Source organism: Tympanuchus pallidicinctus, unplaced genomic scaffold (genome assembly GCF_026119805.1).
Source record: "Tympanuchus pallidicinctus isolate F22 unplaced genomic scaffold, pur_lepc_1.0 scaffold8, whole genome shotgun sequence".
Lineage (NCBI taxonomy): Eukaryota > Metazoa > Chordata > Aves > Galliformes > Phasianidae > Tympanuchus > Tympanuchus pallidicinctus.
The window spans coordinates 39,307,721-39,367,644 of record NW_026294802.1 but is presented as its reverse complement, the minus strand read 5'-3'; the positions used below and the strand labels follow the sequence as shown (position 1 = coordinate 39,367,644).

The 59,924-nt window shown below is 42.3% G+C and overlaps 2 protein-coding genes across 4 annotated transcripts; both read left to right on the top strand.

Moving 5' to 3' along the window:
• Positions 1-364: 364 nt before the first annotated feature.
• Positions 365-37,141, top strand: ASZ1 (ankyrin repeat, SAM and basic leucine zipper domain containing 1). 3 transcript variants are annotated; one of them, XM_052668854.1, is made up of 13 exons: positions 365-637; positions 2,060-2,153; positions 6,084-6,206; positions 9,636-9,747; positions 17,392-17,503; positions 17,806-17,940; positions 20,397-20,509; positions 23,747-23,822; positions 24,157-24,213; positions 28,340-28,452; positions 33,568-33,673; positions 34,081-34,194; positions 36,579-37,141. In XM_052668854.1, exons 1-13 carry the CDS (start codon positions 530-532, stop codon positions 36,726-36,728), a joined length of 1,413 nt encoding a protein of 470 aa, XP_052524814.1. In that variant the 5' UTR covers positions 365-529; the 3' UTR covers positions 36,729-37,141. The 3 variants fall into 3 exon arrangements, with proteins under 3 accessions (XP_052524814.1, XP_052524813.1, XP_052524816.1); XM_052668853.1 differs by having other exon boundaries at positions 457-637; positions 2,057-2,153; XM_052668856.1 differs by lacking the exon at positions 365-637 and adding an exon at positions 1,469-1,487.
• A 5,758-nt stretch (positions 37,142-42,899) lies between these two features.
• WNT2 (Wnt family member 2) lies at positions 42,900-58,176 on the top strand. Its single transcript, XM_052669006.1, has 5 exons — positions 42,900-43,033; positions 43,775-43,998; positions 45,116-45,393; positions 48,302-48,566; positions 56,384-58,176. The coding sequence occupies exons 1-5, from the start codon at positions 42,900-42,902 to the stop codon at positions 56,611-56,613; spliced, it is 1,131 nt and encodes a 376-aa protein (XP_052524966.1). The 3' UTR covers positions 56,614-58,176.
• Positions 58,177-59,924: the final 1,748 nt, after the last annotated feature.

Below are 59,924 nucleotides of genomic sequence, written 5' to 3'. Positions count from 1 at the left end.
ATATGGCTCCTCGTCCGTTTTTGAAGCAGCTTCATGTTACAGCCTACAGGTTGTATCCCGTTCTGGAGATACTCAGAACCTGCCTTCCCGCACTCTACTGAAGGGGACCTGGTTTGGCGGGGAGTCGGACTCAATGATCCTCTCAATGAGGTCCCTCCCAACCCCTACGACTCTGCGATTCCCGTGAACCCTGTTACAGACAAGGTGTCATCATCACTCTAAAAAGCATAGCCACGCTTTCGAGACGAGCAGCACGCACTGAGGCGGAAGAACACAGTACCGGGCTCGGCTCGGCTGGGCTCGGCTGGGCTCGGCTGGGCTCGGCTGGGCTCGGCTCGGCTCGGCTCGGCTCGGCTCGGCTCGGCTCGGCTCGGCCCGCCCCCCGCTTCGCCCGCACGGCAGCGCACAGACGGCAACAGCCTTCGGCTCGCGTCGCGTGAAAAGGCGGCGCGGCCACGTGACCCTTCGGCGCCGCCGTGACGTCAGTGAAGCTCGTGCCGTGGGCGCGTGCTGGGTCGGCGGCTTCGCCATGTGCGCGGCGGTGTGGGGCTGCCGCGTCACGGCGGGGGGCGACGAGGACTACGACAGCGACGATGCGGACTGCTGGGATATCGGCGTGGCGTGCCGGGGGACGCAGGTCGGGCGGAGCGCCTCTGCCGGCTGCGGCTTGTGGGGAGGGAGGCAGCGAGCGCGGGCGGCCTCGGCGGGGGGCTTCGAACGGGGAGACATGCGTGGCTTTTTTTTTTTCCCCGCTGGAGCTGGCTGTGTGCTGGAAATGAGCCGTCGTTGCTGCAGGCTGTCCTCGGGTCTTTGGCCTTGGTCTTACAGCAACGTTCCCATCCGGCCGTATGCAGGAAGTGGAAGTTTGTTGATTAAGTGGATTGGAACTAGGTCTGAATTATGTTATTGCTTGGTTCTTGTCATCAGTTTGGTAGACGTTAATTACTTAATAATTATCGCTTTATAGAAGTTATGGGAGAGGTTATAACAGTATGTTGAGTAATTCTGACCTGTCATAACACACCTTCAGAATGATCTATGAAATTTGTCTCCTATTTGCAAAGAAACTACTGAGTTACCCTTAATTTATTGCTGTATTAATAGTGGGTAATTTGGGTGATGCTTGCAGCAATCTGCGTCTACAGCTTTAATCTAAAACAAACAGTGTGACATGCATGTGAAAGGGACATAAATCAGGCAACAGTCCGATTCATAAACTGGACCTTTGGTCAAATCCTTTTTTAGGTGAGTTATTTATGACGCAGCAACACAAATTCCTCAGCCCACACAGCAGTAAGAGCAGTGACTTTTCTAGCAGCGGATTCAGCTCTGGGTTAAGCCAATGCCTATCACCGGAACAGGCTGCCCAGGGAGGTGGTGGAGTCTCCTTCTCTGGAGATGTTCAAGACCTGCCTGGATGCCTACCTGTGCGACCTGCTATAGGGAACCTGCTTTGGCAGGGGGGTTGGACTCGATGATCTCTGGAGGTCCCTTCCAACCCCTACAGTTCTGTGATTCTGTGATAACCATTGTGCTACACTGCCTCAGATTGCCATGTCTATGTCTGCTTGTAGTGGATTTGGTTTTTGTACTCTTTGCAGTATGTGAGATGTGCAAAAAAAGTAAAGAAAGACTTTGCAGTGTTCTTCTGCAGACTTCCAAAGCGAGGCTGGATCAGGCCCTGGGCAACCTGATCTAGCTGTGGTGTCCCTGTTCATTGCAGGAGAGTTGGACTCTCTGGAAGATGGCTTTCAGAGGTCCCTTCCAGCTGTAAGGATCTATGATACTACAAAAGGAGTCCTAATTAAAATGAAACGCCTTTGAGAAAAACTTAGTATGCTGTAAGAGGATAGCTCATCCATTGAGAAGCAGTTTAGTTATATTTTCAGAGAATTGAGCCTTTCCGAGACTCTTACTATGTTTTTTTTCTCTACTGCTCAACCCCTGCTCCTGTGTGCTCACAGAGATCATCAATGTTTTTGCACTGAAATTAAGCTGTTAATTTTACCTTGAAACAGTTACCATATTTTGACTTAATTTTTCTTTTTCTGTCTAGCAGCTGGATCAGGTGCCGCCTGCAGACAAGAAAGATGCGTTTCAGAAAGCTCTGACAAGTGGTGATGTGTTGCTTATTGAAGAACTCTTAAACTCAGGTGATGAAAGTCAAATAGGAATCTGAATATATTTAATTGAACTTGGAAAGAATTCTAAAGCTTTGAAGTTCCTTGCTTCAAAGCAATGTCTGGGATTTATGTAGAAATATGTGAATGTTTCCAATATGGAATGTGGAATGAAATTACTTTTTTCAGTATATCAGCATGATATACTTCAGGAGGTTCCTTCTAATTTATATTTACTTGGTCAATCAGGAGTCCTGAAAACTGGGAAAGTTATTGTGCATACACAATGAAATACAATGTTTCTTTGTTTTCAAGCATATCTTTAGCTGAAAAATCCATTGCAAACACTGAAATTGAGGTATTCTAAATTGATGTTCAGAGTTCAGTGCGTGTTCTTTCTTACCTTGAGTGTTGTGAAGTGGGACATTAGAAGTTTTTTTTTTAAAAAAAAAACATATGCCTTCAGTTTGGGAATTCAATGTCTTTTTTACTCACAAAATTGTTACATTGCTTGTATGTGCCATGTGTAATGCTGCTGTCTTGGCAACATCAGCTGGACAAAGTTTTTGTGATTCCTGAGGGTCTAATAGCATTTGTGTGGCATTTGCCTGTGAAAGGTTGTTTGTTTTAACGCTAAAACCTTTTTTTCCCTTTTCTTTTACTCAGTATTTCTCTGTAGTGTTTCTGCTATTTAGTGTTAAGAGAGTTGGATCACTAGTTGAAGCATCCAGGGCAATCAGTAGCTGTGAAGCTGAGTTGACCTGCCTAGTGCTAATTATCAGGAAGTTCTGCTTCAGCAAGCAAGCAGAATATAGTAGCCTAGAGTTTGTTCTCTTAGAAAATGTCTTATGCTTGGGAGAAAGTAGGTTGTTAGTTAGCACTTTTTTTTTCCTGAGTTTTAAAGCAGTGATGTTACTTGCCTTTTGGAGTAATTTTTGTTTACATCAGTATTAAGTCAAAGCTAATAGTAGTGACTGAAATACATCTTCAGTCCTACACTGAAAAAAACCTGTTCTTATTTAGAATTTTTAGTGATATCTGTGCATTAGATTGAATAACTGTTTTGCTACATTTGGCCATTTTTAACTGCTCGTACATCAGAGAAATAATAATAGCTCAGATCAAACCTTTGCGTTGATGCCTGCCACATAATGAGCTGTCAGTTTGGAAGATGATTACAGGAACGTAAGGTCAAGACAGAGATCCCTGTAGTCTGGTGTCCTGTCCCCTAAAATACACAGTGGAGTGTTACAAGAGAATCTGTGCATTTTCTAAGATGATAATTAACAGTAATTTTGACGTGTGCAGTACAGGATCTTCTGAGCAGTACAACGTAATGCCTTTCTTAGAGGGAGGTGTTTCTGAAGGAAGGTAACATCGTCCTTTAGAGGTTCAGTCCTTAGATGAAATCTTTGCGTCTGAAGTTGGCTTTAGTTTATGTTCAGTAAAGTTGTAGGAGTCTTGCAAGGTGTGCTCTGACTCCAGGTTTGTGTTGAAGGGGATATCCTAGCAACAGTTATGGATGTTCTTTCAGGCAGAACAAGAACATGTTGTCTTTTGCCTTGCATAATGATAGCTCTAAGAATCAGTAGTGCTGAGGGAGTTTCATAGAGCTCCTCGAGGAGATGGACAAGTGCCATGTCTTCTCCTATCCCTCTTTTAAAATGGTCACCCTCTGGGAACAGTCTTCTGAAGTGTATGTTGTCAAAAATTAATGCAAAGAAGTAGAAGGTGCAAAGATGACTCTGGCATTTTAATCTGCTCTGGAAGTAAAATAGTACTGTGTAATCCGTAAGTTGTTTGTTTTTTTAAATGGAGCTGAAAATTAGAAGGACCTTTTGGCAGATCAGACTGATTGAAGACGGAACTACAGTCACTCCTGCTTTTTCAGTAGTCTCTTCCAGTCCTGTCTTTGCATTTGTCTTTGAGCTTATCTGTCTACATGGAAGGGTGTTCAGACAATAAACAATAGCAAACTGTGTAGGGGGAGAAAAAATGAACAGTTTTCCAGCCAGTCTGGGACTTGAATCCCAGGTCAGATGAGAACTATAGCTCCCCCAGCATGAGAGCCATCAGCAGCTTTGATTACTCACTCAGCTTTAAGGTATTGTGGAGCCACAGTGCTAAGTGTTGACGGACTTCAAAGAAATGAGTATTTCTAACAGAAGAGAAATTTTGCTGTACCATTTGTTTTCAAAGAATTGTGGAATGGTTTAGGTTCTTAAAGTTCAAAAGTTCAGAACCTCCTGCAGTGGTCAGGGTTGGGCAGGTTTTATAATTTGTCCCTCAAATAAACTGAATCTATGAGCTGGAGTGCCCATTTGTCAGTGGTGTCATCAACTGAAGATAGCATAGTTAGTGATGGCTTTGGTGTCCAATTGCAAGTGAGAGCATTCCTAGACTTGGGAATAGCACTGTGGCAAATACTGTCTGCTGTATACATAAATAAAGCAATGAGGAAAACACTATCACAGGTGTTCTAGCAAGTCTGTATATGGCTGCCAGGTAGATATTTTGTCACTATTATTTAAAAACACTTTAAAATAAAAAGCTCTAGATGGGAGCTGTGGTTGCTTGGACTGCTTTTCCTCAAAAGAGGGAAAGTGGCTTCTTTATGCTATGAGTGCCAGTTTTCCAGTTTCCTTTTCTACTCCTGATACTGTTGGATATCAAACTTCCTAACTTCGTAAGTGATTTGTCTAAAGGGAAGTTCAGGTGTGACTTACTGGCTCTCCCTGTAGAACTTGGATGTGGAGAACAATGAAATGTTTTGTGTACTGCACACAAACTGTAATACTATGGCAGTGAAGATTGTAGTTTGTATATGTATATGTATCTGGTCATAGGTTATCTGGCTAGCAGGAGTAAAAATGGTTCAATACCTAGCATTCATTGAATGTTTCCTCCTTATTGATTCCTTATACAACTCCTTATCTTGAACAGTTAAAGAATCAATCCTAGAGCAGTGACTTTTTACTCCCTCAGCTTTAATGACTTCATGATGCTTACACTGATTGCATCTTTGACAAGCCACCAAGGCAGGGAAAGTAAATACACATCCTGCATGGAGAAATATGCAGATAGCTCAACTACCGGGAGTTTTTTAGGATAGCATTTTTTTCCCCACAACTGTCTACTGTAAAAAAAAAAAAAAGTAGTTTTAATTGTTCATAATCAAATGTTTGACTAACATGGAATCAGCAGATGGAAACTAAGTGCTATAGAGGAAATAATATTTGAGGAATTATTGAAGGAGTGATTCATCTTACTATGAAAATCTACAGAGGTTTTTATTTGAAAGTTGTTAGGTAAGTTGCTGGGTCTGGCACTTAGTTTTTGGTGAATTTGGGAGGGTAGTCTGTCAAGGTTAGTTTTATCCCCAGGAGAAGCTGTGGCCTTGCCATTATACTGATTAACAGACAGAACTTGTGATTTTGACTGAATCTGGCATTATCCTCTGTTTCCTTCTGTTAAGCTCATATTTTGTTAGTATGGAATGCAAAAAACTGGTATTTGCTAAGCTACATTGGATAGCAGAGACTAAAAGGAGCTATGAAGTAGGAAAATCTTGGTGTGATACTAGTGGTATGACAAGCAAGTTGGTTCTACCACAGCTTGGTAAGAATGAAAATAATGGTGGGAAGAGGTTGATTGAGGTAAAGCTGTAGAATGTGTGTATTTTTGCAGCTAGATTTATCACATATGTGTTTGTTCAATGTAATTTTCCTATTTGTGCATTAACTGCATTGAGAGCTAGGCTTCTTTTGGGTCAGTTCTGAAAGTTGTTTTTTGATATTCCAGGCAAAGTTGTATATATAAAATGAAAACATAATGTGCAAGTCCTCTCACTAGGTCTGTGTGCAAAAGGAGTGTAACTTTGATAACAACACATTGGAATGAGGATTACAGAATGCATCTTTGTTTTGGTGTAGTTTTAAAATTTTAGCATTTTAATTTTGACAGGGATAAACATAGAAGCTAGCATTCAGTTTGGATGGACTCCCCTGATGCATGCTGCCAGTGTGGCTGATGATGCAGTAGTACGTCTTCTTCTGGACAGAGGTGCTAATGCGTGTTTTGAAATAGGTAAGATATAAATGAAACTTAGCATCCAGTACCTCTCAGTAACAGACACTGTCCTACCCTTGTTCTCTTTTTGTATATATGTAGGAAAAAAATCCAAATTCACACTCTAAATTTCCTAATTTTGAACTAAAAGTAGTAGGTTTAAATTAAAAAAAATGTGTTCTTGGGTCTCATCTGGGTTCAGTTAATAGAGTTTTTTTGTTCCCTCTTTCTCTTTTTTCTCTGTCTCCCTTCTATCTCTCAATCCCCAAGTGCTTCTTTAAAAATGGAGCTTGGAAATACTTGTTAAAAAATTCTCCCATGAAGTTTTAGAGTTAGAATGTCCTGTTATGTAGTATGTACTGCAGGAAACAGCTGGAATCCCAAATTGTAATTGGTGCCTACTGTTTTTAAATTTATCACGATTACATTATCTCATCCCTTCTAAATCTAACAAATTTTTTGTTTACTCAAAAATGTAATGATTCTTCTGTTCAGCTTTCCAACTGGATATGAGTTACGGATTCATCTTTAAGGCCACATGTGCTTTTATTCTCGGCTCAACTGTACCAGTTTATTGCTCTCCAGCCACTCAACATTGCCCTTTCAAACATGCCAGGTGACCTGTCCATATGATTGTGCTGTGTCTTCTTTCAGACTAAAGTAAAAATACGTAGTGGATTTTAGGTTAATAGTTAATAGGGATTATTTTTTTTAATTATTTTTTACTGACTGCACCCTAGCAGTCTCAGGAGCAGGTCAAATGTGAGTTTTGCAAGGTGATGATGAACAGTAATTCTCCTCCTCTGGGCAGTAATTGAAGAAATAAAGTGTCTACTGGAATAGCTGTCTAATTAATAAGGAACAAATGCGGACTTCTAAATCTAGAGGACAAGTTTTGTATTAAGTGAAAACTATTCTTCATTGTGTTTCTGGATCGGGTTTTTCTGCAAGAGTTCAGTGGAACTTCTAGGTAATACCATCTCCTCTGTCAGTTTTTACAGCTTATTAAGAAGGCTTTCCTACTTCAACTGCGGTATTTTCTTTCTGTTTCACTGTGTTGGAAGATCAAGAAAGGACATCACAATACAGATGATGCTGACAAAGGGCACAGCATTGTGAAGTACATAAAACAGTGACCTTACCTTCCAGTAGCTTGCCAGCATTTGTAATAGAAGTAGTAAACTGCAGTGCAGATGGTAGATACCTGGCTTTAAATTTTTCTTGAACTTCTTAGGAGCTGATCAGAGTATGAACTCTGATTGCTTGCACAAAAAGCAGTTGTGCTTCTAAGTGTCCTTGTAGTCAACAATAGAGGACTTCCGTGTGGCTGCCTGCAACTCATACCTGTTCAGTGTTTTTGGTTGTAGAAAGCTAAATGTTGGGCAGCAACTGCTATGGGCAGCAGTTTCAGCCAGCCAGTTAACCAACATATGAGGCATTTCTTCAGTGTGTGACCAGTTGGGATCAGGTTTCTTAGCTGGTTTCCCTGCTCGTCTGTGTGGGGAAACAGTAGCTAGGGCATGCACACAATGGAATACTGTCCAGCCGGGAGCAGTCTTGCCAGTCATTGTTACGTATAAATCCAAATGTGTTTGAGAAAGCTATGCCATCCTGATGTACGGAGTGTCGCCAGTCCTGGTTGTTCTGTATCAGCAGTGATTCTATACTAACAGTCCTATAACCTTATAATCTAATAGTAGCTATACTGTTAATTAACTCTCGCCACATTACGGTTATTCTTTGTAAGCTGGTTGCTTAACTTTACCCAAATAGTAAAATGAGTTGGTAGTCATGAAGAACAAGGAACTGGATGTAATACTCACATGCAATGAGATCAGAATGTAGTGTCTTTGAGGTGTAAATTCACCATGTCTTCAGGATTTTTCAGCTAATCATACAGACTGGTATTTTTGCAGTCTCTTACCAGTTTCTCTGCACAAAAGAGAAACCTGTGTGTTGCATGAGCTACATTTTAGCACACAGGAATCAACTTCCTCTCCTTTGTGCAAGGAGAGTAGTTCATCTTCTGAGCTACTGAGTATGAATACAACTACAGTTTCCTCTTAAATATAATTCCCAAATTAATAATGTTTGTTGCTGTCTTTTTTTTTAAAGTCCTGCCAGCCTTTCAGTTCATGTTATTGTTGATAATGGGTTAAACATTTGACTAAGAATCTGTCAGTGCATTATATAATTTCCTGAAATGTTAATTACTTATTCAGGACTTTAACTCCATGAAACATGATTTTTTTGTGTAACATGCTGAAGTTTTTGTTTATACGTGGTACAATTTCTATGTGACATAGTTGAAAGTTACAAGATGGTGTAGAAAAACCAAGGTGAATTTGAACACAAGGTCTTAGATTGGAGTAGTGGGGGACAAGAAATCGTGAGAAGTAGAGCAGATTGAGGTAAAGCACAGAAGAAACTTCTGAAATAAAATCTGATTTCATCTGACAGAGGTGTTAGTGCGTACACAATCTTCAGGTTTAACAGGGAAGAGAGAATACATTGGAACGCTTCGCAGTATGATCAGAAGTATGTGCAGTCAACATTACGCTGGTTCAATTGTGAAAGGCATGTTTGAACTTGTATGCGGGTTTATGCAATAAGTTGTTCAAACAGCGGTCTCCTAACTGATTGTAGAGCCAGAGAGCTCACTGAGGTCCTGGCTGAGGTTCATCTGCAGGAAGACTGTAGGAAAAATGATCTCTGTTCTCTGGACAAACGGCAGTGGTGTGCAGTTCTGCTTCATGAGCAGAGTGATCCTGTGGCGCCCTGTTGGCTTCAGAGCTGGATTAAATACACTGGTCCCTCCTGTTCAATCTCATGTATTATACAGATGTGAATTTAAAGAACATTTTAAAAAATGTTCTTTTTTTGCCGTCTTTCTCTTGTCACTGCTGCATAAAAGCCGTCTAAGTTCTTAAACTGATTTCCTTAAGCCATTTCATTAAGACCTTACTGTTTCAACTGCGTTCGATGGATCTCTATTCTGCCTAAAATTTACATTGCTATGGGTTTTGGTTTTTTTTAACTTCCTGTAAATTGTTTCTTCTTTGATTGTGTTTTGGGAAGAGGTGGGGAGGAACAGGGAATAATGAAGCTACTGGTGTAGACCAAGATGTGAGAAACAAGAACCTGAAGTTAAGCTTCAACAGGTTTTTTTGGGGGGTAGCTAAGCAGCATCCTCACCTTCAGTAGAGATGGAAGCTCTGCTACATTCATTGACTCTAGTCTTCTTCTCTTATTTGGTGCTTCCATCTAAAATGATAATTCTAGTGACATTTGCTGGAAGAAAAACAAGTTTACCTTTTTCTGAGTATCTTAGTTTATCAGAACCTGATTTAGAGCTCTAGCAAATGTTAAGGCTTTTAAAGAAACTTTTGGATTTGCATGGTATTTAAATTTATGTATGTAATTTTCTAACTGTGAGTTTCAAAACAGATAAGTACACGGTGCTGATGGCAGCCTGTGCTGCTGATGCTTCAGAGAAAAAGATCTTGAAGACCGTAGAACTACTTCTGTCAAGGAATGTTGACCCTAACCTTGCTTGCAGGTACAAAAATATGTAAACTTTAGTGTTATTGTAGAGAAATTTTTAGATGTGCTTGTTGCGAGTTAAGTCTACTTCATTAGCTTTGTATTATCTTCTACTGTATATATATATAGGAAGATAAATGTGCAGGTGTTTTTTCTCCTAATATAGTAGTTTATCTGAGTAAGTATGTGTATGAGCAATTTTATCAATCTTAATTTGTGCTTTTTTTTTTTTTTCTTAAGATAATAACTAACCTTAATCTTTTGTTTGACCACAATGTAATTACAGGAAATGTCCTCTGCCCTTCCCAGGTCATATTTCTTATCCTATATAAAGATATGTGATATATATGCCCTGATTTTGAGTTTTTTTGTGCATGTCTAGCTGTATTCCTTTCATGAACAAGATTTCTATGGTGAAAGTAAAAATCTTTGTAAATAGAATACATTTATTCCAGTACAAGCATGCGTTATTTTATTTGTTAAAATGACAGCTTATTTCTTGGATTACCATGTCATGTCTAAACAGTCTGAAGCAATGCACTGTAAGTTGTCTGTAGTTGCATAGTCTGATGCAACTTGTATTTTACGTCGTAAAGAAAGCTCGTGGTCTGACTGTGATAAACTCTCATCCCTGTGCTGGAAGGTTTCTGTTTGGGGTGCATTGTAATTGCTTGTTTTTCAGTTAACTGAAATTCACTTTTTACACCACAACTCTTTCACCTCTTTACCACAGTACTTAAGATATGTGGACTATGTAGCAATGCAGAAGCACTGGAAGTCTATTGGCTCTTATTTGTAGAACTCATACTGTGTTGGGCCCCAAACCTTACCGTAATCATAGTATTAATGCACAGAGAATAGAAACCTTTCTCTATTGATCTCTGAGTAGTGCTGGTATGGAAAGCCTTTTGGTTTCACATCATCTGAAGCTGATAAATGGAAACTTGCTAGGTTGTGTTGCTTTTGTTGTTGTTTTTTTTGTCTAATTCATGAAATGTGTAGGGGTAGGTGTGGTGGGTGGTGAAAAATAAACTCATTTGAAATGTCATCAAAGAATGAATATGGGTGTAGGAGTCTGTAGGTGAATGGTTTATTTGAAATAGAATAGTATTGAGGAGAATGTACTAAGAGTAATTTATATTTTTGCTGAATCAAAAATAGGAAACAAGAAAGGTTTGTAGAGAAGGTAGTGTAAGAAAGTGTAAGTGCAAACTGAGAAGTTTAGAAAGACAAGAAGCAAGGTAATGGGTAGGTGAGATGGGAAGATATTTTAAGACCTGCTCTATGTGGTGTTTGTGGAGTTACTGTGCTCAGTATTTCATTTAAATGAATGCTAGCTTGAAAAATATATGTTCTGCTTATCTTGTGAAATTTACCTCCCTCTTGCTTCAGCATATAAATTGTGTACTTCAGCTTTTTGTAAATCCTGGAAATATTTGAGCAGACTCTTTGTTATTTATTTGATTTTGTTTACTTGCTTTTTAAAGTTCTTTTAACCTGCACTGCTTTCTTAAAGGGACACTGATTTTATTAAAATTAACCTTTGACTATTTTAGACAGAAGGAAAATGTATGATGAACTGACAGCTAAGCTAACAGAACTGTCACTGAGGTTGTGTTTCGTAAACTTTGGATCTTAATGGTGGCATCTTACAAGTTCTTATTTAGGTAAAGTGCAGTAAAAAAAACCTAATGGCTTTACAAGAAGAACGCGGGATGGATGTGCCTGGTCAGTGACTAAGGCTGTCCTAGGTATTTTGGGGTGGCAGGGAGAAGTGGAAAAAAGTATGAGTATTCCAAAACTAAACTTCTCTTGTAGATTGAGACTGAAGCATACTGTTAGGTACAGGAGAGCGTACACATTAAAATATAATTGCTGTTGAAGTCTGTTGTTAAGTTGCCTACATACATTCAATTCTGCTTACACTGAGTAGTTTTGAAGGTTATAAAAAAGCACAACGGAAGTTTTACAATGGAAGCTTTTGCCTGCTTTGCTCTGTTGGCAAGACGGTAGTGAGTGTATCTAATTCTTGTCTCAGTACTGCTGAGTTCACAAGGTGGGTCTCCAGGTTGCACAGTCAGAATAAAGCAATTGTGTAATGCTTCAATTTTAGCAAGATATTTATTGCTATTTATAAGATAGTAAGTCTGTACTGCCACATAATAATTTCAAAGACCTTGACATTATCGTGGTGTGATAATTAACTACACCAAATGACTAATAATACATTTTAGTAAAGGAAAATAGCTTGGGAAAAATTAATGCATTAGGGTGTGTTTTATGGCCAGAGGCAAGAAAACTAGTGCATTTAATACCAATTGAGTAAATGTCTTTGACCTACGAAGAGAAAATTATCTCGTGATATTATACTTCATGATCTTTTATCTCATTATATTATACCTCATTAATTTGCAAGTCTTATTCTAACGTCATAAACTCGGAAAGACATTGTATGTTGGTCAAATGTCAGTACAGGGGAATAATAAAATAAAAATAAAAATAAAAAAAAAAATTAAAAACCAACAAAAAACCCCCATCAAATACTGAATTGAATTTAGCAGAGAACTTTGTTCATAAGGGCTATTTCCACTGTTGCAGCTAGTAAGAGAGCCTACCAGGGAGGTTTGCTATTAGACCTGCTGTTCACAGAGAAGGACTGATGGGAGGTGTGGAGGTTGGGAGCTTTGGGAGCTGTCCTGCGCAAAGCGACCACGGAATATTAAGAGTTCTCTATTCTTGGTGAAGTCAGGAGGGGGATCAGCAAAAATGCTAGTGGCCAGGCCACTGGTAAGGAGGGTCTATTGGAAGTCAGTCCTGAAGGATGAGAGAGTCTAGGAAGGCTCTTCAAGAAGGAAGTTTTAGGGGCACTGGAGCAGGCTGTGTCTGTGCTGTGAAATGAGCAGGTAAGGGAGAAGACCAGTGTGCATGAACAGGAAACTTTCTGTGAGGCTCCAGGAGAAAAGAAAGTACTTCCTGTGAAAGAAATGACAGACAACTTGGGGAGAATACAAAGAAGTTGTTAGGATGCACAGGGAGAAAATTAGAAAGGCTAAAGTCAAGCTTCAGTTCAGCCTGGTCACTGTAGTGAAAGAGAACAAAAAGCGTTTTTGCAAATATGTTAACTCTAAGAGGAGGGCTAAAGAGAATCTCCATCCTTTACTGGATGCAGTGGGGAACGTGACCACTGATGTTCCCAGTGCCTTCTTTGCATCTGTCTTTAAAAGTCAGACCAATTATCCTTGTGATTTTCTACCCCTGACCTGGAAGTCTTGAATGAGGAGCAGAATAAATCCCCCATGGTTCAGGTAGAAACGGAGACCTACCACTCCATCTCAACTGCCACGAGTCTGCGGGGCTGGATGGGATCCACCTGAAGGTGCTGAAGGAGCTGTCAGAAGTGATTCCCAAGCTCATTTCCATCATCTGTCAGTGTTTCTGGTCAACCAGAGTGGCCACAGAGGATTGGAAGCTTGTCAGCGTGACTCTCATCTACAACAAGAATCTTAAGGAGGATTCAGGGAACTACAGTCATGTCAGACAGACCTTGGTGCCAGGGAAGGTTATGGAGCAGATCATCTTAAGAGAGATCACATGGCATATATAGGGCGACCATGGGATCAGGCCCAGCCAGCATGGATTCATAAAAGACAGGTCCTGCTTGACCAACCTGACCTTCTTCTGTGGTTGAGTAATCCACGTGGTGGATGAGGGAAGGACTATTGATATAGTCTACCTAGACTTGAGCAAAGCCTTTGGCACAAGACACTGAGGCTGCAGTGTCTGCAGGGCTCCTCAAAATGAGGAAAGGATTCTTCAAATCTTTTACTGTGAGTAGTTATCACAAAACTTCCTGTGTACATTTTTTCCTGATTACAGTAAGGTGTATGAGTACAGTTAATTTTTCTTCAACATTAACAAATAATGGAGGATTTATTTTTTTATATCTATCTGTATATCGTAAATCTTGGTTTCTTTGATGGATTAGGTTTGTTTTTCTTACTACTCTAATCTCCCTCTTTCAGACGTGCATGTGGATATATCTTGCTTTCTGAAGCATTGGTTGTGGGACTAAGGCATGAAATGGTGCCCTCGCATAGGTAGAGTTGCATAAATACAATTGCATATTTATTCAGCACTGTAAATGTTTCTACCTTGAAAGAGACTCTATCCCTTTAAATTAAAACATATGTAAAATGGGATGCTTGAAGTCATAATGCCTATTAATGTCATCAGACCTTTTAAACATCACATTTATTTGATTTTACTTAGCAGTGGTGATGCTTTCTCATTGCTTGTTTGACTCAGTGCCTTGATTTCAGATGTCATCTTTGCAGTACTGTACAGTTGTAACCACTGCATGTTGTGCTCCAGAGAAAAGACTGTTCTGTAGCTTTTGGAGTTCTGCTTGGTAGTTTTTTTTTTTTTTTTTTAAAAGTAGAAGATAATTGTGAGGTGGTAGTAGTGGGCAAGTTTCATAAAAATAACACTGAAAGTAGAAAGAACCTCCAGATATATCTGTACTCCAACTATTTCCTTAAAAATGCATCAGCTTAAACATCACACTACCGTTTGGTCTCTGAGGCTGCCAAAGAAAGAGACTGTTTCACCTTCCTTTTATTCAATCAGAACAGGAGGGGGGAGGGGGGGGGGGGAGGGGGGCAGTCTGTTTCTAGCTTTCTTTTAGGCCCCATTTAGGTACTTGAAGGCCACTGTAATGTTTCCCTGAAGCCTCTTCTCCAGGCTAAATATCCCCATCTTTCTCAGCCTGTCTTTGTAGGAGAGATGTTCCAGCTCTGATCATCCTTTTAGCCCTTCTCTGGATTTGCTCCACTAGTTCCATGTTTGCCCTATGTTGGGGCTCTCAAGCCAAACACAGTACTGCACATGGGTTCTTAGGAGAGCAGGGGAGAAAAATCACCTCTCTTGACCTGATGTTTGTTTCTTTTGATGCAGCTCAGGATACAGTTGGATTTCTGGGCTGTAAGCATACATTGCTGGCTTGCATTGAGCTTTATCAAACAACACACCTAAGTCCTCTGCAGAGCAACTCTCAACTCGTTCATCACCAGGCTCTATTGATAGTTGGGATTACCCAAACCCATATGCAGGACTTTGCAGTTGGTCTTGCTGAACTTAATGAGGTTTGTACAGGCAAGCTTCTGAAGCTTCTCAGGGTTTCTCAGGATGGCATCTCTTCCTTTCAGCACCACCAACTGCACCACACAACTTGGTGTTGTCTATAAACTTGCTGAATGCACTCAATTCCATTGTCTGTGTCATTTACTAAGATGTTAAATTGTGCTGATCCCAATACTGGCCCCTGAGGAATGCCAGTCATCAATGTTCTCCACCTGGGCGTGGAGCCATTGATCACAATGAGTTCGACCATCCAGCTAATTTCTTGTCCACTGAGTCGTCCATCTGTTGAATCTGTGTCTCTAATTTAGACAACTTACAGTCTAGAGAACTTAAACAACTGGAACAGATTGCCCCATCCCTGGAGATATGCAGAAAAACTTGACATAGTGGATGAAGCCCTGCCCATGGCAGGGGGATTGGAAATGGATGATCTTTAAGGTCCTTTCCAATTCACTTAATTCTGTGATTCAGTTGTCGTGTGGGACATTGTCAAATTGTTTCCATTTTTGTGTATGTCTGAAATTTTTGCAGTGGACTTTTAACTACACTTGTATTGTACCACGTTATCCTGACAGGTAATAACAGATGTTGAGATTAAGAAATAATGAAGAAGAATGAGCAAAGCCGTAGCTGTAGCTATAGAAAGGCAGCGTTTGATGAAATCTACTAGGTATACATGTGTATTTTGGGGTCCCTCTAGTGGTCGGCATTGAAATTACTGGTAAGAAACCATTTCAGAAAACGTTTCTGGTCCCAAATTGCATTCATAGAATCATAGAATTGCTCTGGTTGGAAAAGACCTTAAAGATCATCAAGTCCAACTGCAACCTAACCATACTACCCTAACTCTAAGAACCTTCCTGTCACAGAGTTATCTCTAGATCTGCATTCATGGCAGGGTGTTGTTGTAAAATAAACTTTTACATCAGATTTTTTTTACAGAGCCATATGTTAGAAATACGCACTGCTTTTTTTAGGGAAAAAAACCCCACATTTTAAGATATGGCACATTTTTAATTGAACACCATTAGTAAAATATTTTGGCTTATAACTGTTTACTTCATAGAACCCAGAAACTCAACAGCTTTCTCCTGCAATACTACATGCTTGTCAGTCTTTAGTCTTATTACACCATAGAGAAACAATCAGGCTACTAAAAAGATATTTTCTGAACAGAATCTTTTGAGCAATATGTATATTTAGATAAATTTAGATATGTTTCTGAAAAACATCAGACCAGTTCACTATGGCTTCATCTTACAAGCATCTAAGAGGAAGCGTAATAGACTGTTGTCATCACATTTGGGGATATAAACAAAATAAATAGAATAATGGGAAAGGTGGTATCTGTAATTTCTACTTACACAGTTACAAGTAATAGTTTTGTACGTGTAAAAGAGCAAATGTTAACATACCTGCGGGAATGGAAAATTAGGAAAAGGCCAAGGACATAAGTATTTTGATGTACGTTTACTTTTAGTATTTATAAACATTTTTAGTATGGCATTTCTATGTAATTCCCTGATGACTTCTTTCAGGTATGCTCAGGAAGGCTCTGAATGTTGGTTGTTCTTGTGCATGCTGTGGTTTTGCACTGTACCTATTTTGCACATTATCCATAGTTGTGTGGCCAGTGATTTTTTTCCTGGTAATGTTTTTGTCAGAGTTTTGCAAGTATGTATATAGTTGTTAATCTTAATATGTATATAGTTGTTCATTCGTCTTTAACAAGAGAAATATTATGTTTTATAACTTGTCCTCCACAAAAATACTTTTTTTCTTTCCAGAACTTTCATTTAAACTGTGTGAAGAATTTATCACTTAAGCTGTGTTCTTTACATTTTTTTATGTGACAAGTAATGCTCTGCCACTTTTTTTTTTTTTTCTCTGAACTGAATTTTAAAATGGGTGATAAGCTGATATTCTCTGCTTTATTAACATAGAAACTGTGATCTCTGACTATGCTCATTCCTTTATGAAGCTGCTTCATGTGCTTTCATTGAGAGCCTGCCGTTGGGTCTGTGGTAGCAACAAGAGAGATGACCTTGAGAAACACATTTCTAAACCAGAAAGCTTTTCATAGCTGAGAAGTGTTAAGAATATTTGATGTAATGCAGTATTTGAATTTGAAAGTGGTAAAATAGTTTTTAACTTCTTCTCCTAGAAGTACAAACTATAAGTTTATATTCTAATCTCCAGGAGTGATTCCTCTAAGTTTCCTCTATCTTCTGGGAATGTCCTCTAAGTGCAGAGGGCAGTAACTAACTCTTGATTTCTTTTCAGTTAGAAAATAAATAGCAATTCCTAAAATGTATAAAAAATGCTAACTGATGTAAATCAGTTACTAAATCTTATGTTCTGATAAATTGAACCTTGTGGTAAAGCATAAACACTGTGCCATGGGCTTTCATTCTCGGCGAAAATGGCTCTACAGAAGAGAGTATTTGCAGAATTGAAGTACCCTATCTGATCATACAGCTGGATTTTAACAGCTTGATATGCTTGTCACTGTTCCTTCCAGGAAACAAATGACTCCACTGATGTATGCAGCTAGAAAAGGCTGTCCTCACGTTGTTAGTCTTCTTGTTGCTCATGGATCACACATAAATGCTCAAGATGAAAATGGATATTCAGTAAGTGGTTTACTTATGTATATATTTCAACTAATTATTTAAAAGTATTAAAAAAAAAAAAAAAAAGCAGGAGCCCATAGGCTTATTTTCTGAATATACTTTCTTTAAGCAAATACTCAAGCTTATTTATTGTGCATCTACCCATCTACCTTGAGATTGTTTTGCACTGCGTGTCTTTATCTTCAGATTCTGCCATGTAAGAAGTTATGAAGTTATAAATTTTGTGTTATTCATTGAACCTATTTTTTTTTTTTTTTTCCTCTGTATGCAAGCTTGATAAAACAAAGTTGCTTTTCATGTAGGCATTAATATGGGCAGCACACCATGGACATAAAAATGTAGTCTTTATGTTGCTTGAGCTTGGAGCTGACAAAAATCTACAGACAAAGGATAAGAAAACAGCAGCAGAGATAGCAAAAATCAATGAACATTCAGAGGTACTTAATTTCATTTCTCTTGAAATGTGAATTCTGTGGGTTTTTTGTATTTATTTTGGAGTGTTTGGTTTGTTTTTTGAGTTTGACATTAGAATCTCTGCTATTAATCCTATGGTTTTCTGCAGAATTTTTACTTTAGTAACTACAATACAGGAGCGAGTTGAACACCTGCCAACTTTCCACGGTTTTAAACGCTTTTAAATGTTGTGCATTTTTTTGTGTTTTGTTGTTGTCATTTCTTTGGCTTATTTCTTTTTAGAATCTTTGACTTCAGATTTGAAATGTAGAGCAAGGGATTAGTAATGTAAGTAACAGTGACGTGAGAAGTAGTAAAGTCATGTGTTCGTTTTTGTTTGTTTTCTTTTTTCCTGGCTGCCCAACTGTGTGAGAGAAGGCAGATATCAAACTAATTGGCAGTTTATAATTTCTGTTGGAAGCTGAAAGTGAAAAGGCCAAAGCTAAAGGGGCAGAGAGACTCAGTGGTATGTACTGGCCATTTTCCAAATCTATTCTCAGATTCTTTGGACAGAAGACAGTTTAAAACAATGTGAATTGATCATTGGATCACATCAGGTCATTGGAAAAGCGGTCACTAATTACCAGTTTGAAGAAAGCTGCTGAAGACATTGCATACATATACTCCTAAAATAATTCTTTTAATTGCCCATACTAAATGGTACATGGTGGATCAATCAAATCAGATTTGTGTGTTTTGCTTTGAGTTGCTCTTACCAATAACTTCTTAGTGTTTTTTCTAGTGTCCCTTTAAAAATATGTAATTCACTTTAGTGATTTTTCTACTGTCTTTCCTCTCCTGTTTTTCCTCCTGTCATATTACAAGGCTAGGCAGGAGCAAAAATGGTAACTATGCACAGAGCGTAGGCTAACAAGATCAGTGTCTGAGGCTCAGCAGTCTGTCAACTCAGCTTATTGGAAGGGGCTCCACATGCTTTCTATCTGTGATAAATGACTTGTTCAGCAGGCTGTGGCCACATAGTCTTACAACATGACTGTCTGACATAGAGGGAATACAGGCTCCTTGCACTTGAGAGGTGGGTCTTGCTCCTTGACCTGTGAAGTGTTAGCTTTCGCACAGTTACTGCAAACTCATGCAGATGTTACTGTGATATTTAATGGTTGTGAGCTTGTTCCAGCTTGGAAGTCTGCTTGTCTGCTCTTCAGCCCATTGACAGCCCCTCTGCGTTGTCAAAGGCTCTGGCAACAGAAACTATATGAGGGAACGTTTATTTCCTTGCATATTGTTCTGGGTTTGGCTGGGGTGGAAGTTTTCTTCCTAGCAGCTTATGTGGTGCTGGTTTGGATTTGTGACCAAACCAGTGTTGATAATGCACTAGTATTTTAACTGTTGCTGAGTGTTATGCAGCAACAAGGCCTTTGCTGTGTTAGTCAGGGAAGCCCTGCAAGCAAGCAGGCTAGCGTAGGTGAGGGTCTGAGAGGGGACGCAGCTGAGACAGCTGAAGTGACCAAAGGGTTATTCCATGTTGGTATATAACAGCCTTGCTCAGCAGTAAAAACATGGGAGGAGCAGAGGGATTTTTGTTAAGTAGCTGTTTCTTGGAGCCTGGCTGGGCATCAGTTTGCAACTGGGAGATGGTGTGTTTGCCTTTGCATCACTTTTTTGTTAGGAATTTGTGTGTGTGTGTGTACACATTTCTAATTAAAATACTGTTATCTTGACCAACTTTTTTTTTTTTTTTTTTTCTCACATTTATTCTTCCAGTTCAGCCCTATCCCATTTTAAGGAATGGGCAAGCAACTAAGTGGGGACTTATGTGCTATCCAGAGTCAATCCACACTGTGTGTGTATAGACAAAAAGCTGGCTAGTCACCTGAATTTCAGAAAAGTGATCTCACCAGTCCCTTACTTTTATACTTTTACTAGGATTCTACTTGCTTTGCTAGCTTTTCTAGTAACTAGCAAGGGCAGTGCAGTTTTTTGAATCCATCACTGATGTGTAGTGATACCTGGTAGAAGTCTTCCTTGTTTAATCAGTTGAAAGAATCCTTGTCTGCCAAATATAGTCAACATCTGACAATTGTCAGATGTAAACTGCTAAATGTTGGGTCCGTATACGCATTGGAAACTGAGGTGTTAAAATAGTTTTATACATTTAGCTTCTTAGGAAACTTAACTCCATTTGTGGTACTCTTGTCTACAAACAACAGGAAACAGTTGTTGGAGTATTGCTGCTTCTGAAATAATAGTTGCTAACTCCTTTATGACTGCGTTGCGTATAAACTTGCTTTGCATCCAGAAATGTTCCTGGTGATACACTCTTAGAGCTTAGTCTTAACTCCTTACTGTACTTGAATTAGAAAAGATGTGGCAGATGTTTCATGTTCCTCAAATGTAGTAATTCATAAAATAAGTCTTTGTAGTCTGAGTTCTGTGTATTTCTTTATGCATGCTAACTAACTCATTTTGGCTCTTTCAGATTTATAGTTTACTCTCTTTGACTGTAAATAACTTGCAAGGGAAATACTGTGGGACAGTGAAGCAAGAGACTATGTACAAATTTCTGACAGCTGCCTCTGACCACAGTGTTAGGTAAATAAATTCATGGTATAATTTTAATTTATAAACATTCATGAGAGATTGTATTTGTTCATAGTAAGTTTTACTAAAATGCACTGTGTATCATTTGAAGCACTACCAAGAGCCCACAGTAAGTATGTTAATATTCATTTTTCAGGACTGCATGGTTCCTTTGCATTGTAAACTATGAACATGCTCTAGGTCTTCCTTTCCTCTCGATTGGCATAAAGTATAGTAGAGGCAGGGTTCAGTGGCACTTTCAGTGCTGTTAAATTTTTATGCTCCTTTGTTGGATACTCCTTGTTGTGTGGTTATCTTCATTTGATACTCAATTTCAGATACTTTTACTGAATGCCTGTTCTCATATTCATGCCACCAAGAAGAGCTGTGCCCCATTTTTCCACGTGCTTTCAGATACTTGCATCGCCTTGAGGAGAGCCATACATCCAAGCAACCCCAAGTAAAGTATGAACAGCATTTAAGCTCCAGAATTTCTTTTATAAGCATGCTTCTAACTTGAAGCATGCAGATGTCCCATGGCTGACTTCAGTACCTGCTTTGAAGGTTTTTGGTACTGTTTTGTCATTGAACATACAGCTAAGAAGTCCTCAGCAAACCATCCATTTTCTTCCTTGAGCTGCATAGCCTTGAGAAAACAATCCTCAGTGCCCGTAGGCTCTGTGTGGTGTGTTCTGATTAGTCGGTTTAATATTGTGTCCCTGCTTAGCCAGGTCATGTGGAATTTGAAATACTAAATTACATATCATGAGGCTGATGGTAGTTCATTAATTAGCACTTCAGACTTCAGGTAGTCTCAGACAGAATCTAATCAGATTCTGTTGCTAGAATAACGTTTACATCAGATGTTTTTTTTTCCTCTGGGGCTTCAACCACAATCATCTTAGAGGCACTTTCTGAAGCTGAGGGTTGAAGACTTTGCATGGTAAAGTTAATTATCTGTGTTGTTCTCTGTTCTTGTGTATTACTAGTGATATAAGGAAGTAACCTTACGCAGCAGTTATTCAAATGAATTTTGTCCTGTTGAAGCCTGATGCTGGCTAGAGGGTGTTCTGTCAGGCTTAGTCATCTTGATAAGCTTTGAAAACGCACACATACATGTGTTTGTTCTTTTTGTGTAATGACAGTCAAGAGGTACAATATCCTCAAGTTGGAAAGGACCCACAAGGATCATTGAGTCCAACTCCAGGCTCCACACAAGACCAATCAGATCTCTGAGAGCATTGTGCAGATGCTTCTTAACTGTGGCAGCTCTGTGCCATAGCCACTTCCCTGGAGACTCTGTTCCAGTGCCCAACCACCTTCTTGGAGAAGACCCTTTTCCTGATATCCAGCCTGAACCTCTTCTGTCACAGTTTCATATAGTTTCCTCGGGCCCTGTTACCCTCACCAGAAAGAGATCAGCGCCTGCCCTTCCACTTCCCCTTGTGAGGGAGCTGTTGGCTGTGATGAGATCTTCCAGCAGCATAGCTCCTTGAGTTGGATACCTTCTTCCTACCATTGGCCCTTGTAGTTTTCATCGCAAGCATTGCCACTTGTCTTCTCAGTTTCCATTTCCTCTCTCATCTGCTCCTTCCTAATGCATCGTGTAGTACTGGGTGTCAGCATGTTGCCCCACTGTCACAGATGTTTGTGTCAGCCTTCTGTAGACATCAGATAGTGAGGGTGACTTCAGTCACTGACTTCTGCTATCTAGTGGAACAACAGTCCTGACTCCAGATGCCTGGATTCTAAAAGGAGGAAAACGTATCTGTAAGTAATTTGCTTTCTTCAACTCCTAGGCTAGTCCTCTTGTGCAGAGGCTTTCAAGTAAACATGTAGTTGCTGAATAGCTCTCTTCAATTCACGGAAAGAAAAATGTCCTTTCCTTGCACCAGAGATCTTGAGTTATCAAAAGACTCCCGAAGGCTTTGTAAAATACATGCTTTGAATGCTTAAATAAAAAGATCTGATCACTGTAGTTCTTCTATGTTCATACATACTGTTCCTCTCCCCAGTATGAGGGTGTCAGTTGTACATTGTGCGAATGTGTCTGTGAATTGCTTACCAGAGGCTGGCTGTTGATGTTTGTGTTGAGGGGAAGAGGATAACATGATTCTGCACAACTTCATGGAAGAGACAGTAGTTTTAAGCTCATATTTTTCTGCTGAAACATACCTTATGCTCAAAGATTTATTGACTTGCTATGAAGTGGAAGCTGCACTAACTCTTCCTTAGGCGATTTAGAATGCCCATACCTTGTGAAGGGTTAAATGTACCGAAATAGCAGAAATCCTTGGAATTTTCAAGATTCTCAGTGTGCAAACCTGAAATGTTTTCTTAGGCATTCTGAACTATTTTCAAAGAATTTTTTTAATATTAGTTGTTTTGTTTTCTGCCAATTTGAGAGTAGAAACTTAATTTAGTCTTCGATAGGATAAGAAGGCAAACCTTGATTTTTTTGGGGGGCCTACAGCAAGAGAGCAAACTATTTCTTAATTCGGTTTCGGCAAAGGTTTGTTATAGCAACTGCAGTAGTTTTTTTGCACTTTATGTGATCTACTTTTTTCTTCTGTTCATTACAATTGTTCATCTGATTGTTTGGACCTTTGTTCTCATCTTTTTATCTTTTAGTAGGTTGAAGAATAGACTGATGTTTTACCTGATGTTGAGCTCAGAACTTAAAATGAGTTTCACTGTTTCTTTTGTCTACCTTCTGAACAGTGGTCTTCTGACAGTGAATTTCTTATCAGACTTATCTCTGCTGTCTTCAAAATACGCATTCCTGGTTTTTTGGGGTTTTTTGATAACTTTTTTGATTTAAATGGAACTGATAGAGTAGCAACTTTGGGCTGAATCCAGTTTGTATGATGATCGGCTGATAAGAATGCACAGTTTTATCTTCCTTAACACCACTTCCAGGTTTTTCAGGCTTTTGTGAGCAACTTTGAGGTCCTCGTGTTGCTCAAACGTTGAAACGTTCTGCTACTTAATGGTTTTCATATATAATAGCAGTTGTGTTTATGGTCAATTCTACTCACTAGACCAAAAATGCAATTAAAAAAATTTTATAAGTTACACTTATGATGCTTACAAGAGACTATCAGTAAAAATGTAGAGGTTTAGATCTGTCAGTGTCAGTCTGGGATTTCTTCTGTAGCATTTTGTTTTGGGTGTATTTTTGCTTTGTTTTTAATTTCCTCTGTTTTAATTTTGAACTTTTATTGAATGTATTTACATTTACATTTACAGTTCGTGTTCAACTTTAGATGCCATGGAAGTGTTTTTACATGGTATTGGTCTAGAACACATAATAGGATTATTGAAGGTAAGATATAATGTGTCTGCTATCTATAATTTTGTGAAACATACCATAAATGTCAAAATAAATTCTACATTCATTTAAGTAAATGTATTAAGTGAAATTTCACCTTGGAAGTGTAAAGGTCCACTGCAGTGGACTGGATTGCTTAATTTTGATTTTGAGCATAAGTCACAATGTGATATTTCTGAACTGGAGGACACTTGTTTTTCTTAGATATATGGGGTCATTGTTTTTGTTTATGAAAACTGAAGTAAAGTGTACGTGAAAAAAAAAATATGAAAACACTGTTTTCTTTTGAAACTATTTTTGGTGACAGAAAATCCTTTGATTTATGTAGGACAGAGATGTATACTTATGGCAGCTTCTGACCATGCAAAAAGAAGAGATGATACAGGTTAGTTTAAAAAAATTCAAAAATTGTTTTCTTCTTTTTCAGAAATGGTTTCAGTATGTTACCTTTATTAATATCTAACCATTATAAAAAGTCATCTTTAAAGACCTGCTCTCAAAATCTTTGACAAATTCTTCAATTTCTGTGTAAATGTAGACGACTGTTTTGTGTAATCTGACAGACCTGCCTTCAATTCTGTGAGGTGAATTCTCAGGTCGTCTTTGCCTACATCTGACTGTGGAGGTTCCCTCTGTTTCTTTGCTGTAATGAAGTGGGAGTTGGGGTGAGCGGGAAATAGTTCAATTTTGAATTTTAGTTACTGCCACTGTTATGATGTGTGTTTTCCCTGAATGCAGATCAGTGCTAGGATAAGCAGCAAATAATCCTATGTATCCATTTTAAAGGTGTTGGGTTTTTTTCCTTTTTTTTCTTTCTTTTAAAGTTAAAAAAAAAAAAAAATCTTTCTTGCAGCCTACTGCATTTGGGAAGCTCAGTATTTCACCCTTGTCCAGGAGAAATTGATACTTTTTTAATAAAGTTTTACTTTGTAATAGAAATAGGGCAGTTGCTTTTTCCTTAAACTCCTCACTGAAATTACTGCTCTGGAAAATGAAAGGTTTTGTTCACTGGAAGGAAGAGGCCAAAATGAAATTGTGCTATAGAGTCTCCTTGGTGCAGCACAGGTACTTCAGGCTGCAGCATTTTTCTGAGCAGTCTGTACCCGGTCCGGGTTACCAGAGAGGCCTTGTTCACTTAGCTCCTTCAGACCTGCTACTCATGCCATCTGTGTACATCCTAAGTGTCAGCTTCTTTTCCCATCTATTCTGGTTTGGATAACCAGTTGTTTTACCCTGGAACAGTGCCAGAACATTTGTGGTACCAAGGAGGCACGTATTCCAGCAGCAGCGATCAAAACGTAACTGCAGATATTGGTGTTCCTTCAGAGCTGATGTCGCTAGGCTGTCCTGCATGGAGATTTGTCTTGTCACTGAGCTAGCATTTTCAGTGTTTTGACAGAGCTCAGAAATACCTGTATTCTCAGAGGGTTCATGTATAGGGAGTTTTATCAATCAAGATTTTTTTTTAAGAGTTGATTTAGACATTAATATTACAAGGCATATCAGCACGTGTGTGGATCGTAGCATCCCAGTGTGGGCTTTATTTGATTCCTTAAAGCCCCCCTTTACAGGGGTTTCACTCTTAAGAGATTTTTGTGGTTTTCTCCTCATGAGTGTGAACTGCTCGCTCTCATGTCTGCACTGAACTGCAAATCTGATGGAGTATGCATTAAAATTCACCACCTGTTTTGATGTAATCATTTTTATTTTGTTTCGTCCAGGGTGCGTTGGAGGAGGGGAGAGTATTATGGACTGAAATGAATAGCTGAGCCTTACTTAAAATACTTCAGCTTCACTGATGAGACAAAATACTTTTCGCGCAAACTGATAACTTCTCTTTCAGTGTTCAGATGTGTTTGGAATTCCTTAATACAAAGGACAGTCTGGAATGATGCTTGGACTGGCTGTTCTTGCTCAGGAAGACAACTTCTCTAGGAGCAGGATTCTTTTTTGCATCTTGTCTTGGCAACAGCAGAAAACAGTGCCTGGAAAATAAGTCATATTTTGTGCATGGACGTAAATTAATTAGTCTTCAAGTCGGAATTTAAAAAATAACATTGCACACCTGGCTTATTACCATTTCATAAGTTATCATCAATTCTTGATTATAGTTTTAGAACTCTGCTAACAGTTTCTCCCCTTACTGCTGGTAGAAAAAAATTTGATCTGTTTTCTCATAACAGAGTTGAAAGTTTTTGGTGTGATGGCAGATCTTCCACTAACAGCCAGCTCTTTTAAATAGCCTGGATCTTATTACTGCAGAGATTAATGATGACTTCTGATGGATGCCTCTGAACCATGCTGCTTTTTATCCAAGGAACTGGAGAAAAAATCCTGTCACTAACATGAGACACTTTCCTCCATCAAACTATATCGGGAAGATATTTTCTCTGTAAATATCTTTATCTGTATTCTACAACAGAGCCTAAACAATGGCTCTTTCAAGTTGAAATCCTTGCATTCCTTCAAGTTATAAACTGCTCCATACTGAGACATGTCTGCTCAGTATACTGGGACAAGTCTATACAACATTTGGAGGTTTTTGTCTGCTTGTTCTTCTTGTGACACTTACATTTATTTTTTTTTACTGGAGGAGAGGCATGTTTTTTTGAGTATTTGTCTCATAAGGCAGTGCCGTGAGTACTTGATGTGTTTTGAACTGGCAGAATTCCTGTCTCACTGTCTGTTAGCTTACTAGAAGAGAAATTGGCATCCTCTTCAGATTAGAGAATGTGTAGTAAAAATTTGACACATCAAAATATAAGCCAGGAGTTTAACTTCATCATTGGAAAGTTATCTAGTCTGCATACTTCTATATCACAGTGCCAAGACTCTCCTTCCTCTGACCACCTTCCCACACACAAAAAAAACATTTTATACTTGGCAGAAAATAAAGTGAATAAAAAATAGTGACCATTTGGGCAACATGACAAAGAAGTTCATATATAACCTCTCTGGTATGTTATCTGAGAAGCATGCCATCTTTCACTTGAGGCAATCTGTTACTCACCTTCTATTATTTCTGTCTGAAGGATGACAGAGAATGTTAATGCTGGTACGCAAGTTTTTAGCTATTTTTTTTTTCATTTTACTTTATTCTTAAGTAAAAACAAAGTAAGTCTACGTACCTGAAATAAAAATCTGGACTTTGTGTAGTCTGTTCTACAGATATAAGTAAATCCATATACCACACTTCTTTCTTAGACGTATGGCCACTTAAAAAATAGTAGCTGCACTGTGTAGACTGCAGAGTACAGCTGAACAATTACTAGCCTAGAAGTTTTCTCATCCATGAGGAAGAAGAAGGGCTTCACAGACTGTTCATGTTCCATTCATACACTCATCTTGTTCCATTTCATCATTGCATGAATGGTCAGATTGTGGCTAAATTTTCCTGTTCAGCCTAAGTGGTCTGGAAAAGAAAATTGTCTGCTTTGGAAAGAGGTTTGGACTGGTCCTTTTCTTCTCAAGTTCTGCACCTAGTACTTCTCAATTCAAAAAGTGCTGTGCTAATGGTAGACTTTTTGACAGTTTCTTTGACAGTTCTTTCTTCACAAGGCATATCTACAAGGTGTTGTGTGAGTGCTCAGTCAACTGATCTGTTCACAGAACGATGTAGTTATCTTTTATTTGTAGGAACCCAAATTAGAACGTGTGTCTGATGCACTGATGAGAAAGCTATATCCTTATTTGCTTGTTCAAGGAACGAGAAGATGAATCAAAATCAGTTCCAATTGTAATAGTTCTCGCTTTGGCCAGATTTAATATTCAGGAGTAACTCCTTCTCTGACCTTGGAAGAGTTCACTTGATTTTTCTAATTGTACTTAAATTTGCTGCTCATAGATCAGCTTACTACTGTGTCATGAGATGGCAGTTGTTAGATCTCACTTTGTTTTGTAAACAGTAGGAAAACATTAATTCATACTAGATAGTACCACAAAACTCTTGAAAAAATAAGGTTTTTGAAAGAGATATGATACTTTGCAAGACAGGTTTCCCTAAACAGAGGAGAAATAAAATACATGTCCAAAAGCACATAAAAGCCTTCTTGTAATTTGGACTCTTTCTTTCTAATTTACAATTTGATGCAGACTTAGCTCAGGAAAAAAATAATGCAAACTATTAACGCTGTATCACTGTTGTGATGATTAGCTGTTTCTTACTGTAAGATGGTTTATGTGATCCTGAATTAGTGAAGCGTAAGATCCTAGCATGGGGGTACTTATAAAAACTACTGCTAATGTTTTTTAATACCCAGATTTTTGAGTATCCTGTGCAAGATCAGTTTGGCTCCTACTTGGTTCTTGTCTTATTTTCTGTTATTATCATGGTGTTTTTTTTTTTTTTTAAATTCTAATTTCCTTTGGAAATAACATACATAGTTGATTACTTAAATGTAACTTCTTTTGACTACTAATTATAAATTCATAAAATGAGCAGTACTGAACTGTTTTATGTTTAATGCGTGTTAAAACTAAATCATATGTCTGAAATTACTTTTTGAATTTAGATAGGTATTACAAATCCTGTAGATCAACAGAAACTCCTAGATGCCATTAATGAGCTGCAAGTGGAAGAAACAAGATTTAGAGACCTTTCTGAATTAGCAAATCTGGAAGTCAGGTAATAACCACGTTTCTATGGAAAGTAAACTGGAATGCAAACTATTTAAGGTAACTGCAGTATTTTCTATAGCATGAAATTAAGATTCTCTGGCACCTCATCCTATGCATAAACATTCATGGGATGCCTGTTAGTGGATCGTGAGGAATGAAAGTAGGTGCATTTTATATAAAGAAAATTAAAAGCACAGCTTCCTGCTGTAGGAATCTTTTTATCAGTTATATTGCAATTCTTATGTCATTATTTTGGTCATCTTTGAGTGATGAATTCTTTATCTGTATCTCAGACCTGCACTGCTGTGCACGTTTCAATAGGTGTGTTTATATCAAGCGACTTCTCTGGCTCCAGTATTAACTTGTTCTTTAATTATTCTGATAAGCTTGCTCTGTTTGCTTACCCATGCTTCAAGAGCATCACTGACACTTTCAAACTCTAAACAATATGGCCTGTGTAATTCTCCATTGTGTCTGTAGACAAGACAGATTGTTAGTACTGCTATCAAATACGAGAGTAAAATGCAATTAAAAAGTAGGAGGCAGAGGTGTACATTATTTCTGCATATGGGTTTAATTTTCAACTGATTAACTAACTACCTGTCTGTGTCCATCTAATTCATGTAGATTTCTGGATTCCTTGTTTTTCTAGAAACAGTATTATTAAATTTTACCTGTCTCCTAGGTGCTCATAGAGCAGTTCCTGTGTCTGCCACAAAAAGAAGAATGTAGTAAGGGTAGAGGTGTCTTAAGATTTCTTAAACCTCTTATCCTTCTGTTTTGTTGTGTGAATGTTTTATCTAGAAGAGAGCTGTGGATTTGGATTTAGATTCTGTGTTCATATCTTCTTTCATGTTACTTTCCAGAGCCATAGAATTGTTTCTGAAGAGTGAGACCACTTGGATAGTTAGAAAACAGACCTCAGCACAGAACTGTGGTTTGCCTTTCAGAAGCCTTTGTTAGCTGTACTATCTTTGTTCAGCTTGGGTCAGACTGCTCTGTTTAGGAGATATTGCACCATCCCCATGCTGTAGCTGCCTCACGAGTTAGGCTCTGTGTGCTAGATTTCTCTCTTCCTACCCTCATCACCAGTTGTGTGGCATTATCTTCATTGCACAGGACTTGTGACAAACTCCTCCTCGTATCTGATCTGTTCATTACATAATTTTCTTCTATCTAGAAAAGTGAGTGTAGTTCCTCTTTAGAGTGTGTGTATAGGGAGGTGCTTGGAGCCCACATCTGTGGCTTGACAGTTTTCTTAGCCTATTTCTTCCTTCTCCAGAACTCTGGAGAGACCTGTCTGCCTTATGTGGAGGCTAAACTTGTAAGGCTAAACTTGACATTATATTGTAAGTTGGACTGAAGAATGTGCTAGGGTTCAAGTGCGTTCTGTATATGTCGCCATCCATCCTCTGGAGGCAGCTGAATCATGGTGACACTGTGCTTTAGCCCTCATGTTGTGGTTCTGTCTACTGCATTCTCCACTCCTGTTTAATCACTCTTAAATATTCTGATTGCTTCTGACGCTGGCACTCTGCCTGTTTCTGTAACCATTACTGTGTTCCTACAAAAAAGTTTTCGCAGGCTTTTTGAGTTAGATTTTTGTGCCGTGATACCAAGTTTGAACTGTGGGATGAGAGGACGCGTAAGGCTCTTGAAATGGGAAACACTTGAAAGATTAAGATTAAGGTGAAAGATTAAGAAAGATTAAGGTGAGCTGGGAAAGCCAGGTGTTCATGTTTTAGTGGAGGACTTTGGTACTGCCTACTTGTCTCTGAGATTTCTCTGTCAAAGCAAGCACTTACTTCCGAAAGAGAATTAAGGTGCAAACTAACAGGTGTGCTACAAGACCAGAGAGCTAAAGTTCTGGCATGCGAGAGGGTACAAAGCATCATAACATCCATATTTTCTGGCAACACCTGGGCTTTTCCTGTTAAAATGGAGGCTTTGCTGTTGAGCTGAAAAAGCAGACTGGTCATCTGGGTTCCTGTGTCCAAGTTAGGCACTTTTGGAAAATGATTTTGATTCTTCATCAAGGAATCATTCGTTTCAGTTTAAGATGACCAGTTCAAGCTTCACACATTGTTTTATGTTAGAAATGTATGCTTTTTTACATTGGCCAATAGCAAGTGGTATTTAGTTTACACGCTCAAGCAGGACAGCTAAAAAAGATTAAATGGGAAATAAGTGAAATAATAGAAAAAATTAGTTCAGGGTGTGTATGAGGAGCAGGGAGTGGAAGCACTCAGGTACGGTCTTACACACCAGTAACATGATCATCCTATAGAATTCTAAGTACCACACAAAATAGCACACACAAAAAATCTTGAAACCTATATAGATCACAAAAACAGAAAGTAATTGAAGACTTAAATACAAAAAATATGACAGCACTTCAGTTCAGGCGAGTACTGCATAGCTTTCTAAAAAATGGCTTGACATGCATTTCAGGAATCTGACCTTGAGACTAAAATCATACTCTGTTTACCTGCTCTTACATAAAGATTTTACTTGCCATTTGTTCAAAGTCATTCTGTGAGAAGGAAGATCAGTCATTAAGTCATAAAAAAACTAACATAGTAGAAAATGTTGAACTGATTGATTATAAACTCGCAGACTGTCCAGCAGCGTTTAGCCACTGATATTTTGACAGCCATTAATTCTTTTAAACAGTGATGAGTTTTTTGAAAATGTTATTTTTGTTTCCAAATATTTCCAAATGGAAATAACATCACTGCAGCAGATAGTTCTTAAATATATTTTCATGGAATTTCTATTTGTATAATAAAGAAGTATGAGGCGTAATGTTGCAAAAATATTTACAGTGCTTTACTGTAGGAGTTCTAGAACCATTCTCAACAAAAATAATTCCTTTTCTGACAAGACAGAAGGTGCCATAACTGATTCTAGCTTGCTAATAAGTTATCTTTCTAAGTAGAAGAAAGTTTTCATGAGCGACTCAGCTGAAGTAACACAGGAGAAACTTCTTGCCTCTAGACGTGATTAGTTTGCTTAGTGTTGGTTTTAAATATAATTGTTGTTAGATTGTTCTGAAATAAATAGTAATTTAATATATAAAAATAGTAGGCTTTCTCACTTCTAGTTCTTCATGTCAGACTCTGAACAATCTTGGTTTTCAGTCTTCAACACCCCGGTTGATGCTTCTTTTTGAACTGGTGAGGTCTTGGTTGTTGGGCACTGTTGCAGATCACAGACATTCTGAGCAGCAGTGGAGACTTTGCTCGCAATCGTCTTAGACTAGAATTGAATGATGCATTAAAAGCTCATTTTTGAAATCCCGACTGATTTATATGATGTAAGAAGAGATTTACATTTACAGGGTGTGTTTTCAAAATTATTGAATGCTTTATGTTATCTTAATTTTCTGTGTTTTTTTTTTTTTTAAACTGGATTACTGTGTTTGTGAAGCATAACATTTTCTCATTTTTCTCTGCCTGAACTTGCTGTACTGTCATTATGCAGATTGATTAGGTGGTGAATTCACAGGAGCTAGATTTGATGTTTGCATCTTCCACCAAGAAAAACTAGAAGATTGGAACTTGGTGCTGAGGTTTAGGTGCAGAGTAGACTGTTCACAGGGCTGGCAGAATGTTTGACTCTGCTTTGGAAGCTGAGATCTAGAGCAAAGGAACAGCTGCTTAAAGTGGAGATACTTTCAACGAATATAAAGTGAAAATTTTAGGAAATAAATTATTCTAAAGTTTTTAAAAAAAAAAGTGCAGTCCTAGCTGTGGATAATGCCCTGTGAGAACTTTGTTCTGGTTTTGTTGACACACTTCTCCTTTCCTGATGGGAGAGTCATTCCTTAAGAGTTGAGTCTCCAGTCTTGCTTGTTTCTGCTTATCTGGATACTACAGTATATCAGGCCCCAGGTTTTTAGCTGTTTTTAGGAAGTAGATGTTTTGCCAAGCAGATCAGTGTTGATTGGAGTATGCGTTGTCATGGGAAGAAGTTGAAAGCTGAATGAAAACACTCTGTGAGCCAAATCCAGCCTCTTTAGGCACCTGCACCACACAGGTTTGTGGATTAGTTTAGGTGCTTGGCACATTGGGTTTAGACCTTTTTGCCATTGGAGGAGGCATGCGGGTAAGAGGGTGTGAGTGTGTTGAATTTGGATTCAGTAGCAGATGGCAGTAGGGAGAAGAGGAGCGTCGCACTTTGAATCCGTTTGCACGGATTCTCCAGTAAATGTAATGAGGTTCTGAGACAGGACAATATCCACTTGAAATAGTCTTTTATATTGGCCCTGATTTTATTCACCTGGATGGCTTATAGCTTGCTCTAAAAACTTAGCATTGAAATTGTAAGTTAAGTTCCTGTATCCTTTCCTCCAATTTTTGGAGACTGATTTTCAGAGTTATCTTCCTGCTTATATTTGAGTATATTGAGTTTACATTTCCTTCAAAGTAGATAACATCAGATATTTTAGACTTGAAGGAAAGCATTTCCACATCTTAGGCCCAAGAGAGTATTATCAGATTCTTCACTGTTCAGCTGTGCTGGAGACAAAATGCCTGTAGGCTAGCCATTTCTTTTATTATTTTTTTTTCCCCACCTCAAAAGTATAAACTTCAGTCACAAGTTCTGCTACATCAGTATGAAGTTGACTCAGTTGCCTGTTCCTGGTATTGCAAGACTGTGATCTCTGTGCTCACATGCACAGGAATAATGGTTATTATGCATAATGTCGTACAAAACACCACTTGTAGCAGGTAATGAAATGTTTTCATTGATAAAAATAGGATTGAAAATGAGATGTAGAAGTGGAGGTTAACAGAATGTTTCCAAAATGCTTTAGGATGATGGTTTTTCAGCTCTATGTGTAGCTAAATATTCTGAGTAGCATAACAGTTTGTTGCCCTACCAGAATGGGAGGGAGGAGATGGGAAGGAGCATTGGTATGGACAATCAAAGTGTGCAGCTTGCTAAGATGTTACATGTTAGTGTTTAACTACCCTCTTAAACAGACTGGTTTTTTTACTGTAGTGAAATTGCATGTCTGATTCACTCACTAGCCACTGTTGAAAATGCATAGATGATACTTACCTTGCAGGAAGACGTAACGTTTTACAAATAATGGCGCATGGTTTTATTTTGGTAGTGGAGATGAATGCCTCAAGTTTCTTCAGAAGTTAAATAAAGAGTGTAGCAACCTGACTGTTCCTGTGCAGACCATAAACAAACACTTCCTCGAAAATTCTCACAAGGTATTCAACAAAAGGGGAAAAATGATTTAGTTTGGGGGAATAGCACTGTCCTACCTTTGTAAAATGACAAATGTGTATGCTAATCAACTGTCTTGATTACTTTTAGTTTTATAGAACTGTCCAATGTTCTATCTCTAATGTAAATTGAAAAATTTGTTTCAAAAAGTTAAATCTAAAGATAAATCTGCTTTTCAGTGTTTCTGCTGTTGATTCAAGTGATTAAAGTGACAAGTTTCCAGAAAGGCTTAAAGAGGATAGTAGATCAGTGCCGTGTATAAATCATACAATGAAAACCTGACAGAAATGAAGTTATAAACTTTTTCTGACACTGCCTTTTATGCTACATCAACTTGTATTTAGTTATGATGTACGGTCATTGTGGCAAATAACTCTTTGACTCTTGACAGATGGTACTGCAGTGGGCACCAACCGAAAGATATATTGAAGTTTGCAGAGACTTGATTTGCAATGTTGAAAAGTTGGGAGAAGAAGTTAAGAGGCTGAACGAACTTGTGGCAAAGGTGGGTGTGAGGAGTGAGGCTATTTCTTACTGTACGTAAGTTTCTGCGTGCGGTATTGAAAGTGATGTTCGTTGGTGAGATGTCTGATACCTTTTTCTACCAGCTGCAATCTGAACATTGCAACTCCCACTCCCCAGTCTGGCTTTCCACCTTTCCATAACAAAGTGAAATAATCTAAAGTATTCTAAAACTGTGTGGAGTGTCTCCAAAGGGAGGTGTAGTCCATCTTTTTATCACAGGAAGTAATTGAGTGGGAAATACGCCTGTGCGCTTGGACTGCCACTGTGGCATAAATGCCACTCGGAATACTTCTTAATTAAGGAATCTTTTGTTTGGAATTATTGACTCTCAAGGAAGATAGTACAGTTTTATGGATTGAATCAGAGGCATCCCAGATAACTTCACAGAGTGACAAAAGAAGAGGGTGGGAGAGGTCAAGGCTAGATGTTAGCACCACATCAGTCTTTCTCAGACCAACACCATGATATGCTCATGTCAGATGGGGTCATTTTAAGTAATAGGCTAGTAAAATGAATGGCTGCTGGAATAGAGTAAATGGAGCATCAGTGTCAGAAAGGAATCTGTTACTAAATGAAGCCATGTGGAACTCAGACTTTGAGTATAAAGCTTCTAATGCAGTTTCCTGTAGTTTAAGTAAATCTAACATAGTATAACAGCCTTCTCCTAATAAATCACTTAACACCAAATATATTTAAGAGGTTACAATGAAGAACTTCTAGCTGTTTGTGTTCCTTAGTTTGCATATGCAGAAGTCAACTGCATGTATGTATCTGCCTGCTGTGGGTGCAGGCCAGTTGTAAGGGAGTGCGGTGGGCCTAAGTTTAGGTGCTACTTGCACTTACTCTCATACATACTTAAGATTCTGTAGCTGCCAAGATGTAGCATAGTGGCTCTGTACCTTCTGTTAAAAAGACAACAAACATTAGCCTTCCAGTTATTTCAAAAATCTAATTCCTGTTCTATTAAAATACTGTAGTGTGTTATTTATTCCACTGATGAAGACTTCAATCCAAAGCATTTTGGTATTTCTTAATTTATGATGGACCGTTTCTGAATCACTGGAGAGCTCTGAAACATTTATTATGAAAACTGTGAATTTAAATGAAACTGTGAAACCTCTTGTATAGCAATGTGCTAATTCCCTTTATCTAAATCTTTGGTAGTAACAGAGCTGCTCTGTTAGTAATATTTTACTGTATCAGCCCCTGAGTCAGAGACAGATGTTGGTGGGATGGCAGTAGAGGTTGAACCTTCCCACCAGTATCCCATTACATTTGTTGCCATGTGACAGATGGCAGCAGAGGGGCAGTCTGACAGAATGGCATCTGACATAGAAGGGCATATGAAGCAAAGTTGTGTCACTGAATTCCTCCATGTGGGGAAAAATGGAACCCATTGATGTTCATTGTTGCTCGTTGAGTGTTCATGGACACCAAACAGCAGACGTGAGCACAGTGAGGCAGTGCATTTCAACAGTGGTGACTGTGGCACTGGGCCACCTCCACTGGTGTGGATAGTTAGGAGTGCAGCATAGAGGCTCTTGTTCATTGCTGGTGAAAATGCACAGCTACTGGCAGTGATTATGTTGAAAAATAGTGTTTTGTAGCTGGGAATTTGCTCTATCAGGTGTTGTTACCGTGCTCTTTGTTGCTTTTGGAGTTTCTGTGGAAGTAAATAAGAGGCATTACTTTTAAAATGATGTACATACACTTGCTGAGCTTAGTCATAACAGTACTTCTTTGCATTGCGTGTTAAGTGCATGGCATGCAATTTTTGTAAGTGATGTTTAAAGTGGGATGGCCTGCCAAGCATTATGAAGTAAGGGAGGGAAGCAGGACAGCCCTGCTGCACTTCATGGCAAGGCTCCACTCAACTTCAGTAGATATTTGGGCAGGCATTTGTGAGATACTTTTCCTGTCACTTCAATTTTAAAAAGTCTTGAAAGCTCGATCTGTGTTACATATTTAACTTTCTGTTTCAATAAACAGTTATTCTTGTAATTAAATTGAAAAAAAATATTTTAGTAACAAAAAAAAAGGTTTAAATATTGGATGATTAAAGTTTAAGTGTTTTGGTATCGGATTTTTTTAGCACATGTTGGCAGTATGTTTCACTCCAGAGGAATTCAGTTTGTAAATGATTTTTGTTTTCTAGAATGTGTTACAAAAAGAGCCACTGAGCATCAGGTAAAATAAAGGTTTGTGCATAATTATTTCCACTGAATTAAGGCGCAGGTAATTAAGGCAGTTGGAAAGGGGCACTTCAGACCTGAGAATCCAGAGTTACACTTTATCACACACTTCAGAAACCTTCACACTAACCTTTTCTGTTGTGTTTTTTTCATGATTTAACATCTGCCTCAGGAAGAAGAGCAGAGGAGTGACCTCAGCCTAGTGGTGGTTTCAGAAAAATCACTCACCTTGGAAAAAAGATTGGTAAAAATGGGAGCAGTAACGTTGCTTGGGTTTGGCTTTTTCTTTTTTATAACTAAGTTAGTGGTAAAGAAAAGCTGACTCTTTCAGTACTGTGAATAACTTGTGCTCAGTGTATGTAGCAGAGCTGAATTCACGTGAAAATTTGTGTAGTTTCATCATATCTGTCACATCTACATTTGGTTCTTGTATTGATCTAGCTGTAAAATGATTGAACAAAATCTGTTTGCGTTAACGTATCTTAATGTTTTAGATTCAGAGTTATTTCTGGTATAGACTATAAGTACAAAATCTTATCAGAGCTGTGGGTTTTTTTGTTTGTTTGTTTGTTTGTTTTGCCCTAAAGTTATAGTTATTACTTAATGATCACAAGTTTTTGTTTTAACTGTGGTTATAACAACTGTTACCTGTTCAGCTGTTGTTCACATAGGTAAGCGTAAGCAAGCAATGCTGTTGTTTATTTTGGATGCTTGTAAATGAATTGGCAATGCAGGCGTGCTTTGCTTTGTTTCTTTTTTTAAACATTAAGTATCGTGTGATTTTTATGTTGAAGAAGTTCTTTTCTCAGGCATAGATTCTTATCAAAAACTTTATGGTGAGGTATGTTTGTCACAGCCACACGACTGCAGATACCTTGTCTGAAAGTCATTTCCCACTGAACTGTGCTATTCACATTATGCCTGAGATATATTTCCTCAGGTCTGCTTGTATCAGTTTTATCACTACAAAAGATTGTAAGGATACTAACAGGATGTATAGCAATTGTTTGCTATAAGAATGCAGGCAACTTAGAAGGAATATTAGTGTTTCTTGATCCGGACTTTCACTACAGTAGCTTTACGTTAATTTTCCTCTTAACGTTTTCATCACTTAGAGGTGTTTGTAATTCTGCAGCAAAACTTTAATATCTGCTTTTACAGCCAGTTTCCACACTGAGTGTGTTGCAAAAAAAAAAAAAAAAAAAAAAAAAAGAAAAAGGGAATTGGTTTAAGTCATCTACAAAACCACATTTTTGTAGACTTCAGTGAATGTCTGTAAAAGTGCTGCATGTTTGTGATGGGATGTTCTTCAGTCAAAACAGAAGCAGTCTGAAAAACCATCATTAGACTCAGTGGGTGTGCCTTGCTTTAGCGTGCTGTGCTCCCAGAGATGTGTGCAGTCATCATCTTGAATGCTCCCTCTGGAGAATAGTAATGAGAAGGTAAAAACCCAGTGCTGCTCCAGGCAGTTACTGCTGTCACAGTTGTTTCCTGCTTTTGATTTGAGAAAACTACCTTGGGTGTTAGCATGTTTCCTTGCTATTGGAAGCTTGTTCACATTGTCTTTGCAAGGTGTAGGTTATGCAAGTGGAATTATTTCAGCCACTCACATGGTGTGTGTGGTACAGCCCTTGGAGAGGATTCTGATTCTTAGCTTTGGTGCTCCTCACTTCTCCACTTCAGTGAAGATTTGCAAGTAGCTGCCACTCCAGAGATGCATTTCCTGCTTCTGGTACATTTTGCCATTGGAGACAGTAATGAAAATGATTTTTTTTTTCCTGCAAGTCTGAAAAAATTATCCACTTGTATGCAGGCCTTTGAAGCTGACCTTGCAGGTTGTGCAGTTAATTAGGAAAGCTGCTCCAGAAAATAGATTTATCAGCATTTAACTGAATTATAATAATGTGAATGATGTCGTCAGTGTAAATTTACCTGTGCTGGGGCTAGGGAGGGAGAGAATAACGCATAATATTCATTGATAAATGTTTTCTAGTTTGAGAGTTACAATAAAATATTCTGTGCAGAAATGAGTCATGGGTCTGAATGTTGTACTGAACTCCTAAATGCATGAAGTCAGCAGAAAGATGATAGCTTAAATTCCAGACGTCTTCATTTTACTACTACACTTCTGTGCGTGCCATTTCATTATTTGGTTCTGTCAGTTCATGTCATGAATCTAAAACTGAAAGAAGGAGAAGACAGCTTTCTTTTTTTCTTTCTGTTAGGTTGTACAAGAAAAACAAAACAAAACAAAAAAACAACCAGTGTATTTCTCTTTTAAATGATTTCTGTTTTGTTTTAGAGTGACTTGAATTGACCGCTTCATTGATGAAGTGGGTTGTGCATTTCTCCAGTAGTCTAAGCTGCATTTGAGAGAAGCTGCTCCTGTTAAGATGTCCTAAACGTTGCTTATTTCATGTGTTTATCATCAAATTGTGACACTTCCATGTAGACAACTTCCAGGATAAATACAGGCTTTGTGTCGTCAGCATCTTTGCTGTGTTGTAGTGTTCAAGGACATCATTCAGAGTGGCATAAATCACACATGAGAAGTGAAGATCTTGGACTAAGCAGTTTGATCTGTGTCTCATTTCATTGGTCAGGAATGAATTGTGCTGGGTGAGTAGGATATGTGAAGAGCCAAATAAGTAAGGTTTATTCTAACTCAACCATTAAAGAGAAGGGGAAAAAAAAGTGTATTTTCTCCAGATTCCAGACTCGGGCTTAAACAATGAATTTCAAAGTCCTTTATTCACTTTCATGTTGTTCCAGCGCCTTTTTCAAATTCCTTGTTTGAGAGGGTATCACAGTATGGTTGCGATAGGGCAGGAAACAAAGAGATTACTGCAAAATCTGGCCCCTAAACCATGCTGTCCAAATTGAATCCCCCAGCCAGCACCGGGGTGAGGCAGCCTTTAGATGGAAATAACCCTGCTGAGAGGCCTTCTTCTTTAAGTCATCACATTAAAGTCATTATCCTGGAATAGTAATGGTACGGTGATTTGCACATCTATGAGGGGATGGGAGGAAAATGCTAAAGAGCTTTGCATACATTAGGCAGGTAAGCCTCCCAGCCCTGGGAAGGGTTATTTTCCTCTTACAGTAGTGCAAATGGAGAAGCGGGAGGATTGAGCCGGTTGTAGCTGGGGCCAAGCCCTACAGATACAGAGTTGCTTAAAGATGCAGTGAGGTTCCTACTTGGCCGTGCCGTGTGTTGGATATCTAACTGCTCTGAATGCTGGTGAACATCAAGGCAATGGTCTTTTCTGCATCTGCGGGCAGTTATGTAAAATGTAGGGCCCTGGGTGAGCCTGTAGAAGGGGCCTAAAGAATTCTACTTCTCATTTACCTTCTTCATCCTGGAGCAGGATGTGAACAAGAGATTTTCTGTCTCTGGGATTTGGGTTTTTCTCTGCTTTTTGACTTGTGGAGTATTTAGCCTGTACTAAGGCATAACCATTTTTTCCTGATTGTTTCTAGTTGCAAAGAGTAGACAGTAAGTTTAGGTATGTGCATTCTTAAATGGGAAATGAATGGACTTCTTTAATCACATTCTCTTCACTTGGAGAAATGCTGCATTCATTTGGTTGCGTTTTTTTCCTTTTTCCTTGTCCAGCTGCCTTGTTACGGACAAAATGTAAACGTGAGCTGTGTGGTTTGCTCCTTCTCCTCTTGCTTTCTTTGAGTCTCTCCCAGCATTCCCCAAAGCTGTTAGTTTCTGCTAGAAATTCCATTTGGAAATGACATTGCCTATCCTGGGAAATTTCTACTTGCCAGAGCTCTGGATTTTATATATCAGGACTTACAAGTGTTAAGGTATGAGATGAAGTAGTACTGGCATCGGGCGAATAATAGGGTGTTTGTCCTTAACAGCTCTAATAACTGCTAAGTTATTTTCATTTCTTATCCTGATACAAATATTGCAGTTCACAAAACATGGAGCAGTTCACATGACGTGGAGCCCAGGTCCTCACGAATGAGACTTGGGGGCTCCCTCTGAGGGATTTTGAGTTCTGAGATGTGTCCCTGGCTGTGGTATGTGTGGGAAGATGACCTCCACTTAAAGATTTGGGGGTTGATTTTAAGTATTCCTCCCAAATGAGCCTTCCAAGCCTCCAGAATTTCTGAAAACAGTCTCCATGAATGTAGTAGTACAGGTTTAACTACATTATTTTCACTGTTTTGCTGAAAAACTTCAGCCCCATAAGGTATGTGCTGATGAAGCTGGGCTTTTGGTGTTGCCACTGCATAGCGCGTGGCATAATCTCTTGTCTGGATGAGTAATGGTGTGGGTATGGCACCGTGAGGGCTGAGGGCTCAGGGTAGTGAGTTGAGGAGAGGCTGAGGAAGCTGGGGCTGCAGAGGCCGGGGAGGAGGATGTCTGTGTGTGTGCGGGTACCTGATGGCAGCAGTGTCCTACTGCTGTCGGTGTGGGATCTGAGAGCAAAGAAGCTGTTGATTGAGGAGGGTGCCTCGGAAAAGCCCAGTGAGTCATCTGCTGGCTGCAGCTCTAGAGGGGGCCATGGGACTTGCAGCCTCAGGTCCCAAATCCTGCTGGGATCTGCTGTCTCGTCCCCACCTTCTCTTTCTGTTACTGAACCAAGGTGCGTGCTCCTTCAACGCCAGAAACTGAAGTTGGCTGAAAATTGAGATATTTCTTTAGGCACATTGACGATGCTTTACTGAATGGATTTGCCTACTCTTCTGTTGCCGTGAGGCCCTGGCACAGCTCCATGGGCACACAGTTCCTGTGCAGCTGTTCTGCTGTGGGGCTGTCCCTGTGCTGGGCTGGACCTGCCCCTATCCTGCTGCTGCAGCCCAAAGCCCTGAAAGCCCTTCTGTGGGGTTGGGTGGTTGGGTTGTTGCTGGTTTTGTTTGGAGTTTGTTGTTTAAGTTAAGAGAAGCAGGTGGACGTTCTCACATCTTGACAGCCATTGCTTAAGCATTTTCCTGCTGTAGCACTCAGGACTTTCCCCTGGCCGTGGTCTCATTTTGGGTGCCAGTCTGAGGCCTGATGGCACGGACTGCAGGTGTGTCCTCTGTGCCTGAGGAGTTCAGTTTGGGACCCTTCACTGCAAGAAAGACGTTGAGGCCCTGGAGTGTGTCCAGAGAAGGGCAACAAAGTTCTGAAGGGTCTTAAGGGAAGCAGGTGAGGGAACTGGGGCTGTTTACACTGGAGGAGTCTCAGGGGAGACCTCATTGCTCTCTACAACTGCCTGAAAGGAGGTTGCAGTGGGGTGGGTGTCGGTCTCTTCTCCCAGGTAACAGATAGTACAAGAGGCCTTAAGTTGCATTAGGGGAGATTCAGCGTGATTTCTTTCTGAGATTAAGAAAAATCTCAGAGTGGTGAAGTATTGGACCAGGCTGCCAAGGAGGTAGTGGAGTCACCACCCTGGTGATGCTCAAGAAACGTGTAGCTGTGGCAGAGGAATGTAGTTTATCGGGCATGCTGGCAATGGGCTGATGGATGGACTGGATGACTTTAGTGGCCTTTTCCAACCTTCATGATTCTATGAATCTGGGACTGGGTCCCAGTGGAACTGCTGAGTTTTCCACGATTTTCCCATGGGACTGACAGCCAAAAGGAGAGCGATGCTCTGACTGCAGCCATCCCAAACCCCAAGGGCTGAGCCTGAACCAGGGCGTTTCTCTTTTAATGACGTTTTGCAGTGTTGGTTTTTGTGTCTGCTTTCCCGTATCTGTCCTCTCTAGCTGACGGTGACAGAGGTGCACGCAGGGCTGGCGCACGAGCAACGTGCACACGAAGACTCGGAGGCTGGTGTGTGCGGCTCAGGCTCCGTCCCTGCCCACGGGTGGCGGCCGGCCCTGGCGGGGCAGCGGCTGAGCAGATCGGGCAGGGCCGCGGGGCGGGAGGGGCTCCGCCTGATCGCTGCCATACGGGAGCGGCGGGGAGCGCCCGAAAGGCTTCGCGGCCGGGCACGGCTCTGTCCCGCAGCCCCGGCCCGGCCGCCCCCCGCGACGGGACCTTCGCTCGCCGCCCGCGCCCCACCTCCCCACCCACTCCCCGCGGGACGCGAGGCTGCGGCTTCGCCCGGTGCCGGGGGTCCGCTGCCGCTCGGAGGCGGTCGGGGTCGGCCCGGCAACGGTACGCGGGGCGGCTGCGTGCGGGGTCATTGGGAAGCAGCCGTTCCTCGGAACTCCATCCTAATCAGAGGTGTTACCTCCTCCTCTCCCCAGTGTCTCTTGACATCATTTCATCCATCAGAGTTTCAGAGAAGAAAAAAAAAAAAAAAAAATAGCAGAACCCACCCAGTCAGCGCGCAGCCCACGCCGCCCCTCAGCGCTGCTGCGGCCGCGGGGAAGGGCCGGAGCGGGGCAGGGATGCGGGAGGGGCGCGGGGCGGCGCGGGGCGCAGCCGAAGGGGCGCGGAGCGGGGCCCGGAGCGCCCCAGGCGCGGGGGGGCAGCGGTAGAGCCCCGCGGAGCGAAGGAAGAGCCCCGCGGCACCGCCGCCGCCCGGCGCTGTCCCATGGGATGTCCGCTGCCCCCCGCGAGTGCCCCGATGCGGAGCGCCGCGCCCCCGCCATGGCCTCGCTCTTCGGGATCTGGTGGTGGTCTCTTCCCCTCGTATTGCTGTGGGCGACCCCACGAGTCGCCTCCTCGTGGTGGTAAGTGCGGGCGGCCCCGTGTGCTCGCGGGGAAGGAGCGGTCGGGCTCAGCGCACCGGGCGCAGCCCACGCGTGGACAAGGGCGGGACGGGACGGGACGGGCAGCGCAGCACTGGGCGCGAACCGAGCGGCGGATCCCGGCCGGAACCCGGCACGGAGCGCATCCCCGCTGCTGGGACCGCCCGTGGCCGCACCGTGTCCGTACAGGCTCTGCTGCTGGGGAAGGCTTTTGTGGTGCCGCTGAAATGTCACTCTTGGAAGTCGCGCCTTATAGATTTCGCGATCGTTCGACATAATGAAAATCCGTGGAAAGGACGTTTTCCTGTGTTTGGTCCCTTCAGGAGACACCTATCGCGGTTTGGGTTTGATAAAAGACACTTTTGGAGCATTTCAGGGCTTAATCGGGAACATCTGGGTGCAGATGATGTAATTTAATTTCTGGCCGGGCGGTTCTTTAAGTCTGAACTCTTGAAGTTATTGAACAAAACACAGCCCGGGAGGTTTTTAAAGGTTTTCTCCACAAAAAGTGGGTGCGGAGCCGAAGTCGGAGTCGAGGGGAACAGAGCGAAGCAGCCTTTCCCAAACGCGGCCCCTTCCCAAACACCACCCCTCCCGGCGCTTTGCCCCGCGGTCCCTTCCGCATCCCTTCCCCATCCCTCCCCGCGCCCCTCCCGATGTCCCCGTGCACGCAGGGCTCCGGCCGGGTGCTCCCGTCGCTGTCCCTCCCGTTGCCTCCCGCAGGTACATGGGGGCCGTGGGCTCGTCGCGGGTGATGTGCGACAACGTGCCGGGGCTGGTGAGCCGGCAGCGGCAGCTGTGCCGGCGGCACCCCGAGGCCATGCTGTCCATCGGGCGCGGAGTGGCAGCCTGGACGGCCGAGTGCCAGCACCAGTTCCGGCGGCACCGCTGGGACTGCAGCGCCCTGGAGCGGGGGCAGCGCCTGCTCGGCCGCGTCCTGCAGCGCAGTGAGTGCGGGCGGGGATGGGGAGAGGGCGGTGGGTGCAGGGGCTCGGCACGGCTGAGGAGGGGGCCTGGGCGGGTGGCACAGGTGAAGCATCCAGGTGCTGCCGTGACATAAGTGCTCAGCATTATTCCGTGGCTGTTCTGTCAGCTTTAAGGATGAAAGTGCCCAATTTCCCCCAGTGTGAAATTGCAGATAGCGACATGGACTCTTTGGATTCACACTGTGATAACGGTGTGATAAGGGGCAGGCGTGGCTCACTGATACCAGCCCCAACTACTATGGGAGAAGCTGCTGCTCACTCCTTTCTGTGAAACTCAGGACTTCTTGGAGTCTGAAGGTAGCCCCTTACTATAGAGTTGTATCAACACAACCCAACTCCGTGCTGTAAATTACCACATCTTTAAGTAAACTTAAGCAATTATTGCCTTGGAATATGCACTGAGGAGTAGGCATAGTCTAGAAAAACAGCTGATCTTTGGTGTAACGAATTAACATTGTTAGTGGGAAGGAACTGTGCCTGGGCTGTGATGTGTGGAAGTCACTGTCCTGGCTTGCCAGAGCGTCACACGGCCGGTGCTGCCGGTCGCACCAAGCACACCTGGATCAGTGAAGGCCGCCAGGTTCAACGCTTTCTCATTTTCAGGAAAAAAAGCACCAAAGATTTCTCACTATTCCCTTTGAAATTAGCAAGATTAAATGCCTCCGAAGAGGAAAAGCAGGCTTGAGAAGTTAGTTGCAGTATTTTGCAGCGCAGATGCTATTCCCGTGTCCCTGTGTAGCGATTTCCCAAATAGTCTCCAACCCAGCACTTTATGTATTTCTCTTAGCTGATGGAACGTGGCAGAAATACCAGCTGCCCTCTCCCTGCATCTCCACAGAGCAACTGAGCCATGGAAGGATGGTCACCCATGTCAGGAACAAACTCCAACCTGCATCGGGGTTGTACCAGGGAGGGATCCAGCCCTGAGCCATGGCCAGCTCTGACTGCAAGGCACACGCCTCTGTGTGTCTCCAGCCCAGTTTAACCTGTAGCTCAGCACACAGGCTGGGCTATTGGACTAGGCCGGCTGCTCACACTGAGCACCACAGCCATGTCTAAGGCCTGCTTCTTATTGCAGGCAGCCGGGAGTCCGCGTTCGTCCACGCCATCTCCTCTGCTGGCGTTGTGTTTGCCATCACAAGGGCGTGCAGCCAGGGAGAGCTGAAGTCCTGCTCCTGTGACCCTGAGAAGAAGGGCTCTGCCAAGGACAGCAAGGGCCGCTTTGACTGGGGTGGCTGCAGCGACAACATCGACTATGGCGTTAAGTTCGCCAGGGCCTTCGTGGATGCCAAGGAGAGGAAAGGGAAGGACGCCAGGGCGCTGATGAACCTCCACAACAACCGCGCAGGAAGGAAGGTGGGTGTCATGGCCGTGCTCGTGGGGTGCGGTGGGGCCGGCTCTCACAGCAACCTCAGGTTGGGAAAAGCAGGGGAGAGTGGGAGGGCAAGGCGCCATTTGATGAAGGCTGGGGGTGGCAGGGCTCCCAGCACGCCATGTGCTACTGCTTGTCAGTGCCCCTCTGGGTCCATCCAGCAATTCTTTGTGTAGGAGCTGAGCACAGGTACAGCCCTTGCAGGGTCAGGTGGATGGAGGTTTTGTTTTGAGTCTCATCCTTATGCATGGAGGAGTTCTACTACTTTTGGTTAATGAAAAGTAAAAATTCTTACAGGAGGCTGAAGATTCAGGCTGGGCTACTAGAGAGCAAATTCAAAATAGTGTTGGAGAAAAACTAGTACCGGCCATTCCTCTGCGTGTATGGTAAACTGAAACAGAACGAGCAGAGAGAAAATGCAATGGCTTCACTTTTTAGAAAACAGAAGTCACATTGCATTTAATTCCAAAAGACATTGGCCTCGACAAGAAAAACACATCTCTATATACTGCATACAAATCCCACTGTTCAGTTTCCACGGGAAGTTTTCAGCTGGCTGTTGCAGGTAGCAGGAGTGGTTGCAGGCACATTGGCTGTTGCTGGTGCAAGAGCTGCAGAATGCATGCTCTGATATCTGAGGGTAGTGGCAATAAGTTGTGAGAGTAGTGCACGTGATTGGAGTGTACTTTCTCATTATTCAGAATGTGCTCAAAATTCACTACACTCTTACCATCCAAAATAACATGGGAAGATATTTCATAGCGCTTCACCAACCACTTCTGGCATGAAGAGACTTCTTGTCTTCTGATTTCCTTAGCACATATTCAGCAGCATATTCATTGCTCATATCCTCACCTTTTTTTTTTTTTTTTTTTTTTTTTTTTGTATTAAAAAGTTCCCTTAACATATTGTGGAATTGTTTCATATTAAGTAGCTTTATTAGAAAGAAAAGATCCAGTTTTCATTAATTAATTGTACTGAAAGCAGATGGTTTTCCTAATAGTTTTTTGTCCTCCAACATGTCTATTTCATCTGTTTTCTAGCAGCAGATGTAACTAATGTGTAATGCTACCAGTGTGATAGGCACAGTTATGGTATGCCTAGTGGGGGGCAAAGAAAGCTAATACAGCTGTCTGTGTGGCAAAAGAGGCTGCCATCTACAACACAAGGAAACACTTCATAGGTGTAATTTGGCTCCATGCTGTGAAGTGCTTTCTGGAACATTTGGGTATCTTTGTAAGTTTAAAAACACTTACATGCAAAATGGTAGGATACTATTGGTAAGCAGGTAGGCTTTTTGTTTGTTAAATATTACCTGCACATTCCCTTATCCTTTAGGGCCTTCTCCACAGGAAGCAGTGCTGCTCCGTACAGCAGTGCAGGTTCAATTTGCAGCCCCTCACTGCCTCAGCTGCCCCCAGGTTGCACACACAGGCGGGGGTCCATGCCCTCAAACTCTTCTCACCCCCAGCACTGAGCCCGCTTCCATAGATTCCTCTTAAAAAGGAGACTGCCTGGATCTTACTAGTTCGGAAATACACTGAAAAGTATTCACAGTAATCTCATAGGAATCAGAAAACAGCATATTGCTTTGCTGTGTATCAGTACAGGGACACCACCAACAAAACAGTGTTGAATCTTGATGTGCTTCTTCAGGTGTTGTCGGCCTGGGTCCACCAGGTTCCTTTAAAAACAGTTCCTCAGATGTTTAAAACCAAGCACACACTTAAGTCCCTGTCTGAGCAGAATCCCAGTCCTACTTGTTCTTTGAAGCAGTCACCCAGATTAGAAAGAAAATTATGCATATTTTGCCTGTGTGACACATCCTCACCTTATTACCAGGCGCCTGAATGGAGAGCGCTGCTCTGCTGCACCCCAATCTTTGATCTTGTGCCTCTTCTGTCTGTTATCTTCCTCCCATGATGCTGTTCCTCATACAAATTCTAATATGTTCATGAAATATGAACCCTTAAGGCATAACAGATCAGATATTTTTATCTTCAGAATTAGAGTAAATTATTTATTGTTTATGAACCTGTTTTTCCTTAACATCTTGCAGATAGCTTCTAGGTCTGAGATGAAGTTGAAAAGACATTAATGCTTCTCAGATGTTAAAATAATGTTGGTGATCTCTCCGGTGCAAACTAATCAAGGCCTCACTCTGTAATGTTTGTTTGTAAGATTTTACAAATGTCATTTTTAAATTGTGTTCCCTCAGCCCAGGTATGATGCTTTGGAGTCTCTGCAAAATCATTTAACATGAAATGCTTATCAATTCCCCGGCAGTGTTTGAAACACTGCCTACTTTTGTGTGGGAATGTAGACACCATGCCTAAGAGCAATTTGAGGAAGTTAGACAGTTCTATTAGATTATTCACAGTAAATTTAAACCTGATTGCATTAAAATGTTCACTAACAACATAGCAGTAAAAATGTCACAGTATTCTCAGTTCTTTTATTTATATACAATAAAAATATTCATAGCCAGGAGCAGCTCCATGAAGCCCAAGCAGGGACATGCAGTCTGGCAGTGTTTCAGCTTGAGCCATGGTGACATGGAGCACCTTCACCTATTGCAGCTGAGCAATTGTGTCCCTTACCCAATTTATTTCCCATTGCTGGAACTGTATCTGGCACTGTTGTGTGCTCTAGGTCTTTGGGATGACCAGCAGGAGGGGGGAGGCAAGGAAACCTCGGAAGATGGTGTGGTTGAGAGAAACGAGCGATCGGACCAGCCCTGTCGGATGACTTGGTGCTACCAGTGGGTGTCACTACAGACCGTGGTTTCAAGGCCCACTGCAAGCCTGGCATGGCAGGATCAATGGAAAGGGTTTGAGAAGCTTCGATTACAGTTTGTTTTACCTGTGTATATTTTGCTGCGTTTCTAAACAGGCCGTGAAGCGTTTTTTGAAACAGGAGTGCAAATGTCACGGTGTGAGTGGATCATGCACTCTAAGGACCTGTTGGCTGGCCATGGCAGACTTTAGGAAAACAGGAGATTATCTGTGGAAGAAATACAATGGAGCGATTCAGGTGGTCATGAATCAAGATGGCACGGGTTTCACTGTGGCTAATAAGAGATTTAAGAAGCCAACTAAGAATGACCTGGTATACTTTGAAAGCTCTCCAGACTACTGTATCAGGGACAGGGATGTAGGTAAGCCTCTATCATTACACATGAATGGTTTTATTTCAGACCTTTGTGCTTTACAGGTAAAAAAAAATCATTATTATTGAAGTGTATGTATATAAATCCAAGCATACAACCAGCAGGAAACAGGAAGGAAGATGTGCTGGAAGAACGGCTCTGTACAAGATCCATAGCTCCTCAATGTCACTAGATGCATGATAGCCAGTTGTTCTGATGTCATTCAGCAGTTTCTTCCAGGTGCTGAGGAGCCCTGGAGGCTCTGCAGGGCAGAGATTGTCCTTAGGACAAGTTGGAGCTGTGCTCTGGAGGCAGGCCCACACCACATAGCCTCCAGAGCCACCCCGTGTCTCTGCAGCAGAGTCAAGTCCTGTGGCGTCCCCATGGTGCTGCCTTCACTTAACACCACTTCTTTTCCATGTTGTTATGCTGCTGCTGTACACTCTGAAGAGTTGGGTGGCCTTTACTTGCTCCTTCCCCACAGCTCCTTGCTGCAGACACTCCTCTCCTGCAGGCAGGAGGCCAGCAGCTCTGTGCACCGCTTGCACCAGCCTGTGTTGTGGCGCAGGTTGCTGAGGGTGTGAGGTGGCTGAAGGGGTGCAATTTGGTGGGGCACAGCATGCTGCACCAGGTCTCACTGTGGTTATTTCATTCTGTGAGTCGGCATTGGCTCAGTCTATAGCAGCTATCATATTTTCTGTAGTCATACCAGCCCCGGTGGGAAGAGGTGGAGTTGCAGGGCTGCTGTTAGCACTGAAGTGTTCTGCTTTCGGAGATTTCCGTGGACACCCTTAGCAATGTTACAGGGTTTGAGGCACTACTGAGCAGTGCTAATCGTGCCAACAGCTCCTGACCAGCGTGCAGCATTTCCTGATGTGGCAATTTACAATGAGCAACTGAAAAACAGAACTGTGGAGAAGAGAGCCAGACTGCGTAATGTATGAAAGATGCTGTGGAACTGATGAATATGTTGTATAACGTACCAGAGTGCACCCGCTATGACACATCCATAGGAGTCTCTGGATAGCAAAGCAGCTTAGTTCTTTTTGGCATTGCTGTGTATTTACAATCCAAGTTTACTTGGAATAAACATTGCAAAACAACTGTACTTAAATAAGAACAATATGTGAAATCCTTCTCATGTACTATTGACTTCAGCAAACCCGGAATTTCATCCAGTATGCTTATGTTGTGCACTGACCCTGGTTAGTTAAGTAGTCAACGTAACTTTAAAAGTTATTTATGGTTTTTGCAGATGGTGCTTATTACCTGCCCAAGAACGTGCTGTTCCTTGGATAGTGACCAGTACCATAAGGTCTAATAGTTCAATCTAAGTGAATAAATGGGCATGTTGGGGCATTGTGCACAGACTAGGACTTACTGAACTTTCTGCAGAATAGGTTTGAAATTTGTATTTGATATTCATTGCTTAGAGCTGCTTGTTTCATTGTGAAGTCTGTGATTTCTTTCCCCCTAGACAGAGAGCCAGTGCACAACCCAATTCTATGTCAGGAAGCCATGCAACAGCCTTTGCAGCAAGCCTAACCCGGTGCAGCCAGCTGCTGGTGGAGGACGCTGGGCGTGTGTTGCAGCGCTTCTCCCTGCTCCCCACCCGGAGCCTGGCATACGCTCCCACTCCTCCCCACATAACACTCCTGATGAGGCGTTTCTGTGCCGTGCAGCAGCCTGAAGATACGGCTGTTGGGAAGAGGGCGGTTTTGGAAAGCTGCAATAAGCCTTCAGTGGAACAGGAACAGTGCTGTGGGATTGCCTGCTACTCTCGTGGAGCGAGGAAAGATAAACACAAGCTGATCCGAGTTCAGCAGAGATAACATCAGCAGCTGAGCAGCATTTTTTCTTGATTAGTTTTATTTTGCCCTGTTGAGCACTCCAGAGCATTAGCCTGCTAGATGATTGGAGGTTAAATGAAATGAGACTATGGAAGTCTGAGTTTGGAAATATGCGGGCAGCACCTCAGTGTCAGCTAAGTACAATACCACGGTTCTTTGTTATGCCCTTGAATATAGTTCTGCCTCTGGGGAATTCCAGCAGCGTAATGCTTCAGAAAAGCTGTGCACCTAGAGATTGATTAGAACTGGGGCTGGGGGAAGGATTCCCATAGCACGTTTTGTGAAGCATCACAACTCAACAGCTTCACAAACTGTGAAATGACAGAGCCAGTATTCTCTGTGGCTTGGGTGTGTTAATGCATAAACCCCAGTATATGAAAGGTGCTCTGGAGTTGTATCATCAATGATCCTTCCAAAAATCCCCATGTCTCACCTCCTCCTGTTGGAGCTTGCAGCTTTGGCTGTTTGCTGGTGGCAGGCAGCCATTGAGGGTGCTGTCACTGCATACACCCCGCAGTCTGTCTGGGGGAGGCACTGGAACATATATACATGATTCACCCCTACAGAGGGAAAAACGTTGAGTTATTATTTTTTTCCTAGAAGGAGAAGAAGAGTCATTGCTTTCAGAAGGGAGATAATTTGTGGAAACCACAAATAGCAGCTCACTTAATAGCAAGAGAGTGTAATGAGCCAACCACCTCTATCTAGCGTTAAGATTTCAAGGCTTTTAGAAAAGGACCAAAGGAAGATTTGTAGAATTGTTCTGAATCCACTTGATTCTGGTTGTGTGGAAGCCAGAACAATTTTTGCCCATCTATATATTTTTTAATCATAATTCACTAGAAGCAGAGGTTGGACATCCCAGAGGGCTTTTGAAGACCTTACAGTGAACTTTCATATTTTGACACACTTTGCATGGGCTTCCTTTATATTAACAAAAACTGCTAGCTGCCAAACTCAATAAAAGCATCCCCTGTACAGAGAGGATAATGCTGTAAAAGGAAATAGAGGGAAGGTTACACCGATGGCAGTCCGGGTGCAGCTTTGTACTGGCTTTCCTCAAATGCGTAGCTTCACCTCAGAAGGCTCTAAAGCCTTCTTTGTCTGCTTGTAAGCTGCTGGTAAAAACATTTCAATTTTTAAAATGTTGCTTTTTAACCATACATGCAGGATAGGATGATTGAAAATTGAAGCAAATTTATCACATTTTGACCAGAATGATGAAAAAATAAAGAATGCTTTGGGAATAAATGTGTGAGCAGCCATATGATAGACATCATCGATTTACTGGCAGATCCTTTAGCAGGAGCTGTTGTTTGTGGAGTCTGTTAAAGTCATGTAATGTATTCCTGTAAAAAAAATAGTTGAGATCCAAGTTACTTGACCTCTCCCAGTTAGATGTGATGGCAGGATTGCACTGGTGAGCAGGGGTTGACTTTTTGCAGATGTTTTGGTAGCACCAAGGTGTTGGCTGTGTTAAGGTGGTGGTGGGGTGAAGGGACAGGTCGTGTCCGTGTGCAGGTGGTCTCAGGCAGCCCCTCAGGACCTGCTGAAAACCCATATGAGATGTACCTTAGGCTGCTCTGGGTCACACACAGGTTTCTCCTGACACCATTTGGTCACGTTTTGGTGCTATCAAAGCCAGCATTGCTGCCTCTGCTTGCACATGGGGAGACTGGTGACAATGTTATGTGTCTCCAGCAAGCAGCTGTGTCTGAGGAATCCTTCACGGGGTTACTTTCCTGTCATTTTTTTCCCTTATTGCTCCACATAAGCCATCTGCTGCATTTCTGAGAGGAATAAGGAAGGCCAAGTTTGAAGCGAAAGAGAAACATGAAATTAAATTGTGGCCTGGAAAGTATTGGCACTGGGCAAGATGTGTTAGCACTTCAAGTATGTAACCCGTGGAGGAAAACCAATGCTGATCTGTGTTAGACACTTTTCGCTAAGGTTAGCCCTACGCAGTCAGTCCCTGTGTGACTACTTGGCCTGCATCTCCCGATTTACGCACTGAGAACATATGAGGCAAGGTCCCAGCCCGTGGGGCTGATGCTGAGCTCGCAATGATTTCAGTCAGAGCAAGGGCCAGCCCTGAGGGCTGAGGAGATGCCAGCAAACTTGGAATCCTCCCGAGGGACTGAGGAGATGCCAGCAAACTTGGGATCCTCCTGGCCCTCAGGGACCAGGACAGCTGGCAGTGGCTGCAGAGAGAGAAGTCGGCCATGTGCGCACTGTCAGCTTATTCTGAATGAGCTGATTTTTTCAACACATTTCTGTCTCTCCATTGCTGGTCTGCTCAATCCCAGCTCTCTCAGAGATGGCTGTTTTCTGCCCACTCCCTCAGGCCCTCTCACACTTGCCTTGTGTGTAGGGTCCACCTGAATATTTCTTGATTTGAAAATTACCTTCAGAACTTATTTTCTGTGAATACATTTTTGTTCTTTTAGGCAAGTGTTGAGTAATGAAATTCATTGCTTGAAGCCATATTTTTAAATAGAAATAGAAGGGAAAATCTCGCATTATAGAGAAATAATGTCACTGTCGTTCTTTAGGAACGAGTGAAAAAGATAGTTCTCAACTTTCCACATTTGCTCAAGTAAATGACTGCAAAGCAGGAAGAAAAGAAGGGCTTGATGGGCAGGCCGTAGAGCTGGCAGTGCTCAGGGCTGTGGGTATGTTGGCGTGTACAACGTTGTGTGTTGGCATGGCAAATCTGAAACTCAAATCAAAACAAAGATGTTGCGATAAAACTTTCTGCAAGTCAGAACAATTTCCTGCCTCTCACATGGTTCACAGGTGCACGGTAGGTAGCAGGGTGAGACTACAAAATTCTACCTTCTTTTGTTTAGTTTCCTCTATTGTCCTCTTCACCTGAGTGCCCGAGCACCTCCAGAGGTACAGTGATGTGTGTGACTGCTGTCAGCTATTGCTCATTTTCTGCCTCGTGAGGGGAATGTTTCTTCTGTGTGCATATGTTGTAGGTGAACTGAGTTTGGCAAGAGCAAGGCAAGCTAAATTTGCATGCTGAATATTGTCAGAGTGCTGAGATGTCTGTTTCCAGAGGGGGAGCCCAGAGTGAGATGTGTGTGCCCTGGTTTCCCCAATGAGGTTGGTGCCCAACAGCTGTCCTTGAGCTCAGGCAGAGCCACAGGAATGCTGAAGAAGCTCTCTGAACGTCTCAGAAATGTTAGTTTTGCTCAGGAGCTAAGCTTCTGTGTGCACTATTTTGTCTTTTGCCACATTCTGTAGGTCCTCCCTAATAGCACAGTAGATGTTTGTTTTGTATTGTGGGTGACATCAGATGATACTGACTTTTGACTATCTTAGGGAAGATTCCCCATTAGGGAATAAAATCATTTTCTTGTTGAAGTCAGTACGAAACTCCCGTTGAAATCAGTGGGAGTTTCCCATTCAGATTCTCTTTGGCTGCTGTGCAGTTTCCCCAGACATCTGGAAACCAGAACTTCTGGGCTGGGAAATAACCTGTGTCTTGGCTGAGGAATGCTGCTCACCTTCCCAGGAAGGCTCCCACACCTCATCACAGCATTCATATTGCATCACCTGACCTTATGCAGAGGTTGACGTGAGGCCTTCCTCCCATAGCAGAACACCAGGCAGTTTGAATCTAATCCAAATCATAGTTATTATGGATTGTTGTCCTCTATATGCTGCATCACACAGCCTGGGCATTCCAGGACTTTGTTACTGGGCCCCATCAGCGTAGTACGACCACATGTGTGGGTGGCTGGGAGGCAGAAGCATGGGAGAATTCAAATCAAATTTCTAATGCAAACACCAATCATACTTGTCAAGAGCTTGGCCTTTGTGACTTTATTTTGTCCGAGTGGAGATTGAGGGACAAGGCCCTACAAACACACTTCTTCAATTAAAGGTGTTCTGCTCTGTCTGGGATGTGATAGATGATTCCAGGGGCTGGCTTGGGCACAGCCGTTCCAACTGTTTATGGATCAAGTTGGTAGTCTGAAAGTAGGATTGGTTGGTTTCTGCCACCGGCTTCCTATGTGACCATTAGAAAGGTCACACAGCTCTGTGTCCTTGTGGGTCCTTGCCCATGCCCAAATCAGTGGCGCCAGGACCTCTATGTGCAGAGCAATCCCTGAAAACAGGACCTGGGAAAGTAAGGGTTGGGACTGGTGCTACCTTGCCCTCCCTTAGGTTCCCCACTTGCAATCCATGCCCCTGTATAGACGGAGGGGAGGGGACACCAGGAGCTGCTGCTGTTTCCCGGTGTGGAACGTAACTGGTGCAGCCTGTCACTGGTTTCCACATCAACGCTGTTTGTTTGCTCAAACAGAAAGGGCTTCGGCTCTGCCCAGCAGCTGCCTCCCTGTGAGCTCCCCAGTCTAGGCAGAGCTGGGCAGGCTGGGACAGGGCTGAGTTGGGGATGGCAGAGCTCAGCCAGGCAGAGCAGCATGACCCGGAGACAGGGCAAATGATCCTGCTTTCAGCCTCCTCCACCCCGAGGGGGCAGTTCAGTTCAGGGCTGGCCAAAGCAGCATGCTGGAGGAGGGTCTTGGGCTGGGTGAGCAGCTGGAACAACAGTTGAAGCCTGTCCTGATTAGGTATAAAAAGAGTAAAAGCTGGCTAAAAGCAAAATCTCCCACACTGTGCTCGTCATGCATTGGTCAGGTGGGAATTGGCAGAAGAGAAGGTGGCTTCATTCACAGGTGTGAGATCACTTGCTGCCTGAGTGCTGGGGTGATGAGACATGGGATCTGATGTCTGCCTGATGCTGGGTTGGGAGGCAGGGAAACCTTGTGGACAGTGCATGCTGCTGTGTGCTGAAGTGCTTCATACAGTAGTGGTAGGACATAATTCCAAGTACACCGTGGGGAGAAGCAATAGAAAATAGGAATTAATGCAGCTTGATTTTATAATAATTAAAAATTATGGCTTGGGCTTTTATTAGTTAAGATTTATTTGCTGTCCTACTTCACACGGATTTGAATTACTGTTCGCATGCATTTTAATCCTTAAAAAGGTGGAATTTTCATGTACACCTGAGAAATAACATACTAGTAACAAAACTGAGCAGACACGCTTTGTAGAATGTTCCCAGTTAATTTAGTGATCATAGTCACTGTGTAGGGGATTTCATTTTGGCCAAGAACAGACAGAAAGAGCTATTATCTGGTCTAAAGGCAATGCTGGAGCAATGTTCATCTTAAGGCTGCATCAGAAATTCACTGGAATATTAATAGCTAAGAAATTAGGTAGGCAGAGAGGTTTTCAGATGGAAAACGGTCTGCCAAGAGCTGTGGCATAGATCCTGTAGTGTTCTCTGAAATAAGTTCTCATCAGCTGAGCAACAACTCCTGTGTGGCACAGCAGCCTCCAGGCAGGAATGCCTTGAGGAGGTAAGTGCAGCCATTTTGTGCCACTTGGGTGTGAGCAGAGGTGTCCCAGCCCTGGGGATGTGCAGAGAGCAGCAGGCCGTCTCCCTGCCCTCCTCCTGCCCACAGCAGATCAGTTCTTTCTAATGCAGGGGCTGTGAATTGCAGCTGTGGTAGAAGGTGTTCCGGGTGCTGTGGTTCTGCAGACTTTAATGCCAGCAGCAAGGTCACAGCCACCAGCTATAGCAGTTTGGGGCCCAGCAGCCTTACCCTGACTGCCCTGCTCTGCTCTGTGTGCCCGCCCAGTGGCTGCAGAACGGAGTGCTGTGCTGCACAGCCGTGGGGCTGAATGCAGGGCTGTGGCATTCTTGGGGTCAGGCAGAGCCCTGCAACGTTTGGTCACTTGTACTCCTCCTTTCCAAGGCTCATTTCCAGAAATCAGATTGCCCAAAATATGAGGCCAGTTTTGCCTTACAATCGTTTCTCATTTGACAAATAATCCACAGCAATGTGATGCTGGAGGACCGAATGCATAGCAGATTGTGTCTCCTTATTTTCATGCTGTCTGTCCTTCCTGGAACCCACCCTGCCTTTTCACGTGACCGCTGCCTTTCTCCTGCAGGCTCTCCGGGAACGGCTGGCCGGGTGTGCAACCAGACCTCCCGCGGCATGGACAGCTGTGAGGTGATGTGCTGCGGCCGTGGCTACGACACGTTGCGTGTCAGCAGGATGACCAAGTGCGAGTGCAAATTCCACTGGTGCTGCGCGGTGCGCTGCCAGGACTGCCTGGAGGAGGTGGACATCCACACATGCAAGGCGCCCAAGGCTGCGGGCTGGGCCTCCCGGACATGACGTGTGGTGCAGGTCTGCGCAGGGAATGCTTCTGAGGCCTTTGCTACATTTACGCCAGTTTTGTCTTTCATTACACAGAAGCTGCCCAGTGATCATGCCGAATTTGCAGCGTTCACTGCACGGTTAGCAGGACCATGCTGTTGCACAATTTGTGTGGACCGACGGCTGTGCTGGAAGGAGCTGCCACCACTGGGCCTCCCATCCGACACAGACCCCCGTCTCCTCACCGCAAGCCCTTGCTGCCACCGCAAGCACGGTGGGGCCCCAGGATGAGGCCTATCCTACTGGGCCTCCCGCTGCCATGGCTGTGGCTTCCTCCAGAGGATCTGCTGCTCTGGACGCTCAGCCTGTGAGGCTGCGGGGCTCGGCACTGATCAGGGACCCCTCCATGGAAAGCTCTGAGGCCAGGATGTTTCCACAGCTCTGCTGGAGTTGAATTTGTCCATCTACCCAACACGGAGCTGTGTGTGCGCTGCAGGGCCCTCTGGGGCATGAGCTGTGCTGGGCAGAGACTGGCCCATAGCAAAAAGGAGAGAACAGGAAATGCATTCAACTGCAACAGTCTCATCTGCTATAAAAGAGTGAAAGCAAATGCCTTAGGTATAAATTTGTGACAGTTTGCCTTGAGAGCTTGTTAAAGGTCATTAATATTAACCACTGATCTGAAGGATCAAAGAAAATATCTTTGTTTCTGAGCCCAGTGCCGTCTGGAAACAGGATGCTCAACTACGCAGGGATAGGGTTTCCTATTTGTCATTTACATAATAAACAGGAAAACATGCAGAAAGCTGGTGGAGAAGGCAATGCCTTATCTTAATAATTGGGTTTTGTTCTGTAGAGTCTATCAGCTCTCACGTTGTTTTAAATTTAATAAACCTATTCAGTATGCTTAAACTGATACTTACAGTTCAGGTGCAGTGAGGCTTGCTCCAAATCCACCCTACACAAACCCACAGCTGATGAGGAGCACGCTGGCCTTTGATGGTGGCAGTGGCAGACTGCCTGGGCCCATGTCCTGCCTGGCTCAGCACACAAAGCTGAGCCACAGCAGTGGCTGCAGGTGACGAGGCCTTGGGACCATGGCCTTGCTGGAGAGATGCTGGGGGCTGTTGTGGACGGAGATTGTGACTCTGGGTACAAACCGAGCGCTGCTGAGAACAGCCCTGCCAGCTGTGCGAGTGTTACACGCATACATGTGTGCAATGGGATACACGTACCCCAATGTACATCTAAGGTCAGTGGTTATGATATTGGCCTCATTGCTGGAAACTCTTGTTCTAGGTTGGACAAGCAAAATTTCACACCTGATTTTATTTAGAGGTCAGCCCTAAGGAGAACTTTCATTCAGATTTCACTGTGAAATTGAATCTGCATGGAGTTTGTAGTCTGAGCAAAGCCTTACACTTAAAGAACCTAGAAGCAGTACAGTATTATTTGTGTGTGCCACGTGTTCGGAAAGATTCAGGGATCTTCTGAGTGATGTACAAATTCAGCAGGTAATAATGCTGGAAGTATTTTGATATTCTGGAAAAAAGGGCGCCTCAGTTCTGCGAGGGAACTTGTCCTGGGAAGTCAAATAAAAGAGGATGAGATCAGCCTCACCTGCTTCTTAATGTCATCGTTTGGTTCACAGGATCGTTAGGCTAGAAAGGACCTCTAAGAGCATTTGATCCAACCATCCACCTACAACAACAGCAGGAGAATGTACCTGAGTTCTGCAGCCCCATGTAAAGTGTTTCGGGATCATTGTATTAAAGGTGCCAGAAATTTTATTCTGGCAGAAGAAATACTGGGAATCCTGGAGCAAGACTGACACCTTACTGGGAAATGTGGCTTAGATACACATCTTGTTACTTAAGCCCTTATTTCACCTATACAAGAAATGATGTAGAAATTATAGAATCATAGAATGGTTCGGGTTGGAAGGGGCCTTTAAGATCATCTAGTTCCAACCCTCTGCCATAGGCAGGAACACCTGCCCCTAGACAAGGTTGCTCAGAGCCCCCTCCAGCCTGGCCTTGAATGTCTCCAGGGAGGGGGCAAATAATGAATGAATAATGTAATGATGAATTTGCAGATAGAATGACCTTTAAAAACACATTTTCTGACTGCTTTGGGGCTTTTAATTTGCTTTCATCTTAGAGGGTTTTTAAAAGTTCTTGGAAACTGCACTTCCTGAATGCTTGGCACTATGGCTGCTGTCACTGTGTGGGCTGCTCACTCTCATCAGTAGTTCTTCTGCCTCTTCCACAAAGAAAGCACTCCTGGGAGCTTCTGCCATTTCAGATTGGCCAGCAGTCAGAGTGCTCCTCTCTGCACTAAGGCAGAGGCTTCCTTCTGTCAGCAGAAGCGCAGGCTGCATCTCCTGATCTGGGCTGTGCTGAGCTTCCCAGCAGCAGAGCCCCAGGCTGCAGCCTCTGTCCAGTGGCAAAGAACCCCAGTCTGACTGCCTGGTCTCAGCTGCCCACCATTCCAATTACAGCTCAAAAGGTACGTGCCAGATCAAATCCATCGCTCCTTGCTGCTAAGGGAGGTGGATATTAGAGATAGCAGAAATAATCATATCTGACATTTTTGAGTTCTTCTAAGTTCCTGTAGTTCAAGTGAAGGCTCTGATTGTTCATTCCAAGGAGTTAAGCATTCTTTTCTCTCCGTCTGTTACAAATAGTGATTTCCACACAGTCGTTCACATTACCTCTTCCCCTAGCAGCAGGCCAAACCTGTACCTTGATTGCTGGTAAACATCAGCATCTGTACATAGCTACGTAGACACCGATATGCAAACACACTTCTATTAGGACTGTTAATCACAACACTTTCTTCTTCTGAAATGTAGGGCATTATATAAACTAACTCCAAAAGGTTTTGAGAAGGCTGGGATGAGTGACACAAAACCACAGGACAGCTGAGAGCTAACTGAGCACAGCCACCAGAGGCAGACTGTGCCTGCCCCTTCTGATTCCACAGCACTGCTGTGAGATAACAGGTGCATGAATTACCCTTAGTTTTACCACTGTTCGTGTGCAGGTGTGCCTGCTTTGAGGGTGTTCCCTGTGGCTGTTTTAGCAATTCAGATGCAAAACCAAGAATACATGTATCAGACCACATTTCCACATGTTGTCCATGAGCAAACCTCCTCCTGCTATCTCAGGCCACATCTCACATGAAACATTATCCACACTAATTATGACACAGGAGAGGACTGGAGCACCTCTTCTGTGAGGAAAGGTTGAGGGGACTGGGCTTGTTTAGCTTGGAGAAGAAAAGGCTCTGGGAGACCTCATTGTGGCTTTCCAATACTTGAAAGGAGC

What these genes read in the sequence shown, in the direction of transcription:
- ASZ1 (XM_052668853.1), top strand. Translation starts at nt 530, where the DNA reads ATGTGCGCGGCGGTGTGGGGCTGCCGCGTCACGGCGGGGGGCGACGAG. An exon ending in AAATCAATGAACATTCAGAG is followed by an intron (nt 17,941 to 20,396) that starts GTACTTAATTTC and finishes TGGCTCTTTCAG; the next exon opens with ATTTATAGTTTACTCTCTTT. An exon ending in TTAGCAAATCTGGAAGTCAG is followed by an intron (nt 28,453 to 33,567) that starts GTAATAACCACG and finishes TTATTTTGGTAG; the next exon opens with TGGAGATGAATGCCTCAAGT.
- WNT2 (XM_052669006.1), top strand. Translation starts at nt 42,900, where the DNA reads ATGTCCGCTGCCCCCCGCGAGTGCCCCGATGCGGAGCGCCGCGCCCCC. An exon ending in CGAGTCGCCTCCTCGTGGTG is followed by an intron (nt 43,034 to 43,774) that starts GTAAGTGCGGGC and finishes TGCCTCCCGCAG; the next exon opens with GTACATGGGGGCCGTGGGCT. An exon ending in ACAACCGCGCAGGAAGGAAG is followed by an intron (nt 45,394 to 48,301) that starts GTGGGTGTCATG and finishes GTTTCTAAACAG; the next exon opens with GCCGTGAAGCGTTTTTTGAA.